This window comes from Papaver somniferum, chromosome 11 (assembly GCF_003573695.1).
Source record: "Papaver somniferum cultivar HN1 chromosome 11, ASM357369v1, whole genome shotgun sequence".
Lineage (NCBI taxonomy): Eukaryota > Viridiplantae > Streptophyta > Magnoliopsida > Ranunculales > Papaveraceae > Papaver > Papaver somniferum.
Window position 1 is genome coordinate 127,692,160 of NC_039368.1, and position 72,089 is coordinate 127,764,248.

General features: G+C 34.9%; 6 protein-coding genes and 3 long non-coding RNA genes across 11 annotated transcripts in view; 5 read left to right on the top strand and 4 right to left on the bottom strand.

The window, feature by feature from the left end:
* Positions 1-4,972: 4,972 nt before the first annotated feature.
* On the bottom strand, positions 4,973-6,341 carry LOC113325105. The gene is made up of 3 exons (XM_026573334.1): positions 5,375-6,341; positions 5,190-5,284; positions 4,973-5,065 (listed from the first exon to the last, which is right to left on the bottom strand). The coding sequence occupies exons 1-3, from the start codon at positions 6,339-6,341 to the stop codon at positions 4,973-4,975; spliced, it is 1,155 nt and encodes a 384-aa protein (XP_026429119.1).
* An 8,170-nt stretch (positions 6,342-14,511) lies between these two features.
* On the bottom strand, positions 14,512-17,471 carry LOC113320966. The gene is made up of 4 exons (XR_003346375.1): positions 17,106-17,471; positions 15,192-15,278; positions 14,972-15,101; positions 14,512-14,876 (listed from the first exon to the last, which is right to left on the bottom strand). It is a non-coding gene; the product is annotated as an uncharacterized LOC113320966 (long non-coding RNA).
* Positions 17,472-20,488: 3,017 nt separating this feature from the next.
* Positions 20,489-22,330, top strand: LOC113320929. Its single transcript, XR_003346361.1, has 2 exons — positions 20,489-20,618; positions 21,123-22,330. It is a non-coding gene; the product is annotated as an uncharacterized LOC113320929 (long non-coding RNA).
* Positions 22,331-25,697: 3,367 nt separating this feature from the next.
* LOC113322694 lies at positions 25,698-26,182 on the top strand. The gene is made up of 3 exons (XR_003347257.1): positions 25,698-25,736; positions 26,019-26,071; positions 26,151-26,182. It is a non-coding gene; the product is annotated as an uncharacterized LOC113322694 (long non-coding RNA).
* An 11,055-nt stretch (positions 26,183-37,237) lies between these two features.
* LOC113323289 (carboxylesterase 1-like) lies at positions 37,238-38,641 on the top strand. The gene has a single exon (XM_026571577.1). It carries the CDS (start codon positions 37,425-37,427, stop codon positions 38,364-38,366), a length of 942 nt encoding a protein of 313 aa, XP_026427362.1. The 5' UTR covers positions 37,238-37,424; the 3' UTR covers positions 38,367-38,641.
* An 8,110-nt stretch (positions 38,642-46,751) lies between these two features.
* On the top strand, positions 46,752-50,324 carry LOC113320475. 3 transcript variants are annotated; one of them, XM_026568382.1, is made up of 7 exons: positions 46,759-47,159; positions 47,490-47,586; positions 47,789-47,961; positions 48,267-48,362; positions 48,611-48,665; positions 48,878-48,950; positions 49,999-50,324. In XM_026568382.1, exons 2-7 carry the CDS (start codon positions 47,549-47,551, stop codon positions 50,011-50,013), a joined length of 450 nt encoding a protein of 149 aa, XP_026424167.1. In that variant the 5' UTR covers positions 46,759-47,159; positions 47,490-47,548; the 3' UTR covers positions 50,014-50,324. The 3 variants fall into 3 exon arrangements, with proteins under 3 accessions (XP_026424168.1, XP_026424167.1, XP_026424169.1); XM_026568383.1 differs by lacking the exon at positions 47,490-47,586 and having other exon boundaries at positions 46,752-46,866; XM_026568384.1 differs by lacking the exon at positions 48,878-48,950.
* A 2,010-nt stretch (positions 50,325-52,334) lies between these two features.
* LOC113325106 lies at positions 52,335-55,920 on the bottom strand. The gene is made up of 3 exons (XM_026573335.1): positions 55,679-55,920; positions 53,256-53,349; positions 52,335-53,092 (listed from the first exon to the last, which is right to left on the bottom strand). The coding sequence occupies exons 1-3, from the start codon at positions 55,918-55,920 to the stop codon at positions 52,409-52,411; spliced, it is 1,020 nt and encodes a 339-aa protein (XP_026429120.1). The 3' UTR covers positions 52,335-52,408.
* A 5,471-nt stretch (positions 55,921-61,391) lies between these two features.
* Positions 61,392-62,705, top strand: LOC113321528. Its single transcript, XM_026569432.1, has 3 exons — positions 61,392-61,561; positions 61,693-62,069; positions 62,254-62,705. The coding sequence occupies exons 2-3, from the start codon at positions 61,878-61,880 to the stop codon at positions 62,626-62,628; spliced, it is 567 nt and encodes a 188-aa protein (XP_026425217.1). The 5' UTR covers positions 61,392-61,561; positions 61,693-61,877; the 3' UTR covers positions 62,629-62,705.
* Positions 62,706-71,706: 9,001 nt separating this feature from the next.
* The window catches only part of LOC113321690 (uncharacterized mitochondrial protein AtMg00810-like), a 1,409-nt gene continuing 1,026 nt past the window's right edge, over positions 71,707-72,089 (bottom strand). The window contains exon 2 of the mRNA XM_026569596.1: positions 71,707-72,089. This exon is cut by the window's right edge and continues 237 nt beyond it. Within this exon, the coding sequence (XP_026425381.1) occupies positions 72,032-72,089 (58 nt within the window). The 3' untranslated portion in view covers positions 71,707-72,031.

Sequence of the window (72,089 nt, forward strand, 5' to 3'; positions counted from 1 at the left end):
ATATCCAAGTTGAGTTGCCAATTATACCCTGATGCATAACCCGTCATGCGGATGCATAATCCGTCATGCAGACATTGTTAATAATTTCATATAATTATGGGTGTCACGGAAATAATTATGGGTGTCACGGTAGTTAAAATTAATTGTGGGTCTGACAATGAAAATATTATTTTTTTTGGGCCTACCCCTAAGTTTTCCTAAAATTTTTTGCAGTAATTATATTATCTCTTAATACATCTAAACGGCCCAGCAAGCCATTGGATTTCAAAAATCCCATCTCGCTTGCAGAAATACAGTTGGGCCGAGTCGAATGGGCAGATTTCGACCCAAATATTCACCCTCAATCATCTTTATTAATATCTTGCACAAAGTCACAAAAGTCCAAAACTCGCCGATTAATCCGATCATTAAACCCATTTATTTCAAGTTGGTACCTTGGGGGTTTACATTGGAACCATTTTTTAGGGATAATGGTTTTTTTTTGGGACCATGGTCTTATTAGACCAACCTCCCTGTACTTATAAGGGGTGTCTTAAAGTTGGGTAAATATACATTTACCCTTTACTTTAATTTAAATTAAAACTAACCTAATAACTATATATAAATCTAATCTAAATGAATTTATTAATCAAAATCAAAATCAAAAACAAAAACAGGGGGAATTGAAATTTTTTTAGTTTTAAAAAAAAATTATTTTCTTTTTATTCTCTCTTTCCTTGACGTTCCTCGTTCGATTGAAAAATGAGTATTAACCATCAAATGAGTTGAAAATGGAAGTTGCGGAGAGAAGTTCGGCTAGGAATTATGTGAAAAACTTTGTCGAACTAACCGAACCTAATGGAAATGATGAACATGAAGAACAGTTTGGCTATTTTGCAAAAAAAAATTCCCAACCGAACCTTAGTTCGGTTAGTAGCAAAAAAAATTTCACAACCGAACCCTAATAATTCGGTTAGTAGAAAAAAGAATTTCCCAACCGAACCTATAGTTCGGTTAGTTGCAAAAAACATTTCCCAACCGAACCTTAGTTCGGTTATTTCGCAAAATATTTCCCAACTAAACCTAATAGTTCGGTTGGTTGCAAAAAACATTTTCCAACCGAACCTAATAATTCGGTTACGTTGCAAAAAATATTTCCCAGCCGAACCTACTAGTTCGGTTACGTTCCAAAAAATGTTTCTTACCCGAACTATTTAATGGTCACACCAAATATATAGTTCGGTTTGATCGCAAGGAAAAATTTCAATTTTTTTGTAACCAAACTTCTTACTGGTAACTAATCATTACTAATCACTAATCATTAAGTTTGTTTTTGGTCATAAATTAAGTTGGCAAAAAAATTTAAAATTTCTCGCAAAGAAAATTTTCCATTTTTTTTTGTAATAGAACTTCTTAAAGGTAACTAATCATACTAATCATTAACTAATAACTAACTAATCATTAAACTAACACATTTAATTAAGGAGGGTAAGGTTGGTATTAAAAAAAATATTTAGATAAGGGGTGACTTAGGATTATTTATAATGTCTTGCCTAAAATAGAATCATGGCCCACAAAAAAATCAAGGTCCCAAAAAGTGGTTCTTACATTGAGGACCAGACCACAGTTTTTTTTGTCTCAACTTGAAAGTGGTTTAAATTTCAAAATAGTTGACAGGCTTGGGTGTGTCTTAGATGAGGACCTCATTTCTCATTATTCATAAGGATAAGTGCTATGGTCATTCAAGGTTCAACATTCAAGATGGTGCCACGTCACTCGAAACCATCTCCTAACCTCTACGGTGGTTCGATATTCCCTCTAAAAGCGTCTAACTACTGGGCCCGACGTCTAACCACTGGGCGCTTCTGCAAAAGCGCCAAATTATTGGGCACTTAAGCTAAGCAACTAGGTCAAGACGCTAAATGGTTGGTCGTTCCCAGCTTACCCCTAATGGTTATAATGAGACGTGTAGCTGTGTGCAAGAAATGATGTAATTTCATCTGATTTTATAAGAGGAGTTGTGGATATTAATATCAAAGAGAGTGAGTTGATAAGGATAGTGACATTTTAATAAGGGAAAAGCCACCTTTACTAATGGGAAAGTCGAATTCGGTGTGGATTTGAAAAAAAACACTCTCTGATAGACTTAGGAAAGAATTCATATGTAACTTTCAAGAGTTTCACAACTGCTAGGAAGCAATACCCAGAGTGAACAAGTATCTCACTGTGTAGATCAAGTAACTAGTAACATAGAAATCAAATTCAAAGTTAATAAATACTAAGACTCAATGCGATAACTCACAAATCCAAACGAAAATGTTGTTTAATGATGTAACCTTAGGTACAGTTGATAAGTAAAATTGCATTAACTAATCCAGGTTTTTCAAAGCCTTTTGCTTTTTTTTTTTTTTTTTTAATTAACATATTCAAAGCCTTTACGACTAATAAGAATGTACGTACACTTGAAATCATTAAACAAACAAAAATGTGTAAACCACCAAAACTCCGCGTAAGTTAGCTAACTCCCCATAGCTTTGTATAAAATATGTCAAACCAAATATCCCAGGAGCTTTTTTATAAAGTAACCACCTTTTTGAACTATATCTAAGAATCTGGCCGTTTTTCTGAATCTTTATATAAACTGGCCGATATTGACATTTTCCATCCCGTTATTTTTAAAAAACGGTTTTAGATGGTTAAGTGTCTACGTGGCAGTTAACATGCTAGGTAAAAGACAACATAATCCTCGTCTGAGTTCCTAACCAAACAGGGATCGAGTCAACTCGGTGACTCGTTGCACGTGAAGAAAATGTGCTTTCTCTGTAACGGTCGTATTGTAACGCTCGGCTTCAGCTTCCTTCATATAAATTAGGCCTTATTCAGAGAAAAACCCCAGTGTTTCTCCAACTGAACAGATCAAAAACAAACAAAAAAATTAAGACATGAGCCAAAGTGAAGTAAACTCTCCAGGGAGCAGTAGCAACAGCATCAATAACAAGGTTAGATTAAAAAAAAAAACTGATTTCATGTTCTATCTGTGAACAGGGAAGTCATGATCCAAAGGTATGTCCTTGGATTTATTTCTGGTGCAAACATATACCATGTAATGGTATAAGGCAACTATTGTGTTCAAAAACAAAAGAAACAAATGGAAAAATGTTTTTGAAGTGTTCAATTCCAACCTGTCAGTACTGTGAATGGTTTGACGATGCCATGTATCCTGTCAAATGAAAGATGATGAAATTACCGGTAGATAATGGTTGTTACGCTTATGGAGAATCTGGTCACTGCTTCAAAAACTGCCCACTGCAAAATCAAACACGCAACAAAGATCACTGCAAATCAAAGATGGAGATGAAATTTTGCAAGAATGAACACAACAAGAACATAGCATACCTCACTTGTACAGATTGTGATAGCTTTAAGTGGGTCTCAGATGAAGTCTTCATTGCTGCAAAAAACAGAATTATGCATTCAAGTTTACAACTTAATGCCATACGTAAGGAACTCAACAATCTGAAAATGTAACCTGCAAATGTACTAATAAAAAACCTGCCACTTTTCATTCATCATTAATTCAAGTCTACAAAAGAAAGAAATATTATCTTCTTAGCCCTTTCTTAAACACAAAAAACAAAAAACCAAAAAAAAAAAAAACAGATCTTAAATCATTTCTTCTTAGCCTTTCCATTTCCCCTTCCCTTTCCTTGTTTTATATTCTGAGATACAGATCCAATGCCAAAGAAGTTCTGAGAAAGGTTATTTCTTGTAGAGGGTGGAGTAGAAGATGGTGTTATAGATGGCAGACTCATAGGTGTTGTAGAAGCTGGAGTAGAAGATGGTGTTGCCAAAGGCTGACTGCCAGGCCATGTAGAACATTCACCAACAAATGATGTTGTTCCCTTCTTCTTGTTTGACTTAGCTGCACCCCTACCTCTGGTGGTTTGACTTGTCTCTATGTTGGTGAAGGTGAAGGTTTCTGCATCACATTCAGTCCTTTGCCTCTTTGCAGTTGGATTAGATCCCACTGCACCACCAGCACATGTTCTTTTGTTGTGATTAGTAACCTCTCCACATTTCCCACACCTCCTTTTTCTCTTCTCAACACGAGGTTCGTCATAACTTCTTACCCTCTTGCTCTTGGGTCTTCTTGGTTTCCTACTGTGAGGGGGGTTCAAGATCGTCTTGTTCATTTTTGGCTGAAAGAAGAAAGAGGGGTGAGATAAGATAAGATATGGCAGATATATAAATGTAGTTACGAAACCCTAAATATATAGAAGGGAATCTACAGAAGCAAAAGTGAATGCACTTATATCAATATAGTTGAGAATATAAATATGGCATATAGTTACAAATTTAAGAAGAAAAAGTACCTGGACCCATTCACTTTTATCATCTAGTGGTTCAAAAGTTGGTGCATATGTAGGCTTATAGTTCTCCACTTAATAATAATCACTGCAGTACCTGCTCAAGCAGAGTATTTAAAGGTTAGTGCTAGATACATTTAACTAGAAGTGCAATTAACAACAAACTAGAAATTGCATAAAGAAGTTCTAAGACAAGGTAGATATTTAAAAAAGAGAAATCTTACTTTCTCCATTGTGGCCTTATGGTATGCAATGCACTCACTGCATGCATACAGGGGAACCCCCTCAACTGCCACTGCAAACAAGAGCAAGTCTTGGTAATGATGTTCACTGTTAACACAGAATTCTTTGGACTAGTCACTATACATAATTCTCCAGCCACAAAAGGGTCAACACCATAGTCAGACACAAAATCCAACATTTTCTTAATCAATTTAACAGCAGTAGGAACCAAGTTTCTATCTACCCATGATGCAGATTCAGTCCTCTTATTGTACCATGTACCCATCACTAAGTTAGCATATATTATTCCTATCATTATAATTGATTTATTTCTCATCTTGTTGATCATATTGTTAAAAGACTCTGAAATTTTTTTTTTCATATGTTCACAACAGTGAATAGGGTTAAAAAAAAGCCCTGGACCATGTAGCAGGATCTTCTTTCCTCAGATAAACACCAGCTGCAGCACTCTCTTTCACAATATTGTCAAAATATTCCTGCACAGCCAATATATTGATTAAAACTTAATCAAACAGTGCATAACCAATCAAAAACTAGCTTAACTTTACTTCCAAACAGTGCATAAAACAAATAACAAAGAACTGTTGTGAACTGTCAAACCTGAAAATGCTTTTTTTTGTATGCTTTTTCCGCATTCCACAAAGAACTGTATAATTCAAGACCCTTGTTATACTTCTTGAAATTTTTGTATGTGTCTGCATTTTAACACACTGCAATTAAAACAAGACCTTAAACTGATCTGACAAACAAAGAAAACAAAGTTACAAAATAAAGTTACCTCCAACAGTATCTGTGGTGATGGCCAGGGAAGACTATAACAACAGCTTCCAATAAACCTTTTTGCCTATCTGAAATGAAAGCCACTTTCACTGGATGTGCTAATATTGCGGCCTTCAAATGCTTCAAAAAAGTGATCCAATTTTCCTTTGTTTCAGCTCTGCATACCATAATTCCTAACATTACTAACCCATTATGTCCATCAAGTGCAGTTGCAGCCATCAATACTCCCCCATATTCTCCTGTTAGATGGCAGGCATCAAGCCCTATAATTCCCCTGCATGCTTTGCGCCAACCCCTCATTGCAGGTTCAAATGAGAGTGTCATGCTTTTAAATGTGTTATTCACTGTATTGAAAGTGAACTTAGCAATAGACCCATCATTACATTTAGTAAACATCTTACAAAATGTCGGTACTTCAACGTAACTATCTTTATAGTTCCCATATAATGACTCTAAAACTAGATTCCTAGCCTTCCATGCACACTGATATGGTATATTTACTTTCTTTTCAGCTAAGAAGTCCTCCTTGATTATATAAGGGTCTGGAACAACTTTTTTAGGCTTATTCTTCATCCGATCAAGAACAAAATCCTTTACAAAATGAGGATCAGCAGATCTATTCCTACTTTTGTGATCCCCTTCACACTTATGTTCCAAATTCATTTTCTTAATAACAAAAGTCTTCTCACTCTCTTTCTTGCTAGCATACACAAACCAAGGACAATCATGTTCTATTTTAAACCTATACTCAGCCTTAATTCTAGAGGGAGCACTTCTATCCAACTTAAATTGACACTTATTAAGAACACAAAAACCTCTAAGATGTTTCTTAAATTCTTGCTTACTTGCAAATCTAGTTTTTAACTCCATTTTGCTAGGATCTACTGGAGTAAAAACTTTTTCTCCAGGGAATAGATCTACATCATGCTCACCCTTCATGTACTCACCAAAATCATCTTCAAAGTCATCCATGTAAGCAGGTCTTTCATCCACATCCTTACATGCACATTCAAGATAACATCAGTACCATATAATAAGTTACAAATTATAATAAATGAAATATACCTTTTTATTTACCTTTTTCTTTGCCTTCTTCTTCTTCTTCTTCATTGTCTTCTTAATTGTCTTCTTGTTCTTCTCTCTTTTCATCTGACCCATACTCCACATCTTCATCACTGTCATATACTGGAGGAGCTTCTGGATCCTCAATTGGATGACATTCATCTATTTTGATGTTTTCCAGCTGAATATTGTATACATCCTCAACAAACTTACCTTTCTTTGTAGCTTTGACCCAATGTCCAACATCAAATACATCATCATCAAGGTCAATGGCTTTGGGAATTGGTACATCTTCAGCTTGTTGTAGCAAATCTGTGAAACTAAGATTTCTTGATACATCTTCTGCTGACTCTGTAATATTATCCACTTTATTTAGCCTTGGAGATCTTCTAGGTGTACTGTTCTTACTAATTGTCTTCTTTGGTGTAGTCTTTGGAGTCCCAAACTCTGTACCCTTTATCCCCATCCACAATCATATACACCCATCATCATTCACATAAGAATCCTCCCAAAAGTCATCAAAATCATCATTAGTTAGCAATGGTTGTGCCATACATGCATCCTTAAACCAATATAAACAATACTTCTCCTTAGACAAATCCAAAGACAATCTAGAATACACCTACTCAACCTTCCTCAAATTTGTTTCATCTATATGACACTCAGGAAGTACCAAAGTCTCATTCCTTGACTCCACATACACGCTAATATTCCTCAATTTGAATAGACTGCAACACAAATAAAAAAAGGGCAAAAATCAGATAATTAGAACTAATTAGAACACATACACACCTAAACATCTTTAGAAATTCAATTAGCCCAAATAAACCCCCGACTGAATCTAAACAACTCAAATAAACTCTAATTAAGCAATAATTCATACAAACAAACACTAAATCACGAAATTTATAGCCTAATTAACCAATAAAGGAACTCATGCATTTCGAATAAACCCTAATTACAAAAGGGGAAAAACAGAAACCCTAGAAATAGAAATCAATCAATCAATCATTGATTTTCATCATATATTAAGTCACGGGTTACGTTAATCTCACCTTGATTCATATTTTTGAATCCCAATTTGTACCTCATCTCCACTCTATGAAAATCGTCTCTGGAACCCTATATATCCAGAAACCCTAGTCTTCCCAATACGATCTGGTTCTTCACTAACATCTACGTCTTCAACTGCTACTGCTTCTTCTCTAATAATAATCCCTAACCCTAGTTTAATAGAAGGAGAACGTAGAGAACGATGGAGAGAAGAAGAGAATAAAGAGAATGAGAAAAAGAAAATGAAAATTATGTGCAGTTCACGCGTCTTTGAACTGGATAAGGGGCATGAAGGTAATTCTGCACACCGAGTTAGACTTATTCAACGCCGACGACCGATCTGGTGGGTCCATACGTGATATCTAACGGAATGGCCAGTTTATAGAAGAAATTAGAATTTTGGCCGGTTTATTAATTATATGGTTTGAAGCTGGTTAGTTTGTTAAATTGCCCATATCCCAAACCCAAACTCGTAACTATGGCATTCAACTCGAAACTCCATTTATTACTTTTATGAGGGAATGACCTACGTTTAACTAGGTTACTCACGAAGATCACCTATATCGATTTTGGGATGGATTTCAACATTATTGTTTTGTAACATTCATCTTAGGTAGGATAAAGGTAGTACGGAAAATCAAGATTGATAGAGAAAAAATATTTAAATCCACCCCAGAGCCAGCTTTCCCTCTAGTAAAAGTGGCTTTCCCCCTAACAATTATCTTTATTATGATACTAATATTTTTAATTCAATAATAGTGTGGCTAAGTGGCAAAATGCCCCAAAATCGACCCCAAGGTTGTGAAAATGCCCCGGACGTTAGGAAAAAGATTAAAATGGCCCAAAATCTTATCAAAATGCCACAACCGTTACTTTTGCCGTTAGAGATGGTTAAATGGTCGAATTAGCACGCATGTGGTCCCGCACGTGTGAAAAGGTGACATTTATACCCTTATGACAAATAAGCTGACATAAGAGGGACTGTTATGGACGGTAACCACTACCTAACGAACAACCACCATCCACCACCGCTGCCACCACCACCGCCGCCACCACCACTACCACCACCACCACCACCCCCACCACCGCTTGCCACTTAACCATAGTGGGGCGCTGACGTTGAAAAATGGGTTTCGTTTCGGGATTGAGTGGATTATAATGCGTGGGAAAACGCATCGGGACCAAGTGGTTATAGACGACACATCAGTAAAGTGGTTTGAAAACTAAGTTATCAAATTTAGCTAAACTATACAAAGTTCAGACCCCTCACCAAATCTTCATATCTCGACCAAAACACGAGTTATCATTAACAATGGGAATTATGTCGTCTAAATGTAAACGAGGTATAACATAAGAAAAGGTAAACAAATACTTAGGACCAGTGTCCAATAGTTTGGCGTCCCATCTGGGCGCTTAACCGTTGGTCACTCCTGTGTGGTTCAAAATAACATCCAAGCAAATACTCGAACCCTATGTTGAATCAAAAAATAGACCACGCTTTTGTAACGATTTTTAGGCTGAATGTTAATCTTGCACCATAGCACGCAGCCTAACAGAAAGAAGATAATAAAACACAAAATTGGTTAAAAAGACCAAAACCAACAATTCCTGGGTGAAACAGACTACTAGGTTTTGATACTTTTTATATGGAAATTAATCAGAAATATATTGTTCAATTGTCCATTGTGGATATTTCACCCAGAAAAATGTAAATAAGTTATATATTTTAGCCTAAAATGCCCTTAAAAATTACTACTCATCTACTAATACAACCATACTGATACATTTCTCCTCGTTGTCTCTCTAATTAATCAAATCTCTTCATGTAAAATTCTAGCTCCTACGTATTACCAAATAATCAAAAAATAATTAACAAACATAAATTAAATATTAGTTTATTTTTTATTGCAAACAATAATTAATATTCAGTACTGGAATCAGAAAACATAATGGAAAATATGGTATTGTTTTCTTATCAATCTAGTAGTATACCTCTCCCTGTAAAGGTTACATCCTGTTGATATGAATTTGTACATCCGCAAAGCTTCCAGTTACTGGACTGTCTGAATGGACATTTGAATGTGAAACTACGAGTTTTTCGCAGTTCCTTTGTCTTCATTTAAAACCACCACCACCAGCAGATCGGTATAACGGTCATATCATGTGGTGGCTGTCTCCCATCCTGAGGTGGATATTTAAAAAAGAGAAATCTTACTTTCTCCATTGTGGCCTTATGGTATGCAATGCACTCACTGCATGCATACAGGGGAACCCCCTCAACTGCCACTGCAAACAAGAGCAAGTCTTGGAAATGATGTTCACTGTTAACACAGAATTCTTTGGACTAGTCACTATACATAATTCTCCAGCCACAAAAGGGTCAACACCATAGTCAGACACAAAATCCAACATTTTCTTAATCAATTTAACAGCAGTAGGAACCAAGTTTCTATCTACCCATGATGCAGATTCAGTCCTCTTATTGTACCATGTACCCATCACTAAGTTAGCATATATTATTCCTATCATTATAATTGATTTATTTCTCATCTTGTTGATCATATTGTTAAAAGACTCTGAAATTTTTTTTTTCATATGTTCACAACAGTGAATAGGGTTAAAAAAAAGCCCTGGACCATGTAGCAGGATCTTCTTTCCTCAGATAAACACCAGCTGCAGCACTCTCTTTCACAATATTGTCAAAATATTCCTGCACAGCCAATATATTGATTAAAAATTAATCAAACAGTGCATAACCAATCAAAAACTAGCTTAACTTTACTTCCAAACAGTGCATAAAACAAATAACAAAGAACTGTTGTGAACTGTCAAACCTGAAAATGCTTTTTTTTGTATGCTTTTTCCGCATTCCACAAAGAACTGTATAATTCAAGACCCTTGTTATACTTCTTGAAATTTTTGTATGTGTCTGCATTTTAACACACTGCAATTAAAACAAGACCTTAAACTGATCAGACAAACAAAAAAAACAAAGTTACAAAATAAAGTTACCTCCAACAGTATCTGTGGTGATGGCCAGGGAAGACTATAACAACAGCTTCCAATAAACCTTTTTGCCTATCTGAAATGAAAGCCACTTTCAATGGATGTGCTAATATTGCGGCCTTCAAATGCTTCAAAAAAGTGATCCAATTTTCCTTTGTTTCAGCTCTGCATACCATAATTCCTAACATTACTAACCCATTATGTCCATCAAGTGCAGTTGCAGCCATCAATACTCCCCCATATTCTCCTGTTAGATGGCAGGCATCAAGCCCTATAATTCCCCTGCATGCTTTGCGCCAACCCCTCATTGCAGGTTCAAATGAGAGTGTCATGCTTTTAAATGTGTTATTCACTGTATTGAAAGTGAACTTAGCAATAGACCCATCATTACATTTAGTAAACATCTTACAAAATGTCGGTACTTCAACGTAACTATCTTTATAGTTCCCATATAATGACTCTAAAACTAGATTCCTAGCCTTCCATGCACACTGATATGGTATATTTACTTTCTTTTCAGCTAAGAAGTCCTCCTTGATTATATAAGGGTCTGGAACAACTTTTTTAGGCTTATTCTTCATCCGATCAAGAACAAAATCCTTTACAAAATGAGGATCAGCAGATCTATTCCTACTTTTGTGATCCCCTTCACACTTATGTTCCAAATTCATTTTCTTAATAACAAAAGTCTTCTCACTCTCTTTCTTGCTAGCATACACAAACCAAGGACAATCATGTTCTATTTTAAACCTATACTCAGCCTTAATTCTAGAGGGAGCACTTCTATCCAACTTAAATTGACACTTATTAAGAACACAAAAACCTCTAAGATGTTTCTTAAATTCTTGCTTACTTGCAAATCTAGTTTTTAACTCCATTTTGCTAGGATCTACTGGAGTAAAAACTTTTTCTCCAGGGAATAGATCTACATCATGCTCACCCTTCATGTACTCACCAAAATCATCTTCAAAGTCATCCATGTAAGCAGGTCTTTCATCCACATCCTTACATGCACATTCAAGATTAACATCAGTACCATATAATAAGTTACAAATTATAATAAATGAAATATACCTTTTTATTTACCTTTTTCTTTGCATTCTTCTTCTTCTTCTTCATTGTCTTCTTAATTGTCTTCTTGTTCTTCTTGCTCTTCTTCATCTGACCCATACTCCACATCTTCATCACTGTCATATACTGGAGGAGCTTCTGGATCCTCAATTGGATGACATTCATCTATTTTGATGTTTTCCAGCTGAATATTGTATACATCCTCAACAAACTTACCTTTCTTTGTAGCTTTGACCCAATGTCCAACATCAAATACATCATCATCAAGGTCAATGGCTTTGGGAATTGGTACATCTTCAGCTTGTTGTAGCAAATCTGTGAAACTAAGATTTCTTGATACATCTTCTGCTGACTCTGTAATATTATCCACTTTATTTAGCCTTGGAGATCTTCTAGGTGTACTGTTCTTACTAATTGTCTTCTTTGGTGTAGTCTTTGGAGTCCCAAACTCTGTACCCTTTATCCCCATCCACAATCATATACACCCATCATCATTCACATAAGAATCCTCCCAAAAGTCATCAAAATCATCATTAGTTAGCAATGGTTGTGCCATACATGCATCCTTAAACCAATATAAACAATACTTCTCCTTAGACAAATCCAAAGACAATCTAGAATACACTACATACTCAACCTTCCTCAAATTTGTTTCATCTATATGACACTCAGGAAGTACCAAAGTCTCATTCCTTGACTCCACATACACGCTAATATTCCTCAATTTGAATAGACTGCAACACAAATAAAAAAAGGGCAAAAATCAGATAATTAGAACTAATTAGAACACATACACACCTAAACATCTTTAGAAATTCAATTAGCCCAAATAAACCCCCGACTGAATCTAAACAACTCAAATAAACTCTAATTAAGCAATAATTCATACAAACAAACACTAAATCACGAAATTTATAGCCTAATTAACCAATAAAGGAACTCATGCATTTCGAATAAACCCTAATTACAAAAGGGGAAAAACAGAAACCCTAGAAATAGAAATCAATCAATCAATCATTGATTTTCATCATATATTAAGTCACGGGTTACGTTAATCTCACCTTGATTCATATTTTTTGAATCCCAATTTGTACCTCATCTCCACTCTATGAAAATCGTCTCTGGAACCCTATATATCCAGAAACCCTAGTCTTCCCAATACGATCTGGTTCTTCACTAACATCTACGTCTTCAACTGCTACTGCTTCTTCTCTAATAATAATCCCTAACCCTAGTTTTAATAGAAGGAGAACGTAGAGAACGATGGAGAGAAGAAGAGAATAAAGAGAATGAGAAAAAGAAAATGAAAATTATGTGCAGTTCACGCGTCTTTGAACTGGATAAGGGGCATGAAGGTAATTCTGCACACCGAGTTAGACTTATTCAACGCCGACGACCGATCTGGTGGGTCCATACGTGATATCTAACGGAATGGCCAGTTTATAGAAGAAATTAGAATTTTGGCCGGTTTATTAATTATATGGTTTGAAGCTGGTTAGTTTGTTAAATTGCCCATATCCCAAACCCAAACTCGTAACTATGGCATTCAACTCGAAACTCCATTTATTACTTTTATGAGGGAATGACCTACGTTTAACTAGGTTACTCACGAAGATCACCTATATCGATTTTGGGATGGATTTCAACATTATTGTTTTGTAACATTCATCTTAGGTAGGATAAAGGTAGTACGGAAAATCAAGATTGATAGAGAAAAAATATTTAAATCCACCCCAGAGCCAGCTTTCCCTCTAGTAAAAGTGGCTTTCCCCCTAACAATTATCTTTATTATGATACTAATATTTTTAATTCAATAATAGTGTGGCTAAGTGGCAAAATGCCCCAAAATCGACCCCAAGGTTGTGAAAATGCCCCGGACGTTAGGAAAAAGATTAAAATGGCCCAAAATCTTATCAAAATGCCACAACCGTTACTTTTGCCGTTAGAGATGGTTAAATGGTCGAATTAGCACGCATGTGGTCCCGCACGTGTGAAAAGGTGACATTTATACCCTTATGACAAATAAGCTGACATAAGAGGGACTGTTATGGACGGTAACCACTACCTAACGAACAACCACCATCCACCACCGCTGCCACCACCACCGCCGCCACCACCACTACCACCACCACCCCCACCACCGCTTGCCACTTAACCATAGTGGGGCGCTGACGTTGAAAAATGGGTTTCGTTTCGGGATTGAGTGGATTATAATGCGTGGGAAAACGCATCGGGACCAAGTGGTTATAGACGACACATCAGTAAAGTGGTTTGAAAACTAAGTTATCAAATTTAGCTAAACTATACAAAGTTCAGACCCCTCACCAAATCTTCATATCTCGACCAAAACACGAGTTATCATTAACAATGGGAATTATGTCGTCTAAATGTAAACGAGGTATAACATAAGAAAAGGTAAACAAATACTTAGGACCAGTGTCCAATAGTTTGGCGTCCCATCTGGGCGCTTAACCGTTGGTCACTCCTGTGTGGTTCAAAATAACATCCAAGCAAATACTCGAACCCTATGTTGAATCAAAAAATAGACCACGCTTTTGTAACGATTTTTAGGCTGAATGTTAATCTTGCACCATAGCACGCAGCCTAACAGAAAGAAGATAATAAAACACAAAATTGGTTAAAAAGACCAAAACCAACAATTCCTGGGTGAAACAGACTACTAGGTTTTGATACTTTTTATATGGACATTAATCAGAAATATATTGTTCAATTGTCCATTGTGGATATTTCACCCAGAAAAATGTAAATAAGCTATATATTTTAGCCTAAAATGCCCTTAAAAATTACTACTCATCTACTAATACAACCATACTGATACATTTCTCCTCGTTGTCTCTCTAATTAATCAAATCTCTTCATGTAAAATTCTAGCTCCTACGTATTACCAAATAATCAAAAAATAATTAACAAACATAAATTAAATATTAGTTTATTTTTTTATTGCAAACAATAATTAATATTCAGTACTGGAATCAGAAAACATAATGGAAAATATGGTATTGTTTTCTTATCAATCTAGTAGTATACCTCTCCCTGTAAAGGTTACATCCTGTTGATATGAATTTGTACATCCGCAAAGCTTCCAGTTACTGGACTGTCTGAATGGACATTTGAATGTGAAACTACGAGTTTTTCGCAGTTCCTTTGTCTTCATTTAAAACCACCACCACCAGCAGATCGGTATAACGGTCATATCATGTGGTGGCTGTCTCCCATCCTGAGGTGGAATGAACATGACTGCTACCTCATTAGGGGGGAGGAGCTCCTGAAATGTCTCTGCAGAGGTTCCACACCCTGCACACAATCATAGGTGGAAAACATATTGTCAATAGAAGAGGTGAACACTTGTTATGAGCTTCCAAACTCATAAAATGATGAAATCAGGTTACCTGAAATGGTGCATATATTACTCGGCATAGGCTTCGACCAGAAAAATATTGTTGCTTAAAATGGTGTTCCCTGTGGAATCTCCATGAAGCTTGTGGGGATATAAAGTTGATGCATACACTTCCAAAGTCGCTGCAGTTTTTAAATTTTATTTTCATCCAAAGCAGGAGCAACAACTTGAAGTAGAAAATATCAAAAGCATAGAAAAAATAGAACTCTTACCCTGAGGCTAAAGTGAGATTGAAAAAGTCATAGGCTGAGTTCTAACTTTTACAATGCATATCGAGCAAGTGGAGTAGTCAGGTTGGACTAAAACAAAAAGAAACGTATTAGAAACAAAACCAGAAACATACTTCATGATTAAAATAATAACGATGAGGTAACCGTCTTTTACAGCCTTAGTAATGTCTTCTCCTCTTCTAGCTACTCTTATCTATACCATTTGTTGTAAATCTTACTTTTTTCACACCTTTATGCCCATTAAAACACAAAAGAAAGGCTGCAATTGACGGTGGTATTGGACTGATTGTGTTTTTAATGTCGGTGTAAGTGGTGGACTTAGGGTAAGATTTTTGCGCATACTTTAATCTGACAATCACCAATCCAACACCCCCACTGCAACCAACCCCGACAAATCACCATTCCAACATCCTCATCACCACCACTGCGTTTCTATACTTCCTCTAGATGTGTCACAGTATCAACATTCAAACCAAGAATTTTTTTTATCTTTTGGTTATTTAATGGGCATAAGTATTTAAAAGCCAACCACCAAGAGTTGAAAATGGTTTATCTAGCAACCGTCTTTGGAACCTCCAGGCACTGTGTTGTATCATTCCAAGCTGTTGGAGTGATAGGTTTAGCTGCTACAGAAATTAACAACCATTTTTTATTTCTTAAATTTTTGTTTATGTAGGCCTATTAGTGCAACATTTTGACATATTTAGTGTGCATTACATACCGACAAATAATTATTAACCAAGCATTGGTCAAAATGAATGTACAACTTTGATAGATGACAATGTTAATGTGCAGCTGGAATGGAAGAACCAACCTGGTGAAATTGGATTGTGTTGCTTCCAACGTCCATGACATTAAAAAAAATCTAAAGAGTACCAACAATTAATCCTATGAACATAATGAACCAAACAACTTATAGGTTATAGTCAGTAATTTTGGGGAATAAGAAGCACTTTATGGGATTAAAAAAGTCATGAATATGAAAGATAAATCAGTTTAAGTGGGATTAAATTAGTTTCAACCCATTCTAAGTGGGATTAAATTAAAATAGGTAAAACCAAATTCTACCAAACTAAAACACAATGAAACCAGTTTCATCCTTGTTAAAAATGTGTGAGACAAATTCAACCCATTCTAAAACACGATGAAACCAGTTTCATCCGAGTTTAAAATGGATGAAATCAAATTAAAACCAATTCCAAACACGATGAAATTAGTTTCATCTCAGTCTCAAATAGGTGAAATCAAATTCAACCTAACCTAAGACACGATGCAACCAGTTCCATCTTTGTTAAAAATGTGCAAGACAAATTCAACTCATTCTAAAACACGATGAAACTAGTTTCATACGAGTTTAAAATGAATGAAACCAAATTAAACCCAATTCCAAACACGATGAAATTAGTTTCATCTCAGTCTCAAATAGGTGAAACCAAATTCAACCTAACCTAAGGCACGATGCAACCAGTTTCATCCTAGTTTAAAATGTGTGAAACAAACTCAATCGAGTCTAAAACACGATGAAACCAATTTCTTCCTAGTATAAAATGGGTGAAACAAAATTAGACCCAATTCAAACACGACAAAATCAGTTTCATCCTGTCTATATTGAACAATTTCTTTTATACGAGAATCCATATTACCAAAATAAAAATAAATCCATATGAAAATTTAAAACAAGATGAAAACTCATATTATTCCAATAAAAATAAACATGCAAACATTTTTAGTAAAACATTTTTAGTAAAAACAAGTGCAATTCTTCAATCATAAAATTTAAATTTCATACTTATAAACAAATCTACATATGTGTACGGGTGCACCAAATTTTTAACAAAGATAAACCAATTTGAGTTTGAATATAATCTAAAAGACAATTAAGGTTATGAAACTTACGAATTGAGAATATTCTTCGTCACTTATCTTCTGAAATTGATTTAAAGAAAATCCCGAAAAAAATTAATTTGAAAAATTTAGGGCATCTGAAAATACCAATCTTGATGGTGGTGTTATCAGTGTCTACGATGGTGTTGTTGGAGAAACATGATGAATTCGATGTTGGTGATGGTTGAAAAGATTAAGATGACGGAGGAAGATGATGTTATCAATAATTGAGTTTATGTAAACGGTGGTGGGGAAGAGATCGCAGAGGAAGATGATAACGATGGTGGAGTTGGAGTTCTATGGTCGTGGAGACGATGAAGGAAGAACCAGTAGCAGTAATGGTAGTTGAAGAAAGATGATAAAATAGATCTACTTTCAATATTCTCTATACAGTTTCCTAACAAGAAGATATTTTGTAAGGGCATTTATGTCTGATTCAAATAAAAAAGAGTACTGTTCATTTGACCTATGGAAAAAATTTACTCGTCCATCTGAACCGGGAACAGTATCTTTTTGGCCAAATCCCCCATTTTCTGAAAATAAAAGGTCAAGATATTACAACAAATGTAGGGCTGCACAAAACCGACTCAACCCACCAACCCAACCCACACCCGCCTGAAATTATCCGCACCCGACCCAACCCACTTAGGAGCGGGTCGACTATGGGTCACGACATCAAAACCCATCGTATGGTGGGTCGACTGTGGGTGACAACTTCCCTCACCCGACCCAACCCACCCACCCACCTAAATATTTCTAAATTGATGCTAACCCTTAGATTACCTATCCTAGATGAACCACATCCATTGAAGTGATAATACATAATGCCTAAACCTAATCATCGGTAGCTTCTCTTCACTGAAGAGTCTTCAATCAGTTCCCTTCAACGGCAATCTCAGAGGCTCAGTTTATTTTTTCATTTTCTCTTCGCTTTGTAAATCAAATCACAGCATCACCAGCAACAATCAATCAACATCATCACCACTAAACCAACAACCAAAGGTGAGACTAGGAATCATTGTAATTTATAAATACTAATTAGGGTTTTGTTTCCTAAGATTGATTTTGGGTTGGCTTATTTCAATTGGGTTCTTAATGTAATGTTCATTGTATTTTATGGTGGGTAACCCACCATCCACCCGACCCAACCCACCGTAATGTGGGTCGGGTGAAAATCGACCCATTGTAATGTTGGGTTAGTTGCGGATGATAACTTCTGTTACCCACCATCAGTGGGTTGGGTGACGGGTGAGGCCAAACCCGACCCAACCCGACCCATAACCCGACCCATGTGCAGCCCTAAACAAATGCACAAGCGATAGTAAAACGAGAAAAAAAGATTGACTATGCCAAATTAAGTCGTATCCGACCCAATAATTGATTTCGGCACAAGATATATGTATGCACGTAGAAAGGCACAAGCTGGGCTAAGATATAAATGCTCGATTTCTTATTACACCAATCAGGTGCCTTCTATGATCAGCATTTGACCAGTAGATGGAATATGTGAAATAGGTATAAATCAAAGATATGAAAAATTAAGACCGAAAGGTGAGACGAGTTGGTGGGCTAATAAAGAAAAAACAAAGAAACAAGAATTGAGATTACCCGAGAGAATGCTATTTATGTTCCTGCGAGATCCCCGGTATTCAGAGTACCTTTTGTTGTTTCCAATAAAAGATCTATATTATTGGTGGTGGTGTTATAAGAGGTAGCTGAGACACATAGGGCCGGCTTTGAGGCAAGGCTACCAAAGCCTTTCTTCGGGGCAGCAACCTATAAGGGGCAGCAAAAATGGATATTTCACTAGAGGTTCTAGTTATAAAAGCAAAAAGAATTGGTCTAAATCGTGATTATATGTAAATGTAGGACTTTCCTTTAGAATATGGAAGGGACAAATCATAAGTAAGGAGTTATTTTAGTGATCAAATGGTAAATATATAATAACTCACGGTGAGAAAGAAAATAGAATAAGTTATATAGGTACTAGCAAGACATACGTGCGATGCGAGTGCTGTTCCTAAAACATTTTTACCCTCCATTACTACAAAAATCAACCTTTTTCTGCATCAATATATTTACTCTTCTTCAAACTACTTTAACCTAAAAATAACACGTGCTTCCAATGGTGGACGCGAGCTGGATACAAGGTTGGACACTGTTTTCATGTTTTGGACGCAGATTTTATTCACACAAAAATAAGCGCCTGGTAGAGAGTTTCGAACCGATAACCATCACGCCAGTGCTGGTTTTTTGATTTTAAGTGCACATATTTTATAGTTATTCTGTCTTTACATTATTGCATTCACTAATTATCAAATTTCATTAAATCCTAATTTAGATTTGCATAAAATTTACATGTTATTTATTTTTTGTACATGAAATTTATACTCATATACATATATAATATTTTATATTTATATTTATATATACATGTCCGCGTCCTAATATTTTCAATATTTGGTCGTGTCAGTGTCGTGTCGTGTCCGCGTCGCCGCGTCCGAATCCGTGCAACTCAGAGCACATGTTATGGCTACTAGCCAGGGACAGACGCAATCCCATGTCATGGATCATCCAAAGAACGCCACCTTAGAATCATGTAGTAAAATCCCATGAGCGATGCGCGCCTATCACTTGAGCGCATCCGAAACTGATGCACTCCTATTATGGAAGTTCTTTTCGACGTGGAACCATTTGACATCAGCACCCTTGCAATTTCTTCATGGCCCATTATACAATTTATACCTATATCCACGGAAGCAAAGACGTAATGGGTCCATTCCATTTTTTTTTCTTCTGAAGCATGAGAAAAACAGCAAAAAGCGCAAAAATGCTGGATACACTACGGTTAAGCACCCAGAAATGCACCGGATAGAGACAAAGAGAAATGGACCCACATCCACTACTCTAATCCCAATGTTAAAAAGTTGCTGGAGACCGTTGGATTCCCTCGAAGTGTAATTCACGGTACTGTCTTCGGTGTGTGTAGACGGTCTGAAAAAAGCGGACTAAAGAATTTGAGGCTGGGTCCGTTCCATTGGTTCAATTCCGTTAAAGAAAAGTGTCCCTTTGCTAATATGTTAATTATAAAGATGCCATTCTTTGTAACAGAATTAGAGAAATGTCAAAACTCATTTTGGTCCCACCAAAAAGCATTAAATAACTCAGGTCAATTACCAATTTATCCCTACTAAAATTAATCTGAAATTTAAACTCTAGTTAATCTGAAATCTAACACCGATTGGATCTCGAGGATGATCGTACGTCAATAAGAGGGACACGTGTAATAAACCTCGAGAATGATCTAACGGCTAATAGATGAGACACATGCGATCTTGCGGCAGAGGCTCTTGAGATATATAGTATGTGAAGAAACCCTAAAATCATAACCTACCCACTTTCCCTCACTTCCGCCTCTCTCTTCTTCCCTTTCTTCTTCTTTTCAAGGTCTCTGTTGATGACGGATCATGTGTAATCGACGTTAGTGAAGATGGGTATTGATGAAAGTGATTCGAGCAATGGGAGGTAAGAAGCTGTTCTTGTTGTTTTGATTCTCGAAAGGATGCTGTAATTTTAGGGTTTATGTTTATCTTGAGAACTGTTCTGTAGTTTTAGGGTGTATGTTTATCTCTCGATCTGCTTCTGTAGTTTTAGGGTTTATTTTTTGCTTGAATCACTGATACAAGTTTAGTTTTAGGGTTCTTTTGATTCTCGAACTGATTCTGTAGTTTTAGGGTTTATGATTTTTTCGATTTGATCGATGGAATGAATATGATGAAATCCATTTAACCTTCTTTGATTTTTGATTCTCATTTTCGAAACCCTAATTTATAAATTTGGGGATTTTTCCGAAACCTTAATTTTGAAATTTGAGGATTTTTTAATTTCTCGATTCATGGATTTTATTGACTGGTAAAAATGCTCTTTATGTATGTTAGATTAGTAATTGTTTGTATGATTTGTATTTCTGTATATATGTTAGTATAGTTTTGAATTGTTTGTATGGTTGTGTGCTTGTTGTATGTGCAGAAGATTTGATGTTGGAGGACAGATAGATGGGTGATCTAGAGTCTGAGAAGTAAGAGAAGAAAGGAACTGTGGAGGTATTGAATTTGAAGCCGAGAAAATGGAGGAAGTAGTCTGATGTTGTTGATTTGTTGGTTCATGGTGGTTAGATTTTGGAAAGAGGTTAGGAGTTGGTGGTGCTGAGATACGAAGATGGAGATGCAATAGTTGTTATTGGTGGTATTGAGAAGTCAGGGATGGAGGTGATGTTACAGAGAAGTTGGAGTCTGCAGCCATGGTTTGTCTCTGAATCAGTGAGGAGATTAAAGGGATTTTGAGAAGTTGAGATGGAATCAGTGGTGCTGAGGTTCATGGGTTTGGATTTGGTGATGTTTTGAAATTACGATTTGAGTTAGTTGCAGATCAAGAACTCAATGAAAGAGTTGTTGTTGATGTTGAGCAATTGAGATGTTGATCCGTGAGTTGGTAGTGGGTATTAATTGGTGATGGTCGATGATGTTTACATTGGAAGAGAAAGAGCTGCTACTGGTGATTACTCGTGTACATGTGCAATATGGAGAAATATTTGATGTTATTACTTACAGTGGCGAGTTGATGGAGTTTGAGATGGTGCTGCTGCTGATGGGAATGTGTTTCGTCATTTGAGAATTGGTAGTGATGCAAATGAAGCAAATGGAAAGGAAATTATGGAGCTGATATTGTTAGTGATAAATGGAGAAATTGATATGGAATGTATGTTGATGTTGATCTCAAGATGAGCCGGTGGTTGAACTAGTCAAATGGGAGCTGCAGGATTGAGAAGTTGATGATGTTGGTTAAGTTGCTGATGTGTTGTACAGCGGTGCAGGTGGTGTTAGATCTAGTGCATAGACTGATATTGCAGGTGAACATGAAATGTTGCGGGTTTGGTGTCTGAGAGCTGAAGAAATGGTGTTCTTGCACTTGCAAGAAAGGGTACAATGCAGAGATGACGTGTACATGTCGCCACATGTAAATGATTCCACGTCAGCTTGTACAGTTAACTACCTAGAGTTAAATGTTAAGGGCAGGTTTGTCCAATATAGGGTGTAAATATGTCTGACGTGGCACCGTTTTTTTCTTTTGTAAGTTTCGGATGGAAAAACTTAACGAAGGGATAATTTTCTAAGTTTGTTTGAAAGAGTGACATATTAGTAATTACAATTATAAAGAGAGACATATTGTTAAAAAACCCTTATTTTTTGTCTAAATCCAAAAATTTGAGACTTTACCGTGTTATACTGACACCACTATTACAAGTGCTACACCAATCCATAGACGATGCTTGTCCGGTGACACTTTGTACGCGCAAGCTCCAGCTACAACAAAAACATAAACATAATTAACCACGGCCATAAATATCAAAACGTACACATAAACAACTATTTTAACACGAAAAAAATAAGGTAAACTAACCCTCAGTCGACCACCCTCAAATTTATGCCCAAAATCCTTCCAATCATGGTTAAGTTACTACTGCGAATGAAACATAAAGTCATGGTCAAATTACTATTGTGAGTTAAAAAAAACACAAAAAAAGGTAAGCAAAATAAAAGTTATCATCATCTTTGGGTGCTGTTGTTATCACTTCCAACTTCACATAGCCTTAAAAGGGGAATAATGGCTAAAGATGCAAAAGAACAAAAATAACATACAATGAAGGAGGAGACAAATAAATATGTAATATTTAAAAGTTATATACGATAGAGTCCATTGGATCCACATGCGTTCTTGATTTCTTTTGTAACGGTTTTTAGGTTGAATCTTGAATGACCATAGCACTCAGCCTAACAGAAAGAAGATAATAAAAGGTCAAGCTTTTACAACAAATGGAGAAGCCATAGTAAACCGAGAAAAACAGATCGACTATGCCAAATTAAGTCATTTCCTACCCAATAGTTGATTTCGGCACAAGGTATATTTATGCACGGAGAAAAGCACAAGTTGGGCTAAGATATAATGCTCGACTGGTTAATACACCAATCAGGTGCCTTCTGTGATCAACATTTGACAAGTTGATGGAATATGTGAAATAGGTATAGGTATAGCAATGAAAGCTATGAAAAATTAAGACTGAAAGGTGAGACGAGCTGTTGCACCAAAAAAAAAACAACAGGAATTGAGATTACCCGATAGAATGCTATTTGTCTTGCTGTGAGATCCCCGATATTTAGAGTACCTTCTGTTGTTTACAATAAAATATCTATATTATTGGTGGTGGAGGTGGTGTTATAAGAGGTAGCTGAGATACATTCTCTTAAAGTGATTGACGGTTGGGTAGCCCAACTGCAGCCGGCTGTTGCAAGTGGCTACACAATGTGAATGCTCATGCGGAACTTGCTTCCTGAAAATATCAGTAATAGAACTGTTCAACAGATAGAAGATTCGATAACCCAGGACATCCCGCTAAGTATAAAGAATATCACTTTCAACAACAAATAAGAAAAATATACATGCAAAACATATAAACTACCAAATGTACTGTGTCCAGCAACGAATAAAACACCCCCTTCCTATATAGTACATGCGAGAGGTAGGAGGAGGAAGGTTAGATCCAGGGGTGTAAATTTTGCCCGGTAGTCCAAGGCCTTGTACCGTCCGTCATGTCCCATGGCATCCCATGGGTGCTCGCAGCCCTCTGCGGGCTTGCCGATCTAGCCCATTTAAATATGAGAGCGGGCGCAGGCCACAAGTAAAATTTCCTTGCCCGGCCCAATACCCGCCCTATTAGCTCGTCATCATTGTCCATCCCGTTAGCCCGTCAATATTACCCATTTACCTAGCCTAATGGATGTTTTTATTTTCTCATCCAAGAATATACTCAGTATAAACACTTGATACTGTCAATCCCCATTGTTCTAATCTGCATAATTCAACTTTTATTTCATAAGATTTAGATATGCTAACCATATAGAGAAAATTTTAGACAAAATATAAGGCATTTTCCTATCTACTAAGTGTCTCTTTGTGTTTGTTAATTTTTTTGAATCACTAAAGGAGTTATTTTTCCTTAAAAGAAATAGGTATTTGAATGAACTAATTTGATTAATTGAAACGTCTTGATCATGACTAAACCTCGTTGAATTGCTCATGAATTGTGTATTATTGTTTTCTTTCTCTTTTTAAAATATATGTATTTGTAATATTCAAGGCCCGCTTAATCCTACACGTCCGAGCCCAAATAACATACCTGTCTTGGGCAGGCTACCACTAATGGAAAATGAGTTTATAACCACTTCCTGGGCTTCACAAATATTACTGTTGCTGGGCTGACGTAACTGCAGGTGCTGTGAGCCACAGTTGTTTTTTCGGGAAAAAAATAAAAAATAATAAAACTTGTCTTTAACACAGTCATTTTTTAGAGGGTATTTGTGTAAAAAAGTAAAATTTTAAAAATTATTGTGAGAGCAAATTGTTTCCTTTATACCTAGAATTATCCTCGATTATATCTCCTGAAACTTTATCTCTTTCTCTGACTTTTAAATCTAACCCAGATGCAGTCTGTCTTCCATCTTCTTCATCTTTTCCACCAAACTGAAAAAACCAAACCTTAACCCTGAAACTTCATTCAAACAAAACTATAGTCGTTCCCACGATTCGTTTCTCCCTGAACTCATGATTCGATCTCTAGCTTTGCATTAATTTCTTCGATCTATAATGTTTTCTTCTTATTTAAACTTCTTTGATCTGTAATATTTTGTTCTTTTTTCAATTTCTTCGATCTGTTATATTTTCTTCTCTTATTAATTTCTTTGATCTGTAACATCATCTTCTTTTATCATTAGTAATGTATCGAAGAAGAGAACAACAGATTTAGTGATGAATAGGTTTTGGTTTGAAGCAATTCTTCTCTATTAGGAATTATCAATGGATTTCTTTATGTTATGGGTAATTATAGGTATTACATCTACAAATGGCAGGGTAAGAAACACAAAATAAAAACCCTAATTTTCTTCTTATGACTTCTTATGCTTCATTGATTATGTTAATTTTATAGCAGATGTGTATCGGTAATCATATGTGGGATGTGTCTACGGAGAGAAGGGACAAGAAGCTGGTCGAGCAATTGTATGATGAGCAGAACTAGTTCAGGTTTGGTTTTGCTTAATACATGATTCATTAACAGTGTTTGCAGAAATTGTATGTAGGTTGCTTTGGCCATGGTATTGTGATTCCAAGCAAGGTAATTGATTATAATTTCTGTTATATATATCATTGATGTAATTTGAAATTTGTTTCCTGTGCAAGGGTGTTGGTATTATGTGGATCATATAAGCATCAAGGTGTTTGATTTTTATTGTGTTATCTGATGTAAAATCTAAATCCAGAGGAAAGGAATTTCACAGCCCTATCAACTATAGCTGAATTAGATACGGAATTGTTGGTACCAATAAAAAACTAAAGGTGTATTTAACAAAGTTTTACAATCTGAGCAGGTAAATATTTGATGAATTATAATAAGAGCAAATTTTTACAAAACTTGGTTATAAGCTTTTGATTGTGATTCTATTTGTGGTCGTGTTTAATTTGTAGAAAGCGAAGTTTTACAATTTGAGCAGGTGAGGATTTGAATGATGGATTGAACAAATTTACATCCAGGTGAGGATTTGTTACCATGTTTAATTTATAGGAGGTGATTTATTTACTTCTATAGGTTGCACTTGTTGTTTTTCCTACACATTTATGTTCATGAATAGTATTAATTTGGCTGGAGCTACATGTTAAGTTAATCCGTGTATGTATGTTGTGATGACCTATATGGTACTACGAGTACATGGTAGTAGTTTTTTTTAATTTGTACTCTACCGCGTGTTTAGACATGTATAAAATAAGTGTTGAACCTTGTTGTTGTTTGTTAACAATAATCTATGTTGGTCGCAGAATTCATCTAAATTTCAATTCAAATGCATGTGAATGAATTCCCTTTTTAAATGGTAATGATATATTGCAATATCTGTTACTCAATTTTGTTAAAGAACATCATGTTCTTACCTAATAATTTTACATTTCTAGGGTCCCAAAGAAGAATGGTATGTTGGGGGAGCATTTGCGATTGAAGTTATGCTAGTTATAGTTCTGACAGGTACAGAGATTTATTTTCTCCAACCGATGAATTGACGCTATACTTTTCCTTGAGTGTTGAGTTTATTTGCGCTTTGTGAATTGCTAGAGCCTCAAGGTTTTGTTATGTTCTCAATAATTTTTTTTGTAATTATGCTATTATTATCTTCCTGCCATTCTAGACCTTGTATATAGCAATACCATGAGTGCTGAAATTAGTTATGTCGGTGAATTAACATGTTTTAAACATTTGCTGGTTATCTGTATGCTTAAGATTAGTTGAGTACTTGTGTACTCATATTTTGGTATACTTAATACATGAATAGCTTTCTGAGTCTGTGTTTCGCGTGATTCTTTTCAGTAGAGTCGCTTGGTAATTAGTTTTTTTTTTCTTTTGTAGATTCTTTTCATTGTTCCTAAGTATAATATAGAACACATTCTTATGAACAAGATTTCAGTCCCTAACCTGATTGAATGAAACTTGTAACCTTGCAGTTTGTCATCTTAACTGGATCAAGAGTTATAACTCTGTTTTACTTCTTGTCTGTATTTTTTTTTAGTGCTTTAGATCCAAACTAACTATCATCTTTTGTTTGCAGGAAGTTACGATGAAAGATAAAGTTGCTGGTGGTGGTGATTGTCCAATGCTATATATCAAATTGGTTGCTCTTCATATCGGCTTGAGCATGTTTAACTTCAAAGTCTTAATGCTAAATGGAGATTGTTGGAGGATTCTTAAAAGGTGTCATCTGTAGACAATATTTTTATTTTTTTGTGTGTGTGTTAGAAAACCAGGTTGCATTTCATTAATTTGTAATGTATATTGTAACCAAATATTATCAATATTCAGATTGGATAACTGACAGTAGATTGTTGAAGTTGTAAAATGGATTTAGTAGTTCGTATAATTTTCATTAAATATAAGTTTAGGTTTTTAGCTTGTTTTAATCATATTTTATTTCAACTTAAGGTTCAGGTGAATCAACTTGATTCAGCTGAATCAAATCCTTTTTTTTTATATGATAATCGTAATAAACTACTGTATCAATCAATGTTATTGATAAAACTGTTGAAAGAAGTAGTTTTCTCAAAGAATTGAACGTTTGTGAGACACATTCGTTTTGGAAAAAACCACTAATAAGTTAGAGTTGATGAACACAGTCGTATTTAGCGATATTACTTCTTGTCCTGGCAGTGGTTAAACTTCTATTTTCCACTAGTGTACGGGTAATTTATGTAGATAAATAGCCCTATTCGCCCGACCCTTTTAGTTTGTTGGGTAAGAAATGCACTTGCCCGTCATATCCCGTCCCATTTAGTAATTAGGTCAGGCTACCCGACACGGCCCAATTTACACCCCTAGTTAGATCTCCTATTTTGTGAGAATTTTTTTTTTGATGGGGGCATTTATCGAAGTGGGGGACCAGTAAGGAATTGCCATGTGTCTTTGTTTTTTTTATGGTCAGATTTTTAGGGGAAGGGTATTTCGGAAAATATAAACTTACTTACCCGGAAAGCATCAATCGATGGCAGATGCCTAATCACTTATTAAGACGCAGTCGTGATGAATCATCACTGATGATGCTAGACGTGTTAAATCAATAGGGGATATTCTTCTATTTCTTTCTGAATTACTTTGCTTGTATCATCGATCTTAGTTTTTACATAGTTTTTACCCTGACTATACTAATGCATAAACAGTTGGGAATGATCTGGGATTGAATATTAGAGTGTTTGGCAGAGGCGGTAACAAGGGAGAATAAAGGAGACGAACAACGAGAGGAAAAGAAAGAAAGCAACAGTGACGGTTTCCCGGTAAACAAGAATGTTATTGCTACCATTAATCATGCAACTCCAAAAATGCCCTTCCGCTAAAAATCATACAATAAATTCTTTCTAAAAACAACGATACATTTACTTATTGGTCCCCATGCCGTCTTCCAAAAATTCTCCCATCAAAAATTTTCTCCTATTTTCTATGTTATCTTAGCGAGATAAAAGTCCTGTTGGTAGGATGACAGTTAGATTGACACCGGAGCTGGTAGCTGGATGGAAAGCAAATCACTCAAGACCACGTATATTTAGCTAACGGTCTGCATTTGGAAAGCAAGAAAAGATACTTGGTTATCGATCTGCACTTGAAAGAAAAGAACAATGTAGGAAAATAGAACAGTCAAAAGAAAAATCTTAATCAACTCAACGGTCTACACTTGAACAGCAAAAAAAAAAAGCACACTTCCAAAAATAAAAACCCAAAATGAGAATTACTCTTCCCTTTTATACCCGTACCCAGAATATAATTTACTCTCTCATTATACTTTACTTAGGACCACAATTGTATATAGTTCCCTTTTAGGCCGGTTCTTTTTGTTTAGTGTTTTCCTACACCAGTTTTTCTATGACATTTTTATTTGTTTTCTTAAATAAAAACCCAATGGAAGTTAGCCAATTTGGAGAATTAGTTCTAATCACTGTAATTAGTTAGGTTAGTTAGTTATAATTATAAGTCATAGTTAGTGTGTTAGAGAACAAAAAGAAGTAGTGGGGGAAAGCAGGAAGCTAGCCAATGATGAACCATGATCCGGAAACATGATGGGGTTAATCAAGAGGGTTTTTGTGATACGATTTTATCGGGGTCCATTATTGATCGATAAATTCAGCTTGTGAAGATGTTGGAGGAAAAGGGGGTGGCATGCTTTGACACTAAGATTCTCAAGACTTTGTTGAGAAAACTAAAATTTTAATTTGATTTGTCATTATTATTTGGAAGCTTCTGAAAACTCGTATTAAACATTGTATATTAGCTTATCGATATAACTTTTTGTTTTACTGATGTCGTTTATTTTTTATTTTATTTTTTTGATGTTCTTTCTAGGAGGGTCCGCTTTTAAACCATCTCCAATAAGGGCACGGCCGTCTCTGATATTTAAATGACCTTGTGCAAAAAAAAAAAATCGGACAGCTCTTGATGAAAAAAGTAAAGATAAAATCATGCATATAAATTATATGTTTTCTTCACTGCAATGAAGTTACTATCCGCAACTTTATAACATAGTCAAATTGCAGCATAAAACATCCGAAATGAAATTGGAAAATCTAAGGACTAAGTAAACCAAGACTATACAACTAGGGAATCAAAAGGCAGGGTACCTTCATCAAGTTGTAGATCCTTAGAGAAATCAAAGTGCACCCAGGTCACCTGCAATAAGAAGATGTCATAATCACTTGTAATCAGTTCACAATTCACAAGGATTTATTCAATAAATTCAATTGGAATATTTTGACAGGAAATGGTCCGTATGGTATTATCAAATTTGAAACAAAATCACTAGATACAAATAAAAATTTACCATTCCAATGTCTCTGCATGTATTAACTTAAACTTGGAAAACCATGAAAAAGAAAGACCAAATCAGTTGGATACTTCGATCAACAGCGAAATCAATTGATCCAACAAAGTGGGAAATTAACATAAGTACTGAATGAAAACCCAAACATAAACTCTAGTTTGCTGGAGTTACACAACTTATGAATAATGAATTTAAACTGTTGATTTTCTCGTACCACTCGCCTGTTTCGATTGGAGTTTAGGGTCTGGTCTAGCCACTAGGGTTCTTGAGTTCTGTTTTCGTTTAGGACTTTGCAGTTTCCATACACATTTCCTTAAATTCGGAACGACCAAAAAAATATGGGGCCCTCAAAATATAAGCCTTCAGTAACTTCAAAAAATTTCCGCCTTGTGTTGTTGCACAAGTTGACGGACTTCAAAGCCGGCCCTGAATGAGGGAGGGGGAATTCTCCTAAAATCCAAGGTGGCAACGAAGAAAATCAACGTGTAAAGCAATAAGGGATTACCATGTCTTACGGTGATACAATTAAAGAGTTCACCTAGAGCTTAAAATGTGTCGGCCCGGCATGCAAAATCGCATGCTTACGTGCCATGTGTCGTGCTGTGCTGTGTCAATGATTTATATGTGTTGTGCTTTACTAGTTAAAAGCTAGGCACATCACAGCCCACAGGCACAACACACGAATAAATGTGTTGTGCCGTGCTGGCACACGTGTTATTTACAATTTGAAATCACTTAATGTATATATTAAGTCGGACATTATCACAAGAATTTAAATAGACAACATACCATTTGAAATTGTTTCAAACAAATTAACAAGTTTATTCAGTAAAAAGAAATAACTCATCAAATATATAAAATTGGATCATTGCCATGTAAATTAATGTTCTAGTCAAATATAGGTAAGGACATTATAACAACGATATTGAAATATATTTTTCCAAATATTTAGGTATTATATGTGTCGTTATAAAAATATGCCAACATAAAATGTCAAAAACTAGCGAGAATAGTGACTTTTTTGTGAAAAATATTCAAAATGTGATGTATTATGCCTTGTTATATGGTGTACTTGTGCATGCTATGACGTGCTTTCTTAATGTGCTGGGCTGGGCTGGGCCACGTGCTTATCCATGTCGCGTGCTGTGCTGTGTTACTGTGCCGATTAGGCTAACCCAACACAGCCCACGAAACTAACGTGTTGGCCGTGTTGGGCTAAATCAAGGTTGGGCTTTGCGGGCTCAGATTTTAGCGTGCTGTGCTGGGCTGTGCTCGTGCTGGCACAACCCAATTTACACCTCTATGTTCGCCAATCGGTTAAATGTTACCCTATCAGGTTTTAGGTTTCCAACGTTTTCCTATTTTTTGTTTTTTATTGGTTTCTAATGATTTTTTCTCTTTTTTTTTTCGTTTTTCTTTTCCTACAGTATTTCATCGATCGATGAAGTGTTAACCGATCGGTTAATGCTTGATGCAGGTGTTGATCGATGCAAGGTTAATCGGTAATCATTATACCAATCGATAGATAATTCAAACATAGACGAACAATTTACTTATACCCTTATTCCCTAATTCCCTAACCAAATTTCCTATATATGGGATAGGGAATAGAGGTTCAAGGGAATTCTCAACCCCATACGAGACTGCATTTTCCTAAATAAGGGTATAAATACCTGATTGGAGATGGTCTTATGTCACCCATCTGTTTTCATTTCTACTTTATGTATTAATAAACTTTTGTGCTTAAAAAATAAAAAGTATCGCTTAAACAAATCAATAAAACTCGAAAATTTAGAAAGTGCAATCTACTTTATTATTAAGATATGTTATACTTTCTAGATTTGTATTGCCTTAACTAAATTTTTTTTGAATGTTTTTCTTTTCTGAATTAGGACACATAGTTCGGCACCTCCATTTGATTTTTCGCCAAAATTAATATTCCGGCCTTCGTACATATAACCTTTTAGAAATTAGTTAAATCAAATATACAAAGATAAGTTATGCTTTAACCTAATATTGTCTTTGCATGCGGACAAGCATAGAACTATTCATACAGATAACGTGTCATACATCTTTGCCTTTTTTTTTTTTTGAACAATCAACATATTTTAATACATTCAAATTAAAATCGTAATTACATATTCGCTTACAAGAATAACAAAAACATCAAAATACAAAATAATCAAAACCCTAATACAAATAAGGACATCAATTACAAGTAGATCGCGAAGAGAAAGAGCGATAAACAGTAAAGACATCCAAAAGAATTTTATGTATAAGGGAGAGATGATGGTAAATCCGGATTTAAAATCCGACCGTTTAATCTGATTGTTTTCTTCTTCTTCAATAAGAGACGCTCCTAATACAAAGGAGTACTTTGCACATATATTTATCGATCCACACAAACACGAATGCCGATACAAAGCGATGTCGTGATGAATCGTTGATGTTTTTGAATCAAGAATAGCAAGCCACGAACCGGCCATTAAAATTTGAAGAACTCGCCCCACAACGGCGAAGAAAAATCGTCCCAAAACAGCGAAGAAATATGCTAAAGACACCAAAAACGATGTAAAAACATCTTATTCAATTACCTACTAACAAAAACTTAAAAAGAAAACGAATTCTTGCTCAGATCTGGTCTAAAAGGACCAAATCTGAGGAAGACGACTCTAGGATTTTTTTTTTCTTTGAGAAAGGGAAGAGGAAGAGAGAAGGAAGGGAGAGTCAAAGGTAATCCACTATTCACATCACTCAACAAAAGTCCTCTTCTCCCCTCTCTCTCTCCCAGAAGAGAAAAAAAAAAATCTAGAGCTTCCTTCTTCATCTTGCTCAGAACTAGTGCTTTTGGGCTAGATCTGAGCAAGGATTTTTAGTTTTTTTGGGAATTAAAGCAGTCTAATTTTTAGCTTTACATTTAATTTGTTTTTGTTAGTTTTGGTGTCTACGAACACATTTCTGTACTATTTGGGCGATATTTTCTTCGTCTTTAGGAAGATTTTTCTTCGTTCTAATAATGATTCTCTCAAATCTCCATGGTGTTTCTTGGCTCGCTATTCTCGACTCATCGACAATATCAATGATTTTATTCGGATTCGCTTTGGATTCACCTTCAACAAGAGGGATTTAAGGCATCCATATTCGTTTGGATCTACAAGATTTGGGAAAAATACTCCATTTATTTGGAGCATCTCTTATTGAAGAAGATAATTATTTTAAATGGTCGGAGTCGATTCTGGTTCACACTATCATTTGTCAATACTACTGCTACAAAATTGGATATCTTTGCGGTTCATAATTCTTTCTCTTCGTGATGTATTCACAATTGGTGTCGCCATTTGTATTTGGGTTTAAATTTTCTTGTATTTTGGTGTTTTTGATAATCTTGTAAGCAATCATGTAATTACTATTTTGGTTAAGCTTCTGAAAACTCGTATTAAACATTGTATATTAGCTTATCGATATAACTTTTTGTTTTACTGATGTCGTTTATTTTTTATTTTATTTTTTTGATGTTCTTTCTAGGAGGGTCCGCTTTTAAACCATCTCCAATAAGGGCACGGCCGTCTCTGATATTTAAATGACCTTGTGCAAAAAAAAAAAATCGGACAGCTCTTGATGAAAAAAGTAAAGATAAAATCATGCATATAAATTATATGTTTTCTTCACTGCAATGAAGTTACTATCCGCAACTTTATAACATAGTCAAATTGCAGCATAAAACATCCGAAATGAAATTGGAAAATCTAAGGACTAAGTAAACCAAGACTATACAACTAGGGAATCAAAAGGCAGGGTACCTTCATCAAGTTGTAGATCCTTAGAGAAATCAAAGTGCACCCAGGTCACCTGCAATAAGAAGATGTCATAATCACTTGTAATCAGTTCACAATTCACAAGGATTTATTCAATAAATTCAATTGGAATATTTTGACAGGAAATGGTCCGTATGGTATTATCAAATTTGAAACAAAATCACTAGATACAAATAAAAATTTACCATTCCAATGTCTCTGCATGTATTAACTTAAACTTGGAAAACCATGAAAAAGAAAGACCAAATCAGTTGGATACTTCGATCAACAGCGAAATCAATTGATCCAACAAAGTGGGAAATTAACATAAGTACTGAATGAAAACCCAAACATAAACTCTAGTTTGCTGGAGTTACACAACTTATGAATAATGAATTTAAACTGTTGATTTTCTCGTACCACTCGCCTGTTTCGATTGGAGTTTAGGGTCTGGTCTAGCCACTAGGGTTCTTGAGTTCTGTTTTCGTTTAGGACTTTGCAGTTTCCATACACATTTCCTTAAATTCGGAACGACCAAAAAAATATGGGGCCCTCAAAATATAAGCCTTCAGTAACTTCAAAAAATTTCCGCCTTGTGTTGTTGCACAAGTTGACGGACTTCAAAGCCGGCCCTGAATGAGGGAGGGGGAATTCTCCTAAAATCCAAGGTGGCAACGAAGAAAATCAACGTGTAAAGCAATAAGGGATTACCATGTCTTACGGTGATACAATTAAAGAGTTCACCTAGAGCTTAAAATGTGTCGGCCCGGCATGCAAAATCGCATGCTTACGTGCCATGTGTCGTGCTGTGCTGTGTCAATGATTTATATGTGTTGTGCTTTACTAGTTAAAAGCTAGGCACATCACAGCCCACAGGCACAACACACGAATAAATGTGTTGTGCCGTGCTGGCACACGTGTTATTTACAATTTGAAATCACTTAATGTATATATTAAGTCGGACATTATCACAAGAATTTAAATAGACAACATACCATTTGAAATTGTTTCAAACAAATTAACAAGTTTATTCAGTAAAAAGAAATAACTCATCAAATATATAAAATTGGATCATTGCCATGTAAATTAATGTTCTAGTCAAATATAGGTAAGGACATTATAACAACGATATTGAAATATATTTTTCCAAATATTTAGGTATTATATGTGTCGTTATAAAAATATGCCAACATAAAATGTCAAAAACTAGCGAGAATAGTGACTTTTTTGTGAAAAATATTCAAAATGTGATGTATTATGCCTTGTTATATGGTGTACTTGTGCATGCTATGACGTGCTTTCTTAATGTGCTGGGCTGGGCTGGGCCACGTGCTTATCCATGTCGCGTGCTGTGCTGTGTTACTGTGCCGATTAGGCTAACCCAACACAGCCCACGAAACTAACGTGTTGGCCGTGTTGGGCTAAATCAAGGTTGGGCTTTGCGGGCTCAGATTTTAGCGTGCTGTGCTGGGCTGTGCTCGTGCTGGCACAACCCAATTTACACCTCTATGTTCGCCAATCGGTTAAATGTTACCCTATCAGGTTTTAGGTTTCCAACGTTTTCCTATTTTTTGTTTTTTATTGGTTTCTAATGATTTTTTCTCTTTTTTTTTTCGTTTTTCTTTTCCTACAGTATTTCATCGATCGATGAAGTGTTAACCGATCGGTTAATGCTTGATGCAGGTGTTGATCGATGCAAGGTTAATCGGTAATCATTATACCAATCGATAGATAATTCAAACATAGACGAACAATTTACTTATACCCTTATTCCCTAATTCCCTAACCAAATTTCCTATATATGGGATAGGGAATAGAGGTTCAAGGGAATTCTCAACCCCATACGAGACTGCATTTTCCTAAATAAGGGTATAAATACCTGATTGGAGATGGTCTTATGTCACCCATCTGTTTTCATTTCTACTTTATGTATTAATAAACTTTTGTGCTTAAAAAATAAAAAGTATCGCTTAAACAAATCAATAAAACTCGAAAATTTAGAAAGTGCAATCTACTTTATTATTAAGATATGTTATACTTTCTAGATTTGTATTGCCTTAACTAAATTTTTTTTGAATGTTTTTCTTTTCTGAATTAGGACACATAGTTCGGCACCTCCATTTGATTTTTCGCCAAAATTAATATTCCGGCCTTCGTACATATAACCTTTTAGAAATTAGTTAAATCAAATATACAAAGATAAGTTATGCTTTAACCTAATATTGTCTTTGCATGCGGACAAGCATAGAACTATTCATACAGATAACGTGTCATACATCTTTGCCTTTTTTTTTTTTTGAACAATCAACATATTTTAATACATTCAAATTAAAATCGTAATTACATATTCGCTTACAAGAATAACAAAAACATCAAAATACAAAATAATCAAAACCCTAATACAAATAAGGACATCAATTACAAGTAGATCGCGAAGAGAAAGAGCGATAAACAGTAAAGACATCCAAAAGAATTTTATGTATAAGGGAGAGATGATGGTAAATCCGGATTTAAAATCCGACCGTTTAATCTGATTGTTTTCTTCTTCTTCAATAAGAGACGCTCCTAATACAAAGGAGTACTTTGCACATATATTTATCGATCCACACAAACACGAATGCCGATACAAAGCGATGTCGTGATGAATCGTTGATGTTTTTGAATCAAGAATAGCAAGCCACGAACCGGCCATTAAAATTTGAAGAACTCGCCCCACAACGGCGAAGAAAAATCGTCCCAAAACAGCGAAGAAATATGCTAAAGACACCAAAAACGATGTAAAAACATCTTATTCAATTACCTACTAACAAAAACTTAAAAAGAAAACGAATTCTTGCTCAGATCTGGTCTAAAAGGACCAAATCTGAGGAAGACGACTCTAGGATTTTTTTTTTCTTTGAGAAAGGGAAGAGGAAGAGAGAAGGAAGGGAGAGTCAAAGGTAATCCACTATTCACATCACTCAACAAAAGTCCTCTTCTCCCCTCTCTCTCTCCCAGAAGAGAAAAAAAAAAATCTAGAGCTTCCTTCTTCATCTTGCTCAGAACTAGTGCTTTTGGGCTAGATCTGAGCAAGGATTTTTAGTTTTTTTGGGAATTAAAGCAGTCTAATTTTTAGCTTTACATTTAATTTGTTTTTGTTAGTTTTGGTGTCTACGAACACATTTCTGTACTATTTGGGCGATATTTTCTTCGTCTTTAGGAAGATTTTTCTTCGTTCTAATAATGATTCTCTCAAATCTCCATGGTGTTTCTTGGCTCGCTATTCTCGACTCATCGACAATATCAATGATTTTATTCGGATTCGCTTTGGATTCACCTTCAACAAGAGGGATTTAAGGCATCCATATTCGTTTGGATCTACAAGATTTGGGAAAAATACTCCATTTATTTGGAGCATCTCTTATTGAAGAAGATAATTATTTTAAATGGTCGGAGTCGATTCTGGTTCACACTATCATTTGTCAATACTACTGCTACAAAATTGGATATCTTTGCGGTTCATAATTCTTTCTCTTCGTGATGTATTCACAATTGGTGTCGCCATTTGTATTTGGGTTTAAATTTTCTTGTATTTTGGTGTTTTTGATAATCTTGTAAGCAATCATGTAATTACTATTTTGGTTTGGATAAATTGAAATGGGATTTCCATCAAAAAGAAAAAAATACAAAAATTAAAAATTAAAAAATAAAGATAATTAATGCATCCTCATGAGGTGATTAAATGGACATATGTGTGGCTTAAGAAAGCGGAGTTTTATTATATTATCAGTCTTCTTTTCATGCATTGTTTTAGTACGTCGACGGCTATTTATAACCCCAGAAGTTTAACAAATAAGGCAAAAAAAAATATGAACATGTATATTAAGCATACATACGTGTTAGCTTTATAATTATCCAAACAAAGTTTCACATTGTCATCCATCTGTTAGCCGATAATATACAAGTATACAAGAAAAGCAAAATAAAATGAGCTCCCGAATAAATCTTCTTAATAGTGAGAGTGGGACGCTAAATTTCCTTAATACTATAAATATCCACTCCATTTATCCAAAGTTCAAACCTCACCCAATAAATATCCAACAATGGCAGATCCTTATGAATTCCTAATGTGCATTCACGATCCTGAAGAAGATACCCTAACAAGAAATTTTCCAATTCCTGCTACTCCCTTAGATCAAAACACCAAAGACATTTCTTTAAATCTTGATAGGAAAACCTCACTTCGAATCTTTCGACCCCCAACCGAAGAATTTTGTGTAACAACAAATAAGTTGCTTCCTATCATAATTTACTTCCATGGTGGAGGTTTCGTTCTTTTCAATGCAGATTCAACTATAAACCACGATTTTTGTCAATCGATTGCTACACATTTACCCGCGCTGGTCGTTTCTGTAGACTACCGTCTTGCTCCTGAAAACCGACTTCCCGCTGCCTATGATGATGCTGTTGATGCTTTAAACTGGGTCAAAGACCAAGGTTTAGGCAAACTAAATAATAGTGAAGTATGGTTAAAAGAGTATGGTGACTTCTCAAAATGTTTCATTATGGGGTGCAGCTCGGGTGGTAATATTGCATATCATGCCAGTTTGAGAGCAATAGAAATGGATCTTGAACCAGTTATAATTAATGGATTAATATTACACAGCCCTTTTTTTGGTAGTCTTCAGAGAACTGAATCAGATTTAAAAGTGATCAACGATCAAGACTTGCCGCTTGCGGTAAGGGATGTCATGTGGGAACTGGCTTTGCCGCTTGGGTCTAGTCGTGACCACGTTTATTGTAATCCAAATATTGCCAACGATGGATCATCATCCGGAAATATGGCTGGGTTAATCAAAAGATGTTTGGTGATAGGATTTTATGGGGATCCACTTATTGATCGACAAATTCAGCTCGTGAAGATGTTGGAGGAAAAGGGTGTGAAGGTTGAAACTTGGATTGAACAAGAAGGCTATCATGGAGTACCATGCTTTGACCCTAAGATACGTGAAACGTTGTTGGGAAAAATAAAATATTTTATTTGATTCAGTTTATCTTATATTATTACTAATAAACAACGAATTATACGAAAGCTTTCGGAAAACGTTTTCAGATGTGGCTAATAAACAACGTTGTACGTGAAAATGTGGCTAATAAACAACGAATTACTAATAAACAACGTTGCACGTGAGCTTGTTGATGTAATTTCTCGCTTCACCTTTCTTTTTTCCAATTTTTTTTCGCGTTTATTTCTTTTTAAAACTGTTGTTGCTTTGTGTCTTATTTCCTGTTTTTGATTCTACGCTCTCCATTAATAAATTCTTGCATTTAAAATAAAATAAAAATATAATGCTTGTAATAAATAAATTGAACTCTGATACTAAGAGATGAAATACTTTTCAGATTTATATGACTTTTTAAAAAAGCTTTGAATTTTTTTATTTTTTATTTATGTTTCTCCATGAGATCGCTGAATAAGGAAATTTAGTTCTGCAACTCAACTTTGAAATGACGAGGGTATCCAAATACACCGCAAATTTTTCGATTGAACGTATAAGTACGATACCAAATGTGATCGTCTATGGACAAAGTCGAGACAATACAACAACGAGGTATACACTTCATAATACTTACGATATAAATCGAAAACCAGAATATCACTACACCATATCTAGTATTTTCCAACGCCTTGTTTTTTAGGTGTGCAATGTATATTGACGTTGGAGACCTTAATCCGTTGGTTACCAGAAAGTACACGTTGCACTAAATTTTAATTATCGCCAGGAAAAATGAAAAGCAGGACGCGCTTGTACTTCATCTAAATGGTTCAGAGCTTATTGCACCCTTGTTATTATCCCTTTCTTTTTTATTTTCATTTTCTTATTTTCTTGTCTCTCATCGTCTTATCGAGTTCTTTTTTTTTTAATAGGAAAGAATAAATTCTATTAATACAATGAATAGTTACATTTAGTTGTTCTCTGACCAAAGTTTGTAACCAAGATGGATAATCAGAAAACCAAGATTGATTAACTCTGCTAATTCTAGCCTCTTTAGCTAGGCTATTTGCAACTTCGTTTGACTCCCTATGCACAAAAGTGCACTTCCACTCCCTAAAACTAACTAAAAGACTTCGACGGTCTTGAATGACATTATTATTAGTCCATCTAATACTTCCTACTTCACCATTGATAGCTTTTGCTACACTCTGGCAATCACCTTCCAAGTGTATCTTCTCCACAGCTAAATCTTTTGCCCACTTGATTGCTTCCAGTGCTGCAAGAGCTTCAGCTTGTTCTTTATCTTGAGTTATTCTAGAGAAGGATTGCACTCCTCCAAAGTGCCCTGCATCAGAAAACATTATCAGTCCTATACCCATAAAATTATTTGCTTTCAAATAAGCCGCATCGAAGTTAAACTTATAAAAACCATTCTCTGGCAGTTTCCAAGGTAATATATTTCTAGATTGGTTCATAACAGTTCTTAGTATACTGCCTGTTGAACAATTGTCATTCCACTCAGCAATGTCTTTACTAACTTGAGCCACTAATTGAGCTATTTGGATTGTTCCATTGTCAAACACTACAGAGCACCTAAGCTTCCATATATGCCATATGGAAAAGCTGACAAATTGAATATATTTCTCCTGCTCATCCCTGGATATATTAGTAACCTGAAACCAGCTAGTTATCCAACTCTGCAGATTGATATTAGAAATACTTCCTGCAATGTTAGTATCCAGATCAAACCAAATTCTTTTTGTAACCTCACAAGTAATAAAAAGATGGTTAGCAGTTTCAATTTCCTGCTTACAAAAAGGACATTCACTAATTATATCAGTCACAAATCTATAAATTTTGCTTCTCACAGAAACACAATCACTTAAACATTTCCAAATGATGTTTTATCTTTTGTGGCAGACTAAGCTTCCACGGAGCTTTCCAGGGGAAAGAAACATTACCATTTCCAGTGAATTTCCTTCATAATGCAATTATAAGCTCATTTAACACTGAATTTATCATTATGTGCTGGAGTCCATCTTAGAATGTCCTTTCCTGTGGAAGGGATTCTGATTTTACTGATTTCATTAACAGTATTACTGTCAGAGAGACAATTAAGAGTATCTACATTCCACTATTTTTTATCCTGTAACATCAGATGGTTAACTGTTTTCATAGCATTAAAAAGAAAAATTACTATTAAGATGAGTATTCATAGTGGGCACCCATTTATCCTTCCATAATTCAATGGAAGTACCATCCCCAACTTCCCAACAATAATACTTTCTAATCAACTCCAATCCTCTACAGATTTTTTTCCACACCCAAGAAACATTTTCATTACTAACAACATGTAAATGACTAGAATCAGGAAAGTACTTATGTTTAAGAATCTGAACCCATAGAGCATTAGGGTCAGTTAGCATTCTCCATGCTAACTTAGCAAGCAAAGCAGTATTTAAATGTTCAGTCTTTCTAATGTTAAGCCCACCTAAATGAATTGGTTTGGATACATTATCCCAGTTACATAAATTACCCTTTTTAGCAGCTTTTTTCTTATTCCAGAAAAACCTTCTTTGGACAGCATCTAACTTATCAGTCAGCTTGTTTGACATAGGGAAAACAACTAAGTGATGTGAAGCAAGAGTCCCTAAAGTGGATTTAATAAGGACAATTCTACCAGGTTGATTTAAATGTTTTCCTTGCCAATTGTCTAATCTTTTATCACATGTTTCCTCTAAGTGCTTAAAAGATTCAATTTTCCTTTTTTGAAGAAGCAATGGGACACCTAGATATTTATCAGCTAGACCAAGATTTTTCATCTTCAAAATGGCTATGATGAGCTTTAGTTCTAGGTTCAATTTTAGGACTAAAAGCTATCCCAGATTTCTCAAAGTTAATTTCCTGACCAGAGAACTTACTAAACTTTTCAAGCATGATCTCTAAATTCCTAGCATTTTTAATACTAGCCTTAGCAAAAACAAGACAGTCATCAGCAAAGAATAAGTGACTTACTGATGGACTGGTTGCAGTTACTTTGACACCGTGGATATCATTCTTCCTCTCTGCATCAATAATAATTTTAGACAAAACATCCATGCAAATAATGAACAAATAAGGGGACAAAGGGTCTCCCTGTCTAAGTCCCCTTGTAGGGTAATACACATCACCAGGACAACCATTAAGCAAAATAGAGGTAGACACAATTGAGATACATTGCTCAATAAGATTACACCAATGATCATGAAAACCAAGCTTTTTCAAAATAGCAATTAGAAATTTCCATTCAAAATAGCAATTAGAAATAACTAGTGTTACTTAAACTTATAGGCCTAAAGTCAGCAGTAGTCTTAGGGGAACTATTCTTGGGGATAAGAGACACAAAATTATGATTAATCTGTTTAAGCATATGACCAGAGTGGAAAAAGCTTTTAACCATTGCAATAGTGTCAGGGCCAACAATGTCCCACATTTGCTGATAGAAACCAGGAGGATATCCATCAGGCCCGGGGCTAGTCCAAGGTTGCATTTTCCAAACAATAGACCTAATTTCTTCATCAGTAGGAGGGTGTATTAAAAAATCATTCTCCACATCAGAAATATAAGGAGTTAACACATCAAGAAATCCATTATCACATGGAGGATTTGTAGTTCTACTCATTTTACTAAAGTGCTCTAATTCAGTTGCCATCATGCTTTTGTCAGTTAGCCAGATTCCTATACTGCTCTTTAAACATTCAATATGAGTTCTTCTTTTTGTAAAATTGACCTTATCATGGAAATACTTAGTGTTTTTATCATCAAAACACAAAACATTTTCCTTAACTCTCTGCATATAATAATCTTGCCTAACTGCATACCAATGTTTTAAATCGTCTTCAAGTTTTTTCTTATCTAAAGCAGTGGTAGTATCATGCATATTGCTATTGATGTTATCCAGTTGACATTGAATATCATTAATATGAGTTTGAAAATTTCCAAAAGTACTCATATTCCATTTCCTAAGAGCAACTTTAACATTATATAAACATCTAGTATGTTTATATGTTGTTGACCCATTTTCACTAGTTTTCCAATTTTCCTTAATTAAGTTTTTGTAGCTGTTGTCACTGAACCAGCACCTATTGAACCTTAAAGTCCTTCTAGTGTTATTTCCATCCCTAGATGTAACCAGAAGGATATGACAGTGGTCACTAGCTAAACTTAGTAAATGATAAACAATGGCATTAGGGAAGAAATCTATCCAAGCATGATTAACAAGGGCCTGTCAAGCCTCTCAAGAATAAGGGAATCACTATTTCTATGATTACTCCAAGTAAAGGGGTTACCAATGTAACTCAGGTCAAAAAGATCAAGAAAATCTGAATGATTTTTGACTTCATCAAGTTGACTCTGAGGAATAGTGTTGCCACCAAACTTTTCCTCATGTCTCATAATAAAATTTAAATCACCTAGAAAAATCCAAGGACAAGTGTATCTACTAGAGCTGGCAAACGGGCGGGTCGGGGCTGGCTTGTGACCAACCCGCGGGTTACGGGTTAAAACAAGCCTAAACTTGCGGGTTGATATTCTTCACGGGTTTTCATTTCTTCAACCCGTGACCGTAACGGGTAAAACCTGCGGGCTCACGAGTTAGCCCGTAAAATTAATATTAAAAATTAAAACTTAATTACAAGTATTAATTTATGACATCATTTCCAAATTCATAAAAGGGACTTGAGCCCAAAATCAATTACATCCATCTGATTAAGCTATTTATGCAATTAACGAATTCAAGATCAGGAAAACAACCCACAATTTATCATACAAATCGCAACAACTTGCTCAACACAGAACATCAAGGTTAATAAAGATTATATGAAAAGGATGAAGTACTTTAAATTTCATTAGATATTATATCGTCAGAAACAACATATGGATCAAAATTCTTACGAATCTCATTTATGATTTAAAAAATCTTCATTGTCTTCTTTATCAAAAACCCATCTGCTACTTTAATTTCTTCTTCTAAGAGACGTTGTTGCCCCATCAATCAAAAATCAAAAGTAATAGATTCAAGAATTGAACTGGTAAAGCAGTAGAAAATCTACTAGATAAAACAACCACAGTTAAACAACATGCAATCAAAGAAAAGATTCATAATGATTCTTATAATAAAACCCTAACTCTAAATTCATCCTGAGTTTACAATAATTTTTTATTTTTTTTTCTGTAAACCTATCTTCAAATAAGAATAATTATTTTCTTCTTCATCTCACGATCTTAAAACCCATCTTGAATTTGATAATCAATCCTCAACTCACAGAACTCTAATTTATCTTCTCTAAATTACTTCCCCCTTTTGAGTCGACACTACCAACAACCATACTTCGATCTATATTTCCTCAATTTCATACTCAATCTTAACCACAGAGAAAACCCTAACTTTTTTCCTTTTCAATTCACAGCTTCTTCATCATCTTATTTTTATTTAATTAACTTCAGTAACACCATTATTAACACCGACGGAACCTTTCCCCTCAACTCTCGGTTTCAATCTCTCACTATCATCTCTAATTCTCCACCAGCCGAAGAACACAGAAGAAGAGAACAAGCAGAAGAAGAAAAGAGAATGATGTTTTAGGTTTAGCCTTTCCTTTTTATACCTTAAACGTAAGGATATGATTAACCCTAGATAATATGACGGTAAGGATTAAATATAACTTATTAATTAAGAACTGTGGACGGGTTTACGGACTGTACCCGCGGATTTACGGTCCGGGACAGGTTAGCCCGTTTTCCTACAAGCCGACATTTCTCCAACCCTAATTAACCCGGATTGTTTAGACACCAGCCGAGCCGGGTGCGGGTTTTTTACGGGCCGGGACGGATAAACCCGCGGGTTTTGGCTTATTTGCCATCTCTAGTATCTACTAGCTAAGTTATCCAGATAATCCCATTGCCTAACCCACCCTTCATCATTTAAGACACCATACATACAGTTCAATAAAGTGTAACCACTTCTAGCATCCATATTAACAAGAACAGATATAAAGTTTGAGTTCATATCAACCAAATCAATATGAATACCATCTTTCCACAACAAAAACAAACCTCCAGAAGCCCCTACAGGATTAACATAGAGATAATTCATATAATTATAATGATAAGTGAATCTCTCCATTTTCTGGTTCATTGTCTTAGTCTCACATAGAAAAACTATATCAGGGTCATTGTCTCTAATCATCTCTCCTAAATGTTGCGTAGTATGTTTGTTGCCAAATCCCTTGACATTCCAGGACAAGATTTTCATATTTCCCAAATCTAGGTCACGGGTACACCAAATTCTATCAACTAAAATCAGAGACACCCAATTGTTGCAATCAAACCAGAAGAAATTGAGGTAACAAAATTGACTAAAACCTTTATCTGGCAGGACAACTAGATGAAAAGTAATATGAAAAAGATTGCAAACCTGATTTGCAGCTCCCAAACGCATTTCAGCAGTGTTCTGGTGGCAGGTTCCTTCACTTCTCCCTACATACTCTGCATCTGTCATATTCAAGTCCTCTCCATTGTAAGTTACAACAGTATTGTCCACATGATAAACTCCATCACCCTGAGAAACATTGTTCCCATTTTGCTGCTCATGAATACTATCCAACAGAACATAGTTATCTTCGATTGAGTCGTCCTTGGTTATTTTATTCTTTCTCGGGTCGGTTCCATCATCATGGTCAAGACCCGATCCATCAGCTGCTCCATTTGACCCCTCCTTTTCACCAGACTCTTTCTGCTTTTGAAGCATGTCTGCAACCATATGAGCATGTTTTGCCTGCAGATCTTCAAACTCCTTTTCTGTGAAACTATAAATATATATACCCCAGGATGTGTCTTCACAAGTTTCATCATTATGGTCTAATACATAACAATTCAGACATATTTTCTTAGGTTGCTTCTCAAAGTGATATTTTACCCATACTTTCTGTTTGTCAGCATTAAGGATCCACACACCCCTCTTAAGGGGTTTGCTGAGATCAACCAACACCTTAATTGTAGCGATCCTACCTCTGATAGTAACACTTCTCATCCCCTCAACTTCAAATTTTTGGCAGATGTCAAGGATCATTTTTTCAATAATTCCTTGATCAATATGTTCAAGAGCTAAGTTGCGCAAGATCACTGAAAAGATTTGGTGGGTGAACTCGTAGTTTTCCAATGGATTGAGTTATCATACTCTTGAAGGACAACCAACATAAAATTGATGACCCGATGGGCTCTTCTTAACACTTCTTTCTTTTCTTCATCAGTCTTGAACTTGAAGACATAAAGGTTGAAACCCATCTTACTGACTTCCACTTTCTTATATCTTCTCCAGATAATATTTACCTCCCTCAACACCTCTTCATGGTCAACTTCATCCTTATGCACTATCTAGCCAATTAGATAGTTATGCCATTTAGTGGTTGCTGCATCAATTTCTCCAGCCGATATTATACTACTCCTTGCATTTATGAGTTGATCTAGATTGAGATTTTTTGCTTGCATCCTCTTGGAAAGAGCAGTTAGCTGCAGATTGTTTGGTTGTGGCATTTTTTTTATGAGTTTACTGCTTTGAGATTGGCTTGGAGAATGGGTTGAGAAACTCTTCTTCTTAGCGTTTTTATAGCCAAAATTAGGTTTAGGGTTTGACTTGATCCAGCACCACTTACCAAACTTATTCCATCTTCCAAATTCTTCGCACCAATTTTCACCAAGAAATTTCGGAGACGATATTGACTCTATGAAAGGTAACTGATAATTCGAATTTTTGAATTCCAAAATCTACGCTTTAACCTTTGGGGTTTTACCAATATTACCCTTTGTTCTTTTGACAATCCAAAGATAATAGTGATTCCATTTTTTTTGATTCTGATCTTGAAAAATTGGAGATCTGAAAGTGATGTCACATCCTACTGATTTGTGCATCATGAATAAGGACAATAAAGAAGCAGAAACCACAATTTTACTTACACCGTTCTGGGAAGACTTGAATTTTTCATGACAGATGAAGAATTACCACTATTTCCAGGGAAGATTGAAATTCCTCTACACCACTGTTTCGAAAAACCACCACTGGAACACCACTGAAACACTGCTTGAAAGCTGTAAAGCAGATTAAAAATTAGTTAGCCATAAAGAATTTAAGTTTTGAAAACTATTTTCAAATATTTAGAAAACAGAAAAGAAGAGCTCTAATGGAAATAAGAACTATAATGCCATAAAGAAGAACATAAGGAAGATAATCAAAAGAAACGTGATCAAAGCAAATCAAAAAAATGTAGAAATCATCAGATTTTTGAAAACCGAGTTTTAAATAATGGGTTGACTCAGAAGTCGCCCGATCTTCCTCGCAAGACAGGATCAAAAGGGACAGAATGCAACCGTGCAGAATCGAACTGCACACCTTCAGTTTCCAAAAGCTAGACCGAGATCTGTAAAATCAAACCAAGTTTTCTGAAATCAAAACCGGTCTCTCTTAAACCCTAATCTCAAGAATGGAAACTCAGAAACTAAACTCAATCTTTGAGTACGTCAAATTTAATAAACCCCAGAAATTGTTTCTTTTGTACTCTTAAATAATTTTGTAAGGTGTGCTTGGTTTTAACCTGAAGTTTCTTTCTCTAATGGTGAAATAGTCATAGATCCGTTACCTTAGTCAGATTCTGTTCATTTTCTTATTTTTATCTTTTAAAGCCCTAGATTTACAATTCTTTTTCCTAATTTTTTCATAATCAAGAGACGGAGATAATTCCAATTGTTAGCTTTCAATCTTTGTTTTAGACTCTCACGCTGAGGTTATCGATTGCAGATCTTATTCAGGTATTAGAAATTTTGTTGTTGTTGTTTAAATATTCTGTATTGATTTAGTTGTACCCACATGTGCATCACAACTACTGAAGCTTAAGAGAAAACCGAATGAGATAATATAAAGCCAACTATCCCCTGCTCTAGATTTGGATTTTTTTTTTTTACTTCTGATTTGATTTGGGTGTTCTTTGAAGTTGATTTTAACAGGGGTCTTGATTACTACTTTTTTTTTCCTCTACTGTATTACTAATTTTAGAATTCTATGCTTGATTGTAGATTGGGTTTTCGGTTAACTTGCTTAAGTAAGAAATTGAGTGAGTTACTTTACGTTTATTTATGCAGAGATTGCTGATGATTCAATATGTGATTCTAATTTAGTATCATGTTTGTTTGGCAATGGAATGGTGAAATTTCAGTCAAGAAAATCAACACATAAAAGGTGATTGAAACATTTGTGAATTTGTTTTTCGTTTCTGTTGGATTATTTGTTGCAATCATGATTCATGAAGCTAGTTTGCACTGGAATTTTCCTAGTTAAGATTTGGTTGTGGTTGGTTCATGTGAAAGGTTTTCTTGAAAGACTTGTATAAGTGTCTTATGTTGTAGATTTGAATGTTGAGACATTTCTTGTAAAATTTCAGGCAAAGACAGTATTTCGAGCAAAAGAAACGGCAACAACATTCCAATAGAGATGACGATGCTGAAGGAACTCATGGGTCTGCTGAATACCATCGGACACCTAAATCGTTGGATATCTTAAGTTTGTTGACCTTGGGGGGAGAGGCCAAGGGGGGTAATTCTGGATGCAACAATGGTAATTTTATTGATTTAATGTGTCATTTTATAGGATCATATTGCTTTCTGGTTGTTGCTCACTCTCTCCCTTTGCATTTTCCTTCCTGTAAAAATGCTGATAAAAGCAGCGGATGGTCCAGCGCTCAGAGTGAGCAATTTCAGCCCTTCTGCAAGTCTTGGCCTAAGATACTTGTTTTTTTTTTTTTCCGATTGTGGCCTTCTGGGGTTATTTTGTTGTTCAGTTTTGATTTTTGATTTTGATTTTTGTTTCTTGTTTCTTTTCCTTTTTTTTTTCCATGTTAATCCCGTGGTTTACTTCCTCAGAGTTCTCATTACTCGATTTACTTGGTGAGGATGGGTCAAATGGAAAAGCAGAAGGAAGTCCAGTGCGAGAGTGTCATGTTGCCTTTTCAGTCGAAGGTACAACGCTTTCATCCACTAAAGATTCATGAGAGTTATACCTGCATGTATGTGACTACAATACTTATATATCCATGAAGAAGTTAAAGTAAATAAGAGAATGAAAAGTACTTGTGCCGCGAACTATGAAGATCAACAGAAAATAACTTCAGGAAAAGCAACCGATCTTGTTTGTCAGGGGTGAGTGTAACTATGTGGCCGTGGTTGGTTTCCACCTTACTTATGGCATGCTTTCCCTTGTTTTACAGGCTTAGGTAAAACAAGGATGGAAATTCCAGTTCATTCACCACAACAACAATGCAGGTAATGTCAGTATGCTATATAACCTAGATGTCCTGATATGATGACTGCTGAAGCTTTTGGCCAACTGTTAATGTTTATTGAGATGCACTTATATATGAAGCTTTGAAAGAATCAAAGATATCTTAAAGACTCACGGCTAATAGTATCACCACCTTCACTCATCTAGAGTTGTGATAATTTATGCATATCTAATATCATATTTTCTTCAATAGATTGCCATCACCACCGAAGGCTGCAAAGAGACACCTCTCATCTAATAAATACAAGATGAATGAGCTTAAACAGGTTAGATTTTTTGTAGAAGCGTACTTAGTTTCTGCAATCGATGTTTGCTCCTCTTCTTCTTCTTTTGTTCTCTTTTCTGTCCGGACATAGTCATCGTAGATTTGTACCTTTTAAAGTATTGGTCCATGTGGGTAAGGTTATCTAGATTCCTCATATGACTAGCAGCCTGTTTAAGTAAATTGTGCTATCTTTGTCCTTTTGTGAGCCATCCTTTTCATTCATTGAACTTTCTTAAAAGTCCTTTGTAGACATCTTTATATTTTGCCAATAGGTACTCTGTAGTGTGTCTGATAGTCAAAAGTTGTATGTATTTGACTGTAACATAGTTTGCACTATAAGTATTTATCATTTGGATAACCATGTGAAATAGCATATAAGAAGAATTTGGCACCTTGACGAATTGTTCTTAAATTCATGTCTATATGTGCAACTGCGATGACTATTAGAAGCTTCTGTTAGCGTGACGTCCTCACTACTGTTAATATTAGGTACGAGATGTTAATATTAGGTAGGAGATGTCGACTAACCTTGCTTAAATGTACAATATACATCTAACGTTTTCATTTTTTTTTTTTTTTTTGCATTTATACATTATTTGGATTTTGTCTAAACTTAACTTAGAATTGGATGCTTGAAATGTTTAGGTGTGCCTAATAAATGGTTTTAACTTGAGCATTTTCGATTAGAAATTAGGAGGGTGGTGTAGACTCTTAACATATGTCCTATTGTATTGGAAGTTGGCCACCATGCCAACGATGAGTTAATGGGTACCAATGATCATGTCCAAGGGAACTGACAGATCCTAGAAGTAGTCAGAAATTTATGTATGTAGGTGATGTCCATGTCAATAAGGGTTTGGTTTATAGGCTCTTTTTTCCATGGTTTTTAGTTTGTAGCACACATTGGGTCAATGGTTAACCCTTACTTTTTAGTTTACTCTGTACCTTATCTTGGGGACAATTTGAAAAAAGAAGTAAACTTGTGGAGTGATCTTCAGCAGTTTTGAGTATTTTATATATGTTGACAATATGTATTCTCCTATTTTCAGGTTCCACTGCGATAGAAATTTGGGCATGCTAAATCCTGCATCAGATAAAATACCGAACAAGTTCAGAAAATTGGTATGTTAAATCAGTCATAATTCAGCTCTGCTACTCCGAGATTATCTTAAAGTCCTACAAAGTATTAGTAGTCTCCTTTAATTGTACAAGTTCAATAAAACATTTACTATGTCTATTTCTGATCTCCTGTAGAGAGTATAAGTTATGTACATGTAATCCATGTTGGAAGAGAGAATATTTTAAAAATATTATTGGTTAACCATGTGTTCATATGAAAAATTGGGTCTTCTAGTTGATCTACAATTGTATATGAAGGCGCAGAAATCCGCTGGAATTATCGTTGGATTTTATTATCTTTTTACCTCTAAATTGGTTTGTAACGTATATAAGTGTTGCTCAAATTAGAGTAACAAGTTGCCTAAATTCTTGTAAGCGTTACACAAATTAAAGAATCCGTTGCTCAAAAAACGTTGGTAAACCGGGTGCCCACCGTTTATATGCGTTGCACAAATTAATTTGACCAACGGATATATGCGTTGCACAAAAATTTGCAACGGCATATTTCCAACGGATATACGCGTTGGTGGAATTCATTGCAACGCATCCGTCCAAATCGGATGTTTTTGGTGTAGTGTGTAAACATCTCCCAAACTTGTATTAGCAGGGAAGAAGAACATGACCTAAAATAAGAGATGCCAAGAAAGCCAAATAGATCTGGTTGCTTCCATCGTTCAATAAAATCAAACGAATATAAAAAAATAGTATTTCATAAACAATAACCGATTGAGATAATACCTAGGTTCCCGGTAAGTTGAACATCAGAGAATACCAAGGGGCAAATGCAGTGGATGGGAGTTGAGATAAGAGAACACTTTTGAGCGAAAGAGGAGTTAATAAGCATTAATGGGCACGAAAAAAGAGGGGGAGGTAAACTGGCGTGATCAACCACAACCGTAGATTTGTCTCTTGTAAGAACAAATCTGGACCGCCACTTACACAGGCTAACTTATCCAAACTATGCTTTGTATTCTTGATATGAGGTTTCTATTTAGAAACCTAATACATGGGCTTCACCAATAGAGGGGCTCCACTAAGAGGACAAAACGGATCATCACTTGGTAATTTCAGAAACCCTTATCTAATTTTTTTTCATGACGTCTAAACATCCCTCATTTAGTTAATGTTAATCGATTGATTAAATTAGATAATCTAGCATCACTACAAGAAAACATGGCTTTGGTGACGATAGTTTTTGCGGCGAAGAATATTTCATCGCTGAAGCTTAGTTATTGTGACCAAAATAATTTTTGTCACTGTTGTTCGGTTTTCAGCAATGAGACTCGGGTTTTATCACTCATAAGTTTTTAATGACCTTATTTAGAGACGAAAGAATGTCTATTCACTAATGATGTTTTTTGTGATTATATATGTTTGTCACCATTCAATGCTATTGTGATGATGCTAAAAAATAGACATAAAATCTTTTTGGTGATAATCTATAAAGTTCGTTATAAAAGAGAAGTTTATACTAACAAAATTAATTCGTCACTAACTAATTTTATAGTGACGAAACTAAATGTTTGACACTATATTTATTTTTAGTGAGGATCAACTTGTTTGGTTGCAAATATTTATATAGTAATAACTTCTAATCGTCACAAGACAGAAAATTCGCAACGAACTAGATTTTGTCGCTTTAGTCATTTTCAGTGACAATATAACTTCACCGCAGTTCTTGATTTCAGTAATTATTGAAATGTTGTCACAAAGATTTCTTTATGGTGATAAAAAAAATACGTAGCTGCTAAAGAATAAGTTTTTGCTAACAATATATTTTATCATGTAAAACATAATACTTAAAAATAATGTAATAAATTAGAGAGAATCAATTCACTTGTCGAAGTAATGTTTCGTTAGGGGAAACATACAAGTCGTCATTTGTTTACGTTGTTTAATGGGAAAAGATCGAAAAGAATGCTCTATAGACTAAAGATTGAATCAAAAGTGTGTCGGGTGCAACCAGCCTTCCTTTTCCTGGAAAACAATTTCGTGTTTTACCATTTCAAGTTTAAACCGGGGAAACTTGGCAGGATCACCAGCCGTTTGAGCACCTTAAGTTATGCCAACAGAAAAGATCACCATGCACAAAGGAGAACAGAAAAGACACAAAAAGCACATGAAGAAAGTGAATTCCCAGACTGCATTAGAAAAAAAAAATGAATTTGAGACGAAGAATATTGTTGAAATCCAACCAACAACAAAAATAACCAATCCCTTTGTTCAGAAAAAAAAAAAAAAACCCAATCTCTGAATCATTGAAAGATAAAGAGCTGCCGTTTCTAATCAAAATAATTATCAAACCAAACAACTATTTTTTAGTAAATAAAATGCAAATAACTAATCCTCTAAATCCGTATCATCGTCAACTGGCTCAATGTCTTCCTCTTCCACCTCCGAGTCATTATAATCAACTAATGTCTCATCTTCTTCCTCGACATCAATATCATCCACGTCAATATCATCTGCATGTACAATCTCTGCATCTACCAACTCTGCCTCCACATCATCTCTATGGAGTTCATCTAGTCCAACGTTATTATCTTCTTGTATGACTGATGATATTGTTACATCTCCAGTTTGTTGATAAACATCTTCTTCTCCTTCTTCATCATCATCATCCATTTCAGGCACATCCCATATATGTATGTGATGCATCTTTAGAACCACTTTCCAGTCTGCTCCGAATTTATGATCATCCAGGTAAAACACTTGTCGCGCGTCCGATGCGATAACATATGGGTCATTCTTATACCAGGTACTACTCACATTTAAACATGTCAAATCATGATCTGTTTTAAGATTTTTCTTCCGTGGAGTCAAATCGAACCAGTCACACTTGAATAACACAACCCTATAATTTTTCAGGTATTCTACCTCAATAACATCATATAATGTACCAATGCTTTCAAATACTGAATCAACTACCAATCCACTATTTTGGGTTGTTCGTCGAGCTTCACGTTGTTTCGTATGATACCGAATTCCATTCAGGTTGCAAGCTGAATATGAGTTTGCTCTTAACTCAAACCCCAAAGCCAATGAATATAATTCGTCAGTAGGTTCCGGTGAATTGATAGAACACAAATCAAACATTTGCAAATTGTTTGAAAAATACTACGTGAATAAATATACAGCAGATGATCATAATGTACTAAAACTTGAGACAATGAAATTTTCCACATACCTGATTCTTAAACCAATCAGGAAACTCTTTTTGTTGTCGTTGTGACAACAAGTTATCATTATTCGTCTCTTCTTTCAACTTCTTCAAGTGTTCCCTATATTTTAAAACAGAAAAGTTAATCGCATAGAAATACACATAAGACACTCCAGCAGAGTCCCTCTCTGAAATGTTCATTCCATGAGCTACACTTGTTTTTATCATTCTTTAAATAAAAGCATGGACTCTGAACTCATTCAAACAAATACACACACATTAACAAAAACAAACAAACACCTATACACGCATGCACACGAACTTGGCACACCGAGTGTCTCTGCCTCAACTACAAGTAATAAACGTGTTTGGTGCTATGGCTCAACTATTTCTGAGACTGCTGGCGCTATAAGCAGTTCTCCAGTTAAGATTAAATATTAAAATAAAAGATGTTCATACCCAATTATAGGATTAAATTTCCAAAATAGTGACCAAATACTAAAATTGAGATGTCACTTTGGTAGATACTACTTAAACAACTGAGGTTACAAAGAAAATATGGAATTTATCTACCAACCTACCTTGAATAAATACTAAAGAATGTACATGTTTACCAACCTTACATGAAGTAAGTAAAACTATCATCCTTACAGAAAATAATCTTAAAAACAACTTGATAGTTTTACTTACTTCATGTAAGGCTGCACCTTTTCTCAATTGTTAAGGACGTACCAATGTATCTGATCTCGTTCTTCTAGTGACAATGACTTTATTTATGTAGCACCAGTTGGGCGGACTTTTTGAGCGAAAACAGATATTGTTCCTTGGAGTCGTAGACTGCCATCTAATTCATCATCATTTCGTTCTTTCCTATTAAATTTACTTTCAGTTTCAGTGAAGTGCATCGAGATGAATGTCAAACATTCATTAATGATGTAAGCCTCTGCAATTTACTTAGAGTAACAACAAGTGCTTGTCTTGCATAATCATAATCAGTTCCTTGTAGACTCAGACACCAATACGACCAAATATATTTTATTTCTTTGTGCCTGGTCCGACAAAAGCCACCATAAGCCTCAAAACTAATAAATGTGCAAACAACCATGAACGTTTTGCACAAACATTTTTCATGTGAGTTAACTTTATTGAAACATGGTCTCGATATTCCTGACCAGCAAACACAGTCTAGATCATCTGTTTTTCTCCCCTTCTGATTTAAAAAATTGACCAGGGTGTTTTACAGTCATCTATCTAATTGCAAACTATGTTATAACTAGTCCTTCATTAGCATATAATATGGGGGCCTAATATGTTAGGCTAATATGTAAGAACCGATATACAGAAAAGTGGATTAAGTACACATGTGCTACGCTAAAATTTTCGTATTCAACATTTCTTGTTTCGATCTAAGAAAATTTAACAATGCCAAACAAGTAACACGTATAACTGATACCTGATACCTGCTTATAATATAAGCCTAGGATTTTTTTCTGGGCATCAACCAAGTTAGTAGGTGGCCTGCTAATCCGCCTCACCTCAGACCCAAAACTACAGACTCTAAGAGCCTCAAACACCAATTCTATGGAACAATACAAGAGCTCAATAATTTGTAATTCATAAGCTTGTCTTGCATAATCATGATCAGAATAATGGAGCGGTGAGCATACGAGATAGAGAAAATAAAGATAAGGCAAAACCTAGAGTTGTGAGCCTCAGAGAGCTACTAGGATTTTGTAAAGTACAACAACTTGTTTTCCAAATCAATATTCAAGGAAGCCTGTATAGTTATATTGGTCTAGCATACATTTAAATCCAAAAATAGCTAACTAACAAATTATGGCCAAAGTAATCAAGAGTCTTATCCGATCCGACTTCCCTAAAAGTCAAGCATGAGTTCATATATTTCCAGAATTTCAGCAATCACCAAAGTGCAAAAATTAAACAGCACATCAATACAATTAATTCCAGTAGTAGTCTCAGCCGGGACGAATTGAATTTATTATCATTAGCCCTAAACTGAAATTGAAGCACACAATTAATAATTTTAACAAAATTTTTAGGGGAAAATATGATTGACAACTCCATTCAGGCTAATTGTTGTTACCAGAAGAAGAATACTAACCTTTCTTTGCAACACTTCTTCGTCTCTATCCCTTCTTTAGAAATCGAAAGTGGAACTCAATTCCTAACCCATTCAAACTGTTGATAAAGAAAACGAAACCGAAATTACACAAACAAGCACCATTCACCGGAGGTATATATTTTCACTGGCACATTTTAGCAGCGGATTATCCTAAATTACACAGAAAAAAGATTAAGAAATTACATACGTATTTTCAGAAGACATTGACTAAACATAAAATAAAAGAAGAGAATGAAATGAAAATATCTCAAAATCTATGATTCTTCAATCTTCACACAAGAATTATGGAGAGAGATGAATCCCTAACCTAACTATAGGCAGTGATCTCTCTAGAGGAAACAAGAATTGAAGAATTAGAATAGAAGATGTTTTTGCAGATGGAGTATCCGGTGGAGAAGCGGGTAATCGTGAAGAAAAATTTCTCATATGAAACTGATAATAATCAGGATGCGTATCATCAGAAACACCTTCATCAAAATTAAGCGCATAACTAATCGAATCATACTTGAAGTCAGCAGAATGTCCTCGATTCCTACCCATCTTACCCATTAATTACTCCATTCATCATCAATATCGATTTCGTTTTCTTTATTTTACGGAAGAACATAGACGAAACAGAGATTTCCATTTTTCCTTTTTTCTATCGAAAGCCCTAGAAACTAGGTATATGGGAGACTCCGTTGGGTTATAACATGGTGTAACCAAATTTAGCATAATAAATTTCTCCATAGTTATTAAACCGTTCAGTTATCCAAGAGACCCACATGGAGCCTTGGTATGCGTGAACTAACTTGGATGTATCGTAATATGATCGTAGTAAATTGTTACCCGTGCAAAAATATTTTCCTTTAGGATTTATTTATTCAAGCATTTTTCTTTTTTTTAGTGAATTACTCCATGTTGCATAAATAAGTTTTTACTCATTTTTGGGGTTACAGCGCACGTAATTTAAAAATAGGCCATATTAGAAAATAAATTATCGTGTTTAAAACAAACAATTTCGTTGAAACTAATTGAATATATATTATTATCTACAATAAAAGTTACACTTATAATCTTACAATTTCGTTATAATTTTCTCTTATTTTACTCTAATTTTTCCAGTTTCTTCTGACTGAGAATTTGTGTTTTCATCGGCCTCCCACCATGAAAGCGATCATTTACAGGGGTTAGTGAATTGAGATTTTTAGATATATCGAGAGAATGTTTTTGTAAGAAACTTGGGGAGACTCTCTGTAAGTCTATATAAGAAGAAGAAATCTCAGTGAGTCATTGAGACAAAAATATATTAGAATTTTACCTTACGTACATCATATAAGAATAAGAAAAATTCAAAAATCATTTTATAAAATTAATATATAATAAATAATTCATAGATTTAATACAAGAACATGGGATAATTTAATCAATGAAAATTTATAAATTTACGTGTGCCTAACAAAATTTGTAACTATTTTGTCAACCGAAAATTAAACGAAATTGAACACAAATATAATGCATGGGTTGAGATCTCGCGTAATGTGGAGTTTTTGGAAAATAATAGTTTTTTTTATATATATATATGCATGGAATTTATTATAGCTTAATATATACAATTTAGTATGTCTCCAAAATTCCCTATAAATCTCAATTGACTAATTTTTTTAATATATACAAATTGAATACGCGATGGATCAAGACTGAAAATATCAAGGAGCAACTTCTGTAAATATTAGTTTAGTTATTAGATAGTATTGGTTTAGTTATTAGACAGTCACTATGATGTTTTTCATGCTCTCTTTAATTTTTACAAATTTCTTCCTATTAAGAAGTTGAGTTCTTGGCTTCCAACTTTAAAAGTGTCCATCTAGTATATTAATTGTATATCCCAAATTTTCTTGTGTGACAAAATCTTGTTAGCTCGGCTTGAAATTTGCTCCGTATCTTTTTATTTCTTTGTATAATATCCTACAATCTCACTAGAATTTCCCCAAATTCCACTCTAATTTGTCCAAATTTCTTTTGGTTGAGAAGTTAGTACTTGAATAACCTCACATCTATAAGTGGTCATTATGCATATATATACACAGAGTATATTGTTATTTGTAGCCAAAATTTTCTTCGTGACTCGTTTTTTTCATCAAATATAAATTTAACTACAAGCATAAATGTATTACCACGTTAAAATTTATCTTTTGAATCAAGAATTTAAATACCAACCCTAAAATTTCCGGTGTAACTAAACTTTGTTAACCCGTTTAAATTTATGTGATATCTTTTCATTTGTTTCTATAATCTTACAATCTCGCAATAAGTAACTGAGTTGTAAGGACAAAGAGAGTCATTTGTGTTTTTCCTCTATACTTCACAATTCAGTTACTTATGAAGGCAAAGACTGGATCTCAAGATTTCTTGAACAAATTTTCTTTTGTGAATTCGCCACCTAATACAAATTTCAACCTCAAGTGCAATATAATCTCCCGTTGATTTAAAAATTTACTTCCCAACTCGATATTTATCAGTGCGCACTTGAAATTTTGTTATCCCGTCCTAAAATGCACCGGGTATCTTAAAATCCTTACACAAGCTCATTTGCTTAGTATTAGAATGCATTTTCTTAAATAGCTAGCGATCCTCCAGGTTACTTTGAGGATGAATTTAGGTTAATCATCAGACGTTCACGCGTCAAAGGTGCGCTGGCGGGTCCCGGGTGCAACGCCGGTCGGGGTTTTTGGAAATTATAAAGCTAGTCTTTACTCCCCAAAAAAATATTATTTGCTTAAAAAAAAACAAGCATTGGTCTTTGGTTTTTGAATAATGCCTGACAAGTCCCATTGGATGAACGGTCTGATGTATCCTTATTTAGTGCATTGTGAATTATATGATACAACTTCCCTAGAATATAGTTTCCGCTTCTCCTTGTAACCTTTTTTCTATCGAAAAAATCTCAGAGACTCAGAGAAGTTCTCTTCATTCTTCCCTAAAATAAAGAAGCCGATTTTTTTTTTTTGTTATTGATTACCTAAAATATAGAGATCGTGTAGAAGGGATTTGAGAAATCAGGATTTGATTGGCTGAAGTTTGTCTCATAGATTTTAAAGATTTTTTTTTTGAGGATGAACGGTTGAATCATGGGTAGATGAGCAGATCATATGGTTGTAAATTCGATCCAGGCAGATAAATCTTTCTTGTTAAGAATTATTTTGGATGAGAATTTTCGATTTTGAGGAGAAGAATATTAACTCATTTGGAAAGAAGATATGGATAAACAGAAAAACCGAGAAAAACCATTTCGATTTTGGTTAATCTTCATTTTTTGGCGCCATGTAAATCAAAAGGGAAAAAAACTGGGCGGGATTTTCCCCCGCTTGATATTCCATTTTATCTCCTATAAATACAGCCTCAAAGTTATCAAGTTTTACTCACAAGATACTGATTGAAGGTATTTTCTCTCTAGATTTCACATCACTCTTCAATTTCATATTTTATATGCAAACCCTAATTTTGTAATTCTTTGATATCCTAATTTGAGGCTGATTCCAACCCCTGGTTATCCTAACTTCTGTAAGATTTACAAAGTAAGCCATGTTTTTGTCTTTTGATGATCAATTTGGAAAACCAAATATTGAGTAATTTGTTTGAATTGCATTTTCCTGTAGATTTTTATGTTATTGTGATTTATGCTTCTCATGTGATCTTATTGATGGAATCCAATAATGTAGGATTTTTTCATTTTTGTTGCTGTGTTGGTTGTTTCTCGTTTTCTTGATTCATATTTCTAATATCCCTAGGTTGTTAGTTGTGCGAATCTCTCTTTGATCCATAAATTATTATAGTCATCTTAACTTTTGAGCCCTGGTGTAACCCCTATGTCGCCAGCATGAGTTAATGTATTAACATTCAGAATTTTGGTGTTTTATATTTCCTGTGGATTGCGACGAATTTATGTGTTATGATTCTCTTAATCCAACAATATGAGTTTACAATTGGTAGTAAATATTTTCATCAAAATCAGACTATATAGATGCATTGTTATGTTTTAAAGCCTTTATATTAAGAGCATGTGTTGTCCATTGTTGGGTACCTGGTTTTATTATTAATTGGTAGTAGTCTTGAATCAGTCTTAGGTACCTACTAAAAATCTGCAACTTGCTGGTCTAAGGGTAGAGCTTAAAATGTGATGTGGAATGGTTGGACTCAACTTGGGTTTGGTTAAATACTTATGGTGTGAGCCCTGTCAATTTTGTGTGACAGTTGAAGCAAACCTTAGCACTAGAATAATTATATGCTAAGGAATTTGAGGGCTTGTCTAGAAGACAAGATCTGTAGTATAATAGTGAGGTTTAAGTGTAAGACAATTCTCATATTGCTCATTGTTGTGGACTAAAGAAGAATGATGATTAGGTTCATTTGATTTCTTGTTCTGCCCCATTGTATTCCCTTTGTTTTCTGTTGTTTAAAGAAGATATATAATATGCATCATTAAACTTTCATGTTTTTGCCTGTGGTTTCTTAGTGTTCTTTTAATCATGGTATTGTTTCATTGCCCAGGTGACAATTGACCCAGGTGACAATGACTAACAATAATGAAAAAACATCTCCAGCAACTTCATCTTCCGAGGGTACGTATCACTATTCCCTTTTCTTTTCTTTTCTTTTTGGTCTTTTACATCATCACTTTTCTCTTGTCTTAATATGACTATGATATAATAGAAGTCACCATGAACGGGTATAATGGATATATGGGTTCTTCTCTAATTTTACATGAGAATAGGGGTCTTGATTTATGAAAAGAATTTTCATAACTTATAATCTGTTTTCAAAAGTTTTCAAAATCATTGTCATGTAGATGTAGAGACATGAATCCTTGATTGACTTAAGAGGGGAATAAAGATGTTTGAGATGTAAAGCTCTTTGGGAATAAAGCTGTTTGACTATTTAAAGGGGTTTGGTGCGTTACAAACAACTACGGCTAGTTACCTCTTTATATAGTCAAACCTATTATATGCTAGTGACATGACTTGGTAATTTTGGTTGAGATGTAAATTGATTGGCTATGTATGATTTATCCAAGTTGGGTTTACATAATAATTAGTGGTTCCTGGACATATATGTAGGCTTGTGTATTGTCGTTAACTAACTGGATTGGAAGTCATAAATATGTAGGATTGTTTTGTTTATGCATGAGATGTGTGAATGTTAAAAGCAAAATACTACATGCCCTTATATTATGCATTAAAATCTAAAAGTATATATGTAGCTGTTGTTAATTAGGTGAGATCGATTAAACCAATTACACCTAGGTAAGTTTAAATATGTGTCGTACAAGCTAGTGTCAATTTTTTCCCCTGGTATTTATATGTTGTTCTTGATAACATGACTATGTTGTACACATCCCAAGAAAAATAAAAAAAATCACAAATGATCGGCAGTCACAAATGACCATGCGTAGTTAGAGTTAATGAAAAAAAATCCGACATTAGGGCTGTTTGACAACCATTAATGCTGATCCTAAGGCATGTAGTTCATATTAGTTAGGAATCTTAAAAGGTTTAGCATATTAACCATAACTTTTATTTTCACTTTATTCCTTTGAATTCATTTTACATGTTATATTACTACACTATATTTACTACCTTTTCACAAAACTGATCTTTTTCATCTTTGTAGGCAAAACAGCCACATTAAGGATCGTACGAAGCTCCACACGAGGGCTTAAGCTCGATGCGTTAATTGCTGCAAACAAAGGGAAGTTTTCTGTACGCTTCTCAGAACTAGAAGGAAAGCCGGACTGCGAAAATGCCAGTTTACTCGCAAGCGAATGTGGGGTAATTGTTCGCTCCCTTTCCCCGTTGCGACACAAGTCCTGGAGCAAAATCCCTCTTCGCGAGAGAGATGCTTTGATTGAAAGACTCAAGGTAATGCATTTCTGTTAAGAATTATTCGGTTAGAATTAATATGTGAATACTGATATAATTTTCATTTGCAGAATAAATTCATCTTGGACACTTCTTTGCCGATGGTGAAGGAGTTCTTAATGAAATCCATGGGCTCAAAGTACTCAAATCGTAGAAATAAAATGTCAATTCGTTTTAATGAGTCCTTAAAAGATGGAAGTTATGAAGATGCCAAGAGAAAGCCTTATAAGAACGTGTCGCTGGAAGATTGGGACTGGTTGTGCGACCAAGTGTTTTCCAGTGAAAGTTTCAAGGTATTCTCTTTATCATCTTCTTCTTTTGGTATTTTCTTTATCATCTTCTTCTTTTGTAAAATGTTTTCAGTTGTAGTAAAATATGTTTATGTAAGTTGTTATTTTACTTTTACTTTATTTAAAATTTGCAGAAGCGCTCTGCAGCAGGTGCAAAAGCAAGATAAGCTGTTCCGTTCAACCATTGTGGAGTATCTAAGTCACATGTGGTCCACAGGGCGGAGGTATGTTCCTTTATGAATAAGAATACGATTTTCTCTTATAGTTATGTTATGTTTGTTCAAATGTATAAATTTTTTAAGTCCCTTAGAAGCTTAGGATGAAATGTGATTGTCTAATGTTTACTCTTTTTCTGTTGCAACATCACTTGTTTTTTATTTCCTGTGTAAAACAAAAACGGAAAGATGGATTCGAGGAAGGTGACATTCAAACATTTTATGACACCCATACATATACGAATAAAAAAACAAGCGAAGTTGTTTCGATTTCTGATGAAGCTCGCATCAAATGGGTGAGTATAGACATTATTAGTGTTACAGTTTGTGTTGTATGTCTAAACCAATAGGATTCAGAAACAGACCACGTCCAATACGTTTTTGTAATCTCTTACTTGAACAATTTTACATCACTAACCTACTGGTTTGACATTCTGGTGCAATTGCTAATTATTCTCTGTATTATGTATCTCTATATAGGACAGGATGAATGAGCGAATGCAGCAAGGCAGCGAAGCGGGAGCTACACCACCCACTGAGGCAGAATTATGTGCTCAGGTTTTAAAGAAAAAGCAAAGACGATGTCGTTTTGCGACCACTGTTTCTAACAATGAAGGAATTCGGGAAATGCTGCAAGCGCATGCTGATAGAATTCAAGCTCAGGAAGAGCAAATACGCGCCCAGAATGAGGTTATCAAAAAGATAAAGGAAGACAGCGAAAAGGTCATAAGAAACATGCAGGTTATGATGATACGTTCTCTCGGGTTGAACAACATTACCGCTAATGAACTGAACAACATTAATGCTTTAGTCTTAGTATTTTTTTTTCTAGTAGTGATGTTTATTTATTGGTAGAGTTTATTTATCAGTTTTTTTCTAGTTTGGATTTTGTCTAAACAATTTATTTTAATGGGCAATTATTTTTTATTCAATTTATATTATTTACTTAAATGTTTATTTATTTATATATATTTTTTGTATAATATTAAATCTAGGCTATTCACCAAAGGAAAAATGGTTTTTTTTTTTTGGAGATGATGAGATTCGTTATTGAAATGACCATACAGAGACAGTTCTAATTGGTCATTATACTTGTTTTTAGAGACAACTAAATTTTGCTATTGATTTATTATTTTTTAGAGACGACTAAATTTATTTCGCTGCTAAATCATTATTTTTTCGGAGATAAAAAAAATCTTCGCGGCTAAAGCTATTTAGGTGACGAGTTTGTTTCTTTACTATTACTGTATTTTGAGGCGAACAAATTTCGTCGCTAACACCATTTATTTGATGATTTTGTTTCTTCACTATAAATATATTTTGAGACGAACAAATTTCGCGGCTAAAACTATTTTATGTGACGAGTTTGTTTCTTTATATTTATATTTTGAGACAAACAAATTTCGCGGCTAAAACTATTTTATGTGACGAGTTTGTTTCTTCACAATAAGTATATTTCCAGACGAACAAATATCACGGCTAAAGCTATTTTAAGTGATAAAATATTTTCCTCACTAGAGTGACAAAATTCTTCATCACAAAATTAGTGAACAATGTCAATTTTATTTGCTCACAAAAAGATAGTTTTGGTGGCAAAAAGACTTATGTCGCTAATTAAAAAATTCGGTGACGATTTCTTAAGGACGTCACAGAACACTTTCAACGACTCGCTATAGGTGATGAAACTTTTTGCGCCTCTGAATTCTTTTTGCAACGAAGAAATTGATTTTCGTGACACAATATTTTACCACTAAAAGTGACTTTTCTTGTAGTGCATTAGTTTAGATTCATGATTTTGTTTTATTCGTGAGAGATGGAAAAATAGATTAAGTTTTTTGGTTTTTGGAGGGAAGAGAAGGAGAAGGAAGAAAACCCTAACTAGAATCTGATTCACCTAACCAAAATAAGTGACTCCAGTAAGAAATTTGAGGTGGGTGAATCCTTATATGATAGAAAAACCAAATTTTACACGTTTCATGGTAGAGATTCGAGGATGGCTGAATTTTTAAAGTTTTCAGACATGTTTTGTTTTTTGATTAAGTTCCCCACCATAAGACATTTTTACGGCTTGAAATCGAGTAACTTCTAACCATAACTGGGTACATTTGCGAAAACCCAATTATAACTCATTTAGGGTTGAGGTTCTGGATTGTAAACAAATAACGATTGCTTTTATAAACCCAAAACTAACCGTTAAATTAGTTGGAAAATTTTTTAAAGTGTGTGGATTTTTTTTACGGTTAGGTAAATGAAAACAAACCCAACTGTAATAAAATTACAGTTGGTTTTTTAAAACTAAACCTAACTGAATATTTAATTTTGAGAAAATAATGGGATTGAGATTATATTCAAAACACAACTCCGGTCACTTCATTCACACCTTCATTATGTAAGTCTTTAGGCATTTTTAAGGATGACTAAGCATGTGGTAACTAATCACGTGAAACATATTTTATAAGAGGAATAAATTTTTTAACACTAGAATCCCAGTTTCAGGTTCTGGTAGATTGATTTTACCTCACACTAGATCAGGCACTTTCTTGGTTAAGTCCCTGTTATAATATCATCTCTAGGACAATTAATAATAGTGATAATATGTTGGTAAATGATCTAATTTATAAAACCATTTGGGGTTTGTCTATTATTCCTAAAATTCAGTTGTTTTTGCGGAAATGCTATGAAAATATCACTCCCTCTAAAGATAAAATTCGTAGATATAATGCTATTCTTAACCTTATTGGCAACATGTGACAAACCAATGTAACCGAAACTGCTGAACATATTATTCTGCATTGTGATGTCTCTATGTGGGACTCAGTTCCATGGGGGATTCACATTCAGCAGTATCAAAATTTTGTAATCACTATCAAAGACTGGGTAAAAGACCTTTTAGATAACACTCTATCCATGAATCAAAAATGTGTTATTATCACAACTACTTGGTGTATATGAAGGGATAAATATATGCATGTTTTTCAAAACCTAAGCCCGGACAAAGATTTCACCGCTAGGTATGCTATTAGGTTAACTAACGACATGCAACAAGATACCAGTGCTCCCTCTGGCATGCAGGATGGCGTCACAATCCCAGAGGCATTAAGAATCTTTAGGATTGAAACTTTATCTCAAAATTGTATGCTAATTTTCTGTGATGTTTTTTTTATGATATAGAGCAGGGATTGGTACAGTGGCTACTGATATAACAGGCACCAATAGAAGATGCAAAATTCATCCAGCAATAACAAGAGATGCCGATGAATCTGAGAGTTTGGCGATTTGGGAAGCGATTAATTGGGCCAAAAAAAGAAGGATGGACAACATTTGTATTCTCAGTGATTCCAAGATTGTTATTTCCTATTTATTAAATAATCGATGTCAAACCAGTTGGTACAACATCACTATGCTGGATGACTGCTCCTTAGTACTAGAGTCTTTTCAATTTTTTGAATTTCAAGTTTCAATTCGCTGGCTGATAAAGCAGCCATGCATAGTAGGCAAAACAGAGTAACAGGTGAAGGGTTGATTCATCAGCCTCACGTGACGGGGGTGAAGCTAGACCTGCAGATATCCTTCTTTATAATTGGGATAATGGGCGCCACACATGCTTCGATGTAACTGGTATTTCACCTTTCACTGGTAATGGGCTGCATAAATTTACACTTGGTGAGGCTATTTCCCGTGCATGGTGGAACGCAAGCGCAATAAATATCTTGATATTTGTTCTTTTCATGGATATAATTTTGGTACTTTGACTTTCACGACATTGGGGGAGCTTGGTGAAGAGACTATGGTTTTCTTGAAACGTCTTAAGAATTATTTAGTTAGGCATGATTCTAATTCTAAAGTGGGCAAATTTTTGTTTCATAGGTTAGGTGTTGCGATTCATAGGGGGTGGGAGCTCAGATTGTTGCTCGGCTTCCAACCGTTACCCTAGCCTCTGATAATTATATTTTGTGATTACTTCTTTCCTTAAAAGGAAAATTAAAATCTTTTATTATTTGAAAAAGAAAAATATAAAAAAATAATAAAAAATATCTATGAGCAATATAAATGCTACAAATAAATGCTACAAAATTTCAATTTTATTAACAACATATAGCCAAAGGCTCTTCGTTGTAAAATCAAGTTCATAAAAAAAAAAAACTGCCCGTTTATTCATTTGAAAAACAATAACAATAATATAAGCTAGTGCGAGCAGGGCATTTTGGGCTAGCTACTCCCACATCTCCTCCGAACCAAACTATAGTTGGTCTCTAAAGGAAACCCTTCTCTTTGGCACATCGTATTGCATCACCGAAAATCTCTGCAAAATCATATTTGAACTGAAATCCCATACTCAACAGCTTATCTGAGGAAAGATGAACTGGTTCTTGTTCCTCAATATCCTTTAGTAAACTGATGATAATTCAGTAAAAACAATAAGGTTAAAATACCCAAAGTGACTTGATGAATAATAATAAAGAAGGTGGTGAAAGATAAACTCACTCAGTCGGTACGTTGAATTCCGGATAATTCTCAGATATAAATTTAGGCAGATCATGCATTGGAAAATCAACTGAAGAACAAATATGTCTTCCTTTTGCTTTTTCACATTCAAAAACGAATATGTGTGCTAAAGCAACATCATCTATATGTACCGCATTTTCAAGTCTAACACCAAGCATCATCGACACATCACCTGGTCATATATATAAACGAAACACAGAAATGTTAACACCAGCGCAGAGGAGGAAGTATTAATCTATGTACACCAAGGTATTGAAAGCGTGAAGCGTTTTTTTTTTATACGAAGCGATGCGCATGTTGAAATGTGAAGCGTCGTTTTATGATTGATATTTGAAGCGAATTTTTTCCTATAAATAGTAGTAGTTTGTTATTAATAATTTAATATTTAGGAAGATATAATAATTGTATCAATTTAATATAAGTCTAGTTAATTTCAAAAACAGTAGCGAGGCGCAGTGGTTCACTTTAGTTTTCGAAACCCCCTAAAAAAGACTTGACTAAGTAAAAAAGTGAATCAATTAAAGGAATCTTCCACTTCATGGTAGATTCGCCTCGGAGCGAATTTGAAAAATCTGAAGCGAAGCGTACGAAACGTAGCGTGAAGCGGCGCTTCATGGTAGCTTCATAACTACGCTTCGGAGCGAATTAAAAAAATCTAGACCGAACCGTACGAAGCGTAGCGTGAGCGGCGCTTTTAAAAACCATGATATACACAGTTATACCAACAATGATAACGGACAAATCTCACCACACAGTTCTAAGGTTTGCTCAAAAATCATTCTCCCTCCTTCCTAAAATGTTATTATAACTTTTTCAATTAGGCCTAAAAATGGGCGAAAATTAAAAATGTTATATAGCAACTCTTTTTTTAGGTATGGAGGTATTATTAAATATCAATATGCCTTTTAAGTTTAGGAATTGGCATATTTTTCGGATGGAGAGGATACCTGAAATTATCGAAAGAGCTATAGATACACTGGGAGGAGGATGGGGAGTGATAAAAGGTCCAACAACCAACGGAGGAAGTATAGTAACAACATCCAAACCATGTTCTTCAGAAAACTTTAGGCAAGCTCTTTCTGTCAGTACCTTTGAAACCACATATGAGGGCAATCCAGGAATAACTTGTTCCGGTTTGCTAATGAAATTGTCAACTTCTGACCATATTGTCTCGTCAATTTCTTTAACAGCTTTGAGATTACTTATCATCATTGCTGCATCAGCAGAAGATGTGTACACAACCTTTTTCACTGTTTTAGATTTCAAGCATGACTGTAGAATTCTAAGAGTTCCTTCCACGCATGTTTTGATTATTTTTTCAAGAGTATATTCTTCGGCAAAATTCATTCCTTGAGCAACGAGAAAGACACCGACACAACCGTTGATCGCATCGTCGAAACTTTCTGGGTTTTCAAGATCTGCTTCAAAAATTTGAAGCTTCTCTGTAGCTTCAGGAAGAGCTTTAAGGTGGCTCACATCTTCCCTAAATTCTTTCAAGACACAAAATGATAGAAACGAAATTAGGTGAGCCTCATAAGCTAGGAGATCATTGTTACAATTTCGTACATAAATTAGCTATTTTTAGATTACTACTTCTTTTAGACTTGGGGGGACATGATTGGAACAATAAAGAATGATGAACTAGATAATAAGAAATTTATATTGAAGAAAATGATGCCAGGAAATTTAATTTATTACGTACTTGGGTCAGACCGAACGGTGGTCCGAACAGAGTAACCACGTTCAAGCAATCTCATGATCAGCCAAGATGCCAAGTATCCAGCTCCACCTGTTACACATACTATCTTCCCTGTTCCTTCCATCTCTTTGAATTTCTGATATCTCTCTGATATATTTTTCTGTCCATGCATGCCTTTATAGTTCGAGAATTTTTTTTGGGAACTATAACAATATGACTGTTAGGTATGCATGAATAATCAGTTAGTGATTATTATCTGCAACATGCAGTTGTAGCTTACCTACAGTCAGACTACACTCAGCCAAAACACTCAGTATTGTGGGGGCAATGCCGACAACAAAGATGTGGTTACTCTCCAACTGAACTTCATTTACCAAAATAAAAATTGAATGTTGTAGGTGCAACCTGTTATTGTTTGCCTGTTAGTTAAAGAGTCGTATAAATGATTTTTTTTTTTTTTTGCGGTTATAAGGACTACTCTCCAAAACTCCAACTGAACTTCAATCACCAAAATGATAATTGATTGTTCGTTTTTTTTCCGAAGAAAAGGTTATATTAAAAGAGAAAAAGAGAAATACAAATGACAAAGCTAATCACTCTCTCATGAGAGTTTCCCAATTGTTCCAAATGAGGCTAGGAGGAATAAATTTAAAAGAATCTGGGTCACAAGGCCATAAGACAACAAGTTGCTTAACAAGATCAATATTTTCCGCAATACTTTTCTGGAGACCACCAAATACTCTCCCATTTCTCTCCTTCCATAATATACAACAAATAGCATAGTGAATAATCTTCCAAACCTCTTTCCCTCTTCCTTTAAGCACATTGGTATTCCAAGCTTCAAACAATTGTAACAAAGTTCTTGACATCGGCCATGATATCTTAAAAGCCTTGATAAAATAATCCCATATCGCAAAAGAATACGGACAGTGTAGAAACATATGATCAGAAGTTTCTCTTTCATCATTGCAAAAAACACACAAATCAGTTTGAATGCTTATACCGCGATGAACTAACATGTCTCTAGTAGGGAGAGAGTCATGAAAACTTGCCCAAATAATGAAGCTTACCTTGTTTGGAATATATCTCTTCCATAAATGAGAATCGAAATTACATGGCGGATAATTACCTGTCAAAATCTCGTAGCACTTCTTGGCACTAAAATTCTCCATAATATGCACTTCATCCTCAACTTCCCCTAACTCTGGAACGAGACAATCACGTCTAAGCAAGTCCCACTCTAACCTCTGATTTGCATTCAAAGCCCTCCTGAAATCACAATTCCATCTATTGTTTACAATCATATCATCTATTGACGCATCTTTCGCCTTGGCCGCCTTGAAAATAACCGGAAATAAATCTTGAAGTCTCCCTCTATCTAGCCATTTATCCTTCCAAAACCTTATCCCTTTTCCGTTCCCAACTGTAACCTGTGCCATTTGTTGAACAATTGGAACCATATTCACTACATTCTTCCACAAACTCCTGCATTGAGACTTGCTATCAACATCTGGCATTAACAAATTCAGACATCTCTTGAATTTCTGGTTCACCATTTTCCTCCACAGGTTGTTTTTGTTCTTTGAGAATCTCCAAATCCATTTTATTAACAGAGATTGATTAGTATTTCTTAGAATCTTCACTCCCAAACCACCATTTTCTTTAGGCATGCAAATTTTAGGCCAACCGACCCAAACTAGCTTCTTCCTACCTTCCACAGCTCCCCACAAAAAACTTCGCATGATCCGCACCATCCTCTTTTCCACACTAACAGGAAGATGGAATAACGACAAGTAATAAATTAGTAAACTAGCAAGACAACTTTTTATAAGAATAAGTCTACCTGCTTTATTCAGTTTCCTTTTTTTCTACGTCGCAAATTTCGGCTCCATCCTTGTCAAAACGTACTCCCAGACAGAGGTACTTCGCCAATGCTGTCATATCTACTTTACCTACCAAAATTCAATGCTTGATTTATCCTTTTTGTCCCTATTTTATTTTGTAAATGACAAAAATTGCCCTTAAAAATGTATACAATCAATTTTTTATTTATTTCTAATATTTTATTCTTTAAATATTATTATATTTTATTTTCAAACTATTTTACGATACCATTTCATTTAGTTTGTCAAAAATAAGAATAAAAACAAATATTAAATAATAAAATATTTGCTTAATAACACAGTTGATAATAATATTAAATAATTACTTAATTTTAGTTTGATTTTTTGTTCGAAAATTATATATTAAAAAGTGTTTAAGTAAATTTAATATTATATATGTTTATGTTTATATTTAATAGTAAAAAAATTAATTATTTTTAAACCTAATAAAATTGAGCAAAACTATTTTCAGATATATGTCTGGTTTTGTCATTTGCTACAACAACAATGGTTGAATATGGTATTTTACCAAACACACTTTGATTTCTTTTTTAATCAGCTTTAACTTTAATTAATATTTTACCAAACGTCTAACGGGTTTTTTCTCACAGCACAGCACAACAACGCACATCAGAAAAGTCCTTTCGCAAAAGCCGCAGCAATCCCAAACTAAGCCTTAAACTCATTGTAACATTGGAATCCCATTAATGAAAAGGTTCCTTGTTTATCAAAAAAAAAAAAAACTACCGTCTTTATTTTACGCATTGTCATCTGGTTTATGATGAGAAGCAATAGGTTATAATGGAAATAATTTGAAATTGATAACTTGAAAAGGATAAATAATCAACCAATTTAGTTTCTTCTACCCTTTGAATAAAGGAAGAACCTAAAAATGGAGATTCTTCTCAAATAACTTATAATTTCTGCCCAATTAAATTGGAAACTATAAGATTATGAAAGACATCTAGTTGATACTCTAGAATTAGATGATCTAATTCCCTCTAGAGATAGCAATTAGGTTTGAAAGAAGAGAACCTCTCATCCTCACACAATATTCTAAAACCAAAACTTCTTCCTTTAGCCTTATCTCTTCTAATTTATACTAGCACCAAGGGCATACTTGGCATATTCAAAGTAATTCTAGGATGGACTATAAATGGTGCTTCAATATCAATATGAGACATCCACAATACATCATCCTTGTGGTCATAGTAGAGAGCATCCCCAAGTAGTAATGACACACCAAGTATTTCTTCGTTTGTCAATACATCATCCTCCCCTTGTTTGAACAAATTCGTCCACGAATTCTTCAAAGCATATTCTCCATTAGTGCTTGAACTTCTTCCTTGTTTGAAGACAATTCTACCTCTACACCTTCCATTATAATTATTCACCAAATGTAGTACTTTGTGGTCATAGTTGGGAGCATACCAAATAACTAATGAAACATGAAGTAGTTCTCTCAACCTTACACGGTGAACAAATCCATAGAACTTTTCTTTAATGAAATCCCAAATTATATCAATATATATTGACTTTCTATTTTTTTGTAGATTGAGTGAAGGCTTGCTTCTGGTAATTATTTGTTCACATACTTGAAATTGTTCCCGAGATCTCCTCGACATGGTATCTTCCAATTTGACATCATATAATGGTTTACCATCTTCTATTTCGTCACCAAGTACCTTGCCAAATATGGGACACAATAATAATTTATGTTCTTCTTCTTTCTCTTTACTTCTACTAGATAGCACTTGCTCCATAGTAGTGAAATAATCAAAGTCTTGGATTGGGGATAATTTCCCTTAGAGAATAATGTTCTCTGGGAAACATATTTATATCAAATCAATAAATATCTCTGGAGAATACCAGAGTTAAGTCGGATATAATTCTCCTTATTCTAAATATTACAAGAGTTAAGTCGGAGATAATTCTCCTTATTCTAAATAAGGTAAACAGGATAATATCCATTCTATTACACCCCCATAGTCTGAGCGGGAGAGGAGAAAACGCTAAGACTAGACCAAAAACGAACAAATAGCTGACGAGGTAGTCCCTTGGTGAATATGTCAGCATACTGGTTTTCAGAGGGGACGTGTAGAACTTGAATGTTACCAATACGAACGCGTTCACGTACAAAGTGTATATCAATTTCCACATTCTTGGTGCGCTAATGTTGAACAGGGTATCCAGACATATAAATCGCACTCACATTATCATAGTATACA

What these genes read in the sequence shown, in the direction of transcription:
- LOC113321528 (XM_026569432.1), top strand. Translation starts at nt 61,878, where the DNA reads ATGAAATGTGATTGTCTAATGTTTACTCTTTTTCTGTTGCAACATCAC. An exon ending in ATGAAGCTCGCATCAAATGG is followed by an intron (nt 62,070 to 62,253) that starts GTGAGTATAGAC and finishes ATCTCTATATAG; the next exon opens with GACAGGATGAATGAGCGAAT.
- LOC113325105 (XM_026573334.1), bottom strand. Translation starts at nt 6,341, where the DNA reads ATGGATGACTTTGAAGATGATTTTGGTGAGTACATGAAGGGTGAGCAT. An exon ending in TGGCCATCACCACAGATACT is followed by an intron (nt 5,285 to 5,374) that starts GTTGGAGGTAAC and finishes GTTAAAATGCAG; the next exon opens with ACACATACAAAAATTTCAAG. An exon ending in ACAAAAAAAAGCATTTTCAG is followed by an intron (nt 5,066 to 5,189) that starts GTTTGACAGTTC and finishes TTGGCTGTGCAG; the next exon opens with GAATATTTTGACAATATTGT.
- LOC113325106 (XM_026573335.1), bottom strand. Translation starts at nt 55,920, where the DNA reads ATGGGTAAGATGGGTAGGAATCGAGGACATTCTGCTGACTTCAAGTAT. An exon ending in AGATCACTGCCTATAGTTAG is followed by an intron (nt 53,350 to 55,678) that starts GTTAGGGATTCA and finishes TTTAAAATATAG; the next exon opens with GGAACACTTGAAGAAGTTGA. An exon ending in CTGATTGGTTTAAGAATCAG is followed by an intron (nt 53,093 to 53,255) that starts GTATGTGGAAAA and finishes TTGGGGTTTGAG; the next exon opens with TTAAGAGCAAACTCATATTC.
- LOC113320475 (XM_026568382.1), top strand. Translation starts at nt 47,549, where the DNA reads ATGGTGAAATTTCAGTCAAGAAAATCAACACATAAAAG. An exon ending in TGTTGCCTTTTCAGTCGAAG is followed by an intron (nt 48,363 to 48,610) that starts GTACAACGCTTT and finishes CTTGTTTTACAG; the next exon opens with GCTTAGGTAAAACAAGGATG. An exon ending in TCACCACAACAACAATGCAG is followed by an intron (nt 48,666 to 48,877) that starts GTAATGTCAGTA and finishes TTTCTTCAATAG; the next exon opens with ATTGCCATCACCACCGAAGG.
- LOC113323289 (XM_026571577.1), top strand. Translation starts at nt 37,425, where the DNA reads ATGGCAGATCCTTATGAATTCCTAATGTGCATTCACGATCCTGAAGAA.